This window comes from Phaethon aethereus (genome assembly GCF_964289735.1).
Source record: "Phaethon aethereus genome assembly, chromosome: Z".
Lineage (NCBI taxonomy): Eukaryota > Metazoa > Chordata > Aves > Phaethontiformes > Phaethontidae > Phaethon > Phaethon aethereus.
Window position 1 is genome coordinate 3752704 of NC_138577.1, and position 60948 is coordinate 3813651.

The 60948-nt window shown below is 46.7% G+C and overlaps 3 protein-coding genes across 4 annotated transcripts; 2 read left to right on the forward strand and 1 right to left on the reverse strand.

Annotated features, from left to right (window-relative positions):
- Window positions 1-11577: 11577 nt before the first annotated feature.
- LOC309415527 (endothelial lipase-like) lies at window positions 11578-19983 on the reverse strand (the record flags this gene model as incomplete). Its single annotated transcript, XM_082013068.1, is given in 11 exon segments — window positions 11578-11599; window positions 13216-13308; window positions 14230-14448; window positions 15016-15136; window positions 15628-15870; window positions 16318-16542; window positions 17703-17814; window positions 18498-18677; window positions 19553-19749; window positions 19874-19883; window positions 19885-19983. Coding segments are annotated over 11 exon segments (1521 nt in total).
- Window positions 19984-34307: 14324 nt separating this feature from the next.
- RPL17 (ribosomal protein L17) lies at window positions 34308-39726 on the forward strand. Of its 2 annotated transcripts, XM_082012916.1 has the most exons (5): window positions 34308-35934; window positions 37060-37194; window positions 37512-37610; window positions 38922-39113; window positions 39636-39726. In XM_082012916.1, exons 2-5 carry the CDS (start codon window positions 37093-37095, stop codon window positions 39681-39683), a joined length of 441 nt encoding a protein of 146 aa, XP_081869042.1. In that variant the 5' UTR covers window positions 34308-35934; window positions 37060-37092; the 3' UTR covers window positions 39684-39726. The 2 variants fall into 2 exon arrangements, with proteins under 2 accessions (XP_081869042.1, XP_081869041.1); XM_082012915.1 differs by lacking the exon at window positions 34308-35934 and having other exon boundaries at window positions 36622-37184.
- A 3099-nt stretch (window positions 39727-42825) lies between these two features.
- Window positions 42826-43752, forward strand: LOC309415444 (UPF0729 protein C18orf32-like; the record flags this gene model as incomplete). Its single annotated transcript, XM_082012973.1, has 2 exons — window positions 42826-43053; window positions 43678-43752. The coding sequence occupies 2 exons, from the start codon at window positions 42826-42828 to the stop codon at window positions 43750-43752; spliced, it is 303 nt and encodes a 100-aa protein (XP_081869099.1).
- Window positions 43753-60948: the final 17196 nt, after the last annotated feature.

A 60948-nucleotide genomic window follows, 5' to 3' on the forward strand; every position in this document is an offset into this window, starting at 1 on the left:
CTCGTTTCCCTATCTGTCAGGGAGGTCTAAGGGCAAAAAAGCAAGAATATGCGCTTCTTGAAGCAGTCGTCAGCTGTTTAGGGAGCTCCCTCAGGTCTTTACGCTCTGTCCCACACACAGAGCGCCCTGGCCGAGGGTAAGACCTCTTCGTGGTGGGAGGATGACAAGTACGTGGTAGGAGGTACTCCCCACCTTGTGAGGCCCTTAGAACTCAAAGAACCTTTCTAATAACCTGAACTTGCTGATTTTCACATCAAAGGCAGGGCTTACAGCAGTTTGAGATCTGCTCCAGTGTCCTCTCACTTTACTTGGGCCAGCTTTCCCAGGAGGTACAAGAAAGAGGCCAAGGAAGGGTTGACATAGAGTCCAGGCCCTGTGCAGCAAGTCAGCATCGGCTTGAGAAGAGACTTTATCTACAGATCTAGAAATCTGGGGCACTCCAAGACTGAAATTCCTGCATATGTAGAAACTCCTATGCCAAACCTGTGTTTCTTGTCTCCTGACAAGTGAAAACGTCAACCACAAAGTCCATAAAACACCAAGTTCTAGCAGGAGTGCTTGCAAACATGCTGGACAACCGGTCTGGGACCTCAGGCTTAGGTATGGTATGGTCTCCTCTGCCATAAGAAAGCTTTTTTGCAGGAAGTATTACAATCTTAGACTTGGTTTCTGAGGGTTTTGAAGAATAAGGGACACGATAACAGCAGATGATGAATACAAAGGGGAGGTCATCAAGGGACAAGCAGGGGGGCCACGTCCTCTGCATGGCTGGGTGCATCCTTTGAAGACAGCCCTTCAGAAGAGCCCACTCTGTTCCCCTGCTTCCTTTGGCACCTAAACACCTTAGAAGTACTCAGATGAGTTATTTTAGGATCCGGAACTGGACCATAAAGGCCAATATGGGTAAGACCAGATGTGTCGTCATGGGCAGAGAAAAGTGCTTTATCTGTGGTTTTACTGCACAAATTTTTCTTTCAGGCTCTTTTGTGTCTTTGTCCTCTCTGGACTTTCTGTGTGATCAGAAAGTGATTGAGCAGGAGAACAGATGAAATCCATTTTCCTAACTCTTCCTCACTTACTTTGCGATGCCAGCTATACTCAGAGGACGGTCCAGGAATGCCCATGGTCTGTAGAAAGTTACCCCGTTCCTAGTCACAGTCTGTCACCTCTTCGGCTTCGGCTTGCAATCTGACAGCAAATGGCCCCTCTGATTTGATGCCCCCCAGCCTGCACACCCCCCAACTGGAGGTGCTTGGTGAACACATCCCTCGGCTCTTACCCAAGCGGTCTGGTTATGGATGAGTGGACCAAGTCGGTTTTACTCCAGTAACTGGTGGCAGGTGGCCCTGCAGCTTTTACAGGATTAATAAGGGACCTCAATAGCAATGTTGTCTTTCTGGTGTGCTTCCTTGAGGGTGCAAATAACACGCTGGGGACCAGATTCTACCCAGAAGCTGGGAATTCAAAGCTACCACATGGTGACCCAACATCAGAGACTATTTATTCTGCATACTTCAATGAGGTAGGAGCTCTGACAACATTCTCCTACTGTTGAAAAAGGCTGTAGCTGCCAAAATAAGCGTGTCCTTTTTTCACCCTTGGTCAACGCTAGTCCTTGACATCACACATGGGGTTGAGAGGTCTTATTCTAACCTGTGCTTACACACAGCTGTGTACAGGATTGCCACATGGATAGCTGGGGTCACACTTGCACGTCGTAAGACGTCCCTTGGTAGCCTTCTTATGCTCTGCAACATTGCCCTGCGTTTGCTGTGGATCTGCAATATAATTGTCTTAAGCCATCAGACTTTCAGCTCAAAGAAGGAAACCACAAGCTCAAGATGGGGCCAGCATAAATGTTTGTCTTGAAATAGATTTCACCCTTGAAAATCACCTTCATCCAGGCTGGGTTGCTGGTAACCTCCTTTCCCACCTTCCAAGCCTCAACAGGCAGCTCATGTCCAGACCTGAAGGGGTTTCACCTGTAATTGCGGACAGTAGGGTGCAGCGAGAACAGCGAGTTACGGGCATGCTGCTGAGGGATTTCTGGGCTCAAGACCTGAATACCTGGATAGGCTTCAAGCATCCTGCAGGAACAGAGACCAGCAACCTCACGGTCTGGTTTTAGCAGTTTGCCAAGAGGTTTATAGCATATTTGGTATGTCTGGGCTAGTCTGTGACCTTAAGGTTGTCCTTAAGTACCAATGGTGATGACCAACCTTGGATCTACTTTGCTGTTCTGTGCTATAACCAGAGACCCTTTTTGTGGTCAGCCAGCCAGTCAAAATATTATAACTGTGATTGCTTCAGTGTCATCTCCAGAGACTTTGGATAGTCAATAGGAGTCCAGTAGCCAGGAGGGAGATGCTTGATGTGAATTTAGCAATAGGTCAGCTCTAACTGTAATGGGTACAGAGACCATCCGCAGTTTAACAAGCACTGGGAGTTGTTTGTCGGCTCCTGTGACCTTCCCGGGACCTTTCTGCCATGGAGTGGTGGATCCATTCAGCGCAAAATTCTAGTTAACAGCTCTTAAAACCTGCAACCCACTGGGCCCCAACGGCTCTGTGTTAAGGGTCTATTTTTTTTTTTCTCCCCAAAAGCAGGATGAAAAAGCTACATCAGTAGATGCCCAAGCCCAGTCTCAGTCCTTTGCTTTGTTTCTTGAGCCCCCCAGCCACATTAAAGCCATGGGGTGGGATGTTCGAGGTGGAGCAGTCTGGGTAAGTTGGCACCGACAGCCTCCTGGCTTGTTGGAGCAACAAAATGCTGTTGAAGCTGCGTGAAGAGGTAACTTGGTGGGATTAGAAAAACAGATTTTGCTTCTTTCTTACATGAAAAGCTTGTTTAATGGAAGTTAAAAGCTGATTCAGCAAAACTGGGAGAAAACAACACAGCAGGAAGGTAAAAAAAACCCAAAAAAACAGTTTGTTTGTCAGCCAGAGAGCAGAACAATGTGCATCTTTGTTCAAAGCACAGATTATGCAGGAATAAAATAATAAATAAAAGGCCTGCTGAATGGGGCTGACATAGTGTGCCTTCTGAAAGATACTGAATTAATAAGAGGAATAAATCATCCTTGGTTTACAAACAAACACTTGCTCGTGTGCCCACCTCCCAAGGTATAAATCAGCCCCTAACTGCCCCTGGGAGGGAGCAGCGGCTCAAACTCCCCAGCCAGGTCTGGAGCTGGTGTAAAGCAGATGCTGCAGGTGGCTTGACCCTGACTGAAAAATCAAATTGATTGAGCGAGCAGAGAGCAAATCTCTGCTGTTGGGCAACCACCACGGATCCTGAATCCTCCAAGGAGCCTGGCTGGGGGAGGACACCATCCTGCACCTTGAATTCCCACCCTGGCTGCAAATTTAGCTAAGGGCTGGGTACAATCACCAGCTGATGATAGCTTAGAAGCACGCGGGAGGAGAAGTCTCATCACTCGCGTCCTTCCCACGTTGCTGATACGACAGCAGAGCGCAGGAGCCAGCTCCGCAACCCCAGCTTGTCGTGGGACTTCCCAGGAAAGGTTGCTCTTGCTGTGAGCAGTAGCTGTTTCTTCCGGACGAGCCAGGATCCATAAAGATATGGAGGAGGGAGCCCTGTAAATGCCTTTGATGTTCAGAGTGTGCTGTTTGGGTCCTATAGCATCTTCCAGCGAGGGGGAGCTGCTACTTGGCAAGCAGGCTCGACCTTCAGTGGTCTTGACCGTGGCTGGGTGCACCATGCCTGCTGCTGTGGTCACAGCTCCTGGTAAGGTATTTCCACACCACCTGGAAGGTGTTTATTGTGTTGGCTTTACGTGGTGGCCGACACGAACGACAGCAGCATGACCCAGCTGAGAGGGATGGGGCCCAGCAATGCACGTGTGCCTTCCAGCTGGCTGCGGAAGGTTAGCAGAGAGGTTTGCCTTTATAAGATGCAGCTGAGGAGGGATGCCTAGTTGTGTTTCTCCTTGAGAAGTCCTAGGAGAGGATGCAGACTGAGAAGACTGAGCTCCAAGTGCCTCTGTACAAGCAGAGCTAAGGGCTGCGTCTCCTCCAGCCTCACCAACACCCAAAGGGTTACAGCAGGGCGCAGGTGGTGGCCTGGCCAGAGCAAGCTCTCCCCTGTCGCTGCTTCTGGACAAACCTTACAAAATCACTTCCCTGATCTCAGCCGCTTTGCTGCGTGGCTCTGGAGGTGCGGGGTCACGGGAAGCCATGTACACGCTGCCCGCTCGCTAAGGCAATGTCATTGCTCATCTCACCCCGGCTGTTACTGGGGCCATCAGCGGGGTTTCTGCTCCAAGGTGGGAGCAACTCATCCTCAGGTGCTTCAAAGCTTGCCCTGGATGCCCTTCCACACCTGGCCATTCCTCAGTTAAGGGGAAGGAGAGGACTCAAAGCCTTCCAAGAGTTACATCTGAGGGGCTGAGCACATGCAAAGAAGATGAGGAGGAGCTCAGGATGTCGGCTGAGCTTTAGAGTTAGCTGAAATGTAGGTTGACCTTGGGCAAGTTCTGTGCTGTGGGGTCGCTTCTCAGCAATGGTGGTGGGAAGAACCTCCTGGGTAATGACGTGTCGGTGGATGGGTTGGGAATGATGGGGTTGAGCCAGATGGACAGAGCATAACTTCATGGTGGAGAGGAGTTAAAAGCTAGTGAGGAATGGGAAACAGAGAAGCTGGAAGAAGACTGAGAAAGAGCTGGGCTTGAGTCCCGCAGTGGGATGAGGGGACAGAGGGGGAGCTGTCACCGGGGGTGACTGCAGCCATGGCACAGCCGGTGGAATTGCACCGGCAGCCACTGAGGTTTTTAATTCTCCAGGTAATATTTGGGTGCAGATATTGAACCTTTGGAGGACAAGCATGGGCTCACCGGTTTGCCAAATGTAGGCAGAGGTGGAAGGGACTGATTCTCCTCAAGCTTGGCAGAAAAAGCAATGAGGAACATTGATATGGATTGACTGGGGAGAGTGGGCAGGAGCCAAACCCAGGATGCAGCTGCAGAAACAGGAGTGCAGGTTGCCTCTCACAAGGTGAGAGGAACTGTGATTATGCAGAAGTAACTAAAAAAGTTGCTGCCTTTATGGTTTCTGGAAACTAATGATGAACAGCAGAGCTTGGCTTTGGTTCCAGTGGCCTGTACAGGATGTGATTTGAGTTAACACGGTCTTCAGCAAAATGGGTTTTTTAACATACAATTTTGGTATAAGTGGAAGAGTGGAAAATTTTTCTGGGTACTTTCTCCTGTTCCAGTTATTTCCAGTATTAATGATTATTATCTTAAGGAGATGGGTATTTAAATAGATACTATTTGATTTTGTCCTCGCCTCCCCTCACTACTGAATGACTTGTAATAGGACTAGAAAAAAAGGAAACACTGACGGTTTTGGGGTTTTTTTACTCTTTCTTTTTTTTTATTATTTTTTTCCTTGATCACTTGACAGTATTTCACTTATACAATCAGGTTCATTGCTTCTCCCACATAGTTGGCAGGTTTTCTCCACTTATTTCGCATGGTCTTCCAGTTGGGAAAGGGAAACAGCTTTAAAGAACACTGAAATCCTATTACAGAGCAGCAAAAGTTAATTGAGGACCTTTGGATCAAACTGAAAAACCAGAGCTTCTTTTGGCTCAGCTTTGTAAAGATGCACTAGGTATAAAGTTCATCGTGTCCTGTTAAGTAGCTGTTGGCCAGAATGCAGATCGGTCTAGATCAGGGCTTTGATGTTGTTACTGGAGCTGGCTTGGAGGCAGCGTGTGGCTTGGACTTCAGACAGGAATTTAGGCCAGTAACTGAGGATGATGGGAAGAAGAAACAGGAAAAAAGTGTATGAAGTTTAATTTTTTCTAAATTTATGCCTTCCGCAACCAGTTTTGCAAAGTGCAGAACGTGTTCCTCACCTAGGCATTTCAGCAACATGTCAGCTTCTGTCACCTTCCTGGACCAGCATCTCTCCGTGGGTTAAAACCCACCAAACTGCTGCTGAAGTCCAAGGAAAAACCCCCGCAGATTTCAAAGGGAACCCAGCTGGAAGACTTCTGCACGTGCTTCGCTGTGCTCAGTGTGTGTGTCCCACCGAGCGGTGCCCTGGCGGGTGAACCTGAACTTGCGTGAAAGCGGCTGGTCAGAGCTCTTACGAGGAGGATGCTGGAGCGACCGCCTTCTCGGCCAGGAGGAAGCTTTGCAGACACAAATTGCAGAAAAGCTAACGTGTCCCCGCTTTTGCAGCGTCGCTTACGGAAATCATTAAGGCAAATACGTACAACGTGTACATGTGCTGCTGCTTTCCTGAGAATAGATGTTCTACTATAACAGCCGTTAGGAGTGTCCTTCTGGCCCTTTCAATTTTTAGTTTCCTTCACCTTTTGCCGTATTATACAGGGATGGGGGTGTAGACCGTATAGGACCAGGCTGAACAAGTAGAAGAAAGCTTCAGTAAGCAAAAGAAGCTCTTCAACTCTTTTTCTGTGCATGAAAACTGATCGGAAGAGAAGACCATGCACCCTTCTGGTGTGCGTGCTGAGCAGTACCCAAGGTCAAGGCATCTGAGGTTTGTCTCTGTCCCTGGCTTGTGGAGCACTCCTAAGGCAAAGTTGTTAATCTTCTTGTGCCGTCGGCTGATTTTGTTGCGTTTGTGTTTTAGTTATTTGCGTGATAACGCATCGAGGATTGCAGCCTTGCCTGACCACGAAAAGGAGAATCGCGCTGCTCTCACTCCCAGCCTTCCTTGGTTTGTGCTCTGACATTATTCACAGGTTAGCGATGCCCATCACGTGGATTCGTCTTCCTCCACGCTGAAGTCAACACTAATAAACTCTTTGTATAGGAAGCAGCAAGTTTTCTGAAAAGCCGTAGTTGTCCGTAAGTCAGCCGGATCCATCGTTCTGAAGTTGAGAGAGACATTTCAAGCTTTATTATCCAGCTAATGTTTTGAGATCTGTCATTGGAAGTTCCTTCCATTGCAATGCACGAATAATATACAACCCAGCTTTTCCATGGGTGTTGCTTTAACGGGTTATTCAAAGAACAGATTTGGCTGTTTCACAGAGACCTGCAGAGCAAGGCTCTTCTTGTCATTAACGTCTGCAGATTTTATGGCATGGGAGTAAGACTGTTTCAGTCTCCAGCAAAGCTGAATGCGGCCTTTCTCTTCATAATTTAGTAGGATACATCTGTTTTCAGCCAAAAACAGGATATGAAAAGCCATATGGAAAGGAGGGGGGGGGGAAATCAACCAGATTTGCCTTAAGGTTTTGTCCAAGTCTTGTGTCATTTCTTACTTTGTCGGAGCTGGTTTGCCTGTTTGCAATCATTAGGACAGCTGGCTAGGAGAGGTGGGACAGCATGGCCTGGAAAGCCTTCCTTTTATTGGTCCCTTTTCCTCGTTTTTCAATCTAATTAGAAGTCACCTCAGAAGAAAAGGATTCTGAACGCTTGCACTTTGCGTCCTTTTTATACGGGTGGCCATAAACATCCTAAATCTTCGTGAAAGAGTTGCAAAACAACCTGGAACAGAAAGGACAGAGATAGGAAAACCCAATAATCGAGCAATAAAAAATGATCTGATTTTTGTTTTAAGCTTGGGTCAGCTCTGGGTCAAGCTGCTTTACTCATCCCTCTGGGCAGCGTGAGGTCTCCCAATGCTTTCGCAGGGATTTGCAAAAGTTGCCAGATCCTTTGTGTTTGCTGCCGGGCTGGATGGGATCGCCAGGAAGGCAATGAGCCGTATAATTTACGTTGGAATGTCAGCATCTGAACAGGCGTAAAATTACAACTCGTTATCGCGGGCCGAGGAGCAGGATCTTGGGTTTCTTGGGCAGTCGCGGTCATCTTCCGGTGGGGCTGCTTTTGGGGATCGCTGGGAAGCTTTACCTGGTGCGGCGGGGCTGCCTTGTTACTTCAGCCTGGGAAGCCAGCAACAAATGTGCTGTCCTTGGCTGGTCTTTCTCTTCCCCAACGCAGCTGTTGTGTTGAATTTATTCTGCCCGGATTTTCGTAGCTTGGGAAGCGCCTAGGTGAGACGGCGGCACCGCCGTCAGCCACCTCACAGCGCTGGCCGGAGGGGTGGCCTTACACCGGGAAATGGGGGAGAGGCAAACCCCAGGCAAGACTCTGTCTTCAACCTCCCTTCGAAGGCGGGGTGCTGGTGGAACAGGGCCCGACGGCGGCTGCTCGCGGGAGCTGGCGCTCGGGGTGCTGGAGCTGGGGTGGCCCCGGGCGGGGGGCGAGGAGGGGTCGGAAGGCGCCCCGCGCGCGGGGGGAGCTGCTCCTCCGGGGACGCAGCCGGACCTTGGGTGGGACCCGACTCGCGGGGCTGAAAGGAGCAGCTGTGAGAAAGCGATCCCCGATGAGCCTGGGGAGGAGGGGGGATGCCGGGCGGCTGAGAGCACAGGGGCCAGCCCCACGGCGGGTCAGCCCCACGGCGGGTCAGGCCCACGGCGGGTCAGCCCTGCCTGGTACAGATTTGGGGGGTGCCCACCGCGCCAATCCTAGGTTCGTTAGAGACCTCGGAAAAACGGCCCCTTCTCTTTCTTTTTTCACTCGTGGTGGTGCGTTAGGCTCGGGGCGCGTGCCGTGTGCCGGGAGGTGTGACGTCAGCCTCAACGCGTGGAGCCGCCGCAGCGACGCCTGCGGGAGCCCACGCTGGCTGTGTGAAGGGCCAGAGGCCTGGAGGGGATGTCCACGGGTGAGAAAGAGCTGCAGCCTGTTCCTCCTCTCTCATGAGCTTATATTCTTCACCCTTTCATTGCAGAGAGCAGCTGGATGCGACAGGGGCCAGCCCCTGCCTGTCCTCGCAGGAGAATCACCCTGCCCTCGCGCTGCGGCTGTACCCGAGGGGTAGCACGCCACAAAAACGAGCCCCAGCTGTCTGGGACAGCTTCTGGCACCAGCGTGTCCCCCTCTTTGCACAGGGTGGAAGGTAGCCCCCCAGGAACACATCGGGAAAAAAAAACCCCAGCTCTGGGGTGCGGAGTAGTCGGGGGCCCTACCAGCACCCAACAGCCTCCCCCCGGCTCTGCCAGCGCAAGGACGGTGGTTTTCCTTGCAGTCAGCTTTTCGGAAGAAAAGGTTAACTAAGTAATTTCATGTAAATCTTCTACGGCTCGGAGGCGTTTACTTGCTTTGCGAAGTCCTTCTGTTGCTGCTGGGTCTGTGCCGCCAATTTTTGTCGGGCGCAGGCAGAGCCCAAGGAGAGGTCTCCTTAAATTGGGTGGTGTGGCTGCTGGGAAAACTGGGTTAGTGATCACGGTTGGGTAAGTTTTCTTAAAAGGATTCACCGATGGGTTAGCTACTGGAGCCGGGCAAAGGTGAAGCATTTCAGGGGGAAAAGAAAAAAAGGACATTCAAGGAGGAAAAAAGCATTAATGCGGGAAATCAACAGAGAAGAGGGAGCATGTCCTAACTCGTCCTGGCTAGCCCGGCACAGTGCAACGGTCTTTCCAGAGTCCGCTGCGATAGCCATAGAGTGTAAGTAACACAAAATCTTGCTTTCCCCCAGCCAAAAGGAAACCAAGTGGGAAGGAAAGATTAATGTTTTCAGTGGTCTCTCCTGCTGAACACATCTTAGAGCCATTGTGGGGAGGGGGCAGGCAGAAAACCCCTTTACTGCTACCCAGACAGGGATTCTTATTTTATTTCGTAATATTCACTCTGCCAAAATAAAAAGATGATGATCCCTCGGGCACTGTTGAAATCGCGTTCTCGGTGCTAGGCTAAAGCTAGAATTAAAGCTGTAGTGTTGTACGATGGGCATCTCGGGAGCTACAACGCAGGAGTAGACATAGAGTGACTTCGCTCCATTCCTGAGGGCACTCGGTGGTGTGTGGGCGCAGAGAACAAGCCTACCTTGGCAACACACCCTGCAGAGGACTTGGGAGGAGGGTGCTGGATAAGGGCACCTACTTGCCAGCATCTACCTAGCTGCTGCTCTGCCTTCATGGCCTCTTTCTGCTGGTCTCAGTGACCTGCAGGACCACGACAAGATGGCCATAGGCTGTTGTTCTGGCAAGGCGTTTCAAAGCTTGTGGTAGATCAAGAACAAGACTTCAATGATTTTTACAAGGCCCTTTATTTTTTGTCTTAAGGCTTAGAAAAACTGTTACTCAAAACCAAAATGTTTATAACTTTACATATGTACAATATGAGAAATAAATTATGTTTTAAGTCATACAAAAACCACAATATACAAATAGGGCTTTGAAACCACGCTACGTATGGCACGGTGACAAGTCACAGATACTTACCAAAGGCTTCGGTTATTGCAGCCTTTGCATAAAACCATGGAAAAAGAAAAATCTCCAAATGTGCTTGCTTTGGTTGGATTGAAGCTCTACAAAAACTCAGAGAATTGCAGGCCACAGAAGGACTTCCTAAGTCTTCAGAACTCGGTGCACCATCTGGCAACACCATTTTTTGAAATTGCCTTTCTGCATGCCAAAAGTTGAAGAGTTGTTACACCAAGATTCCTTCCAAGAAAAAAAAAAAAATTAAAAAATCTAGTTCACCTCTGACAAGGTCCACTCTGCTGCAGCAAACAGGACAGCTGTACAGAGTCTGTCAAACTCAGAGGAAAGCCAAATTCACCTGGCACCAGGGAATCCAGCCGGGATGCTGTGGCAGTGAGGGTAGGATGTTGTCTGTATGGCTCAGTTAAATGCCTCGCACAAAAATAAGGTCTTAATTATGCACTGGTACTACAACAGCAACCGAGCAGAGGCGAAGGCATTCTCAGTAGTTAGAAGGACTGGTGCAAAGCTCTCCTGAAGCAGGACGGTTCCTTACCTTCCTCCTCCTCCCCTGCAGTCTGTAGAAGGGCAGCTGCCATTTGCCTCTTCCAAAGAGGTCAACACGTGGGACCGGGTGGTCTCGCCGGAGACACTGACTGGGGAGCAAGGAGCAGCTGCCAACACCATTGCCTGCCTTCTGCACCGGGTTCTGCCCTAGGAACGGGGAGGACGGGGTGCTACCTTCTTATAAGGTAATGTATAGAGATTTCAGCATCAGCCAGACATGGAACGGATTATTTTTAAGGCAAGCAAAGGACAACGTGAAGTTAAGTGGCATTGTGCTTATTCCCACCCCTCCCCTGAACAACCCCACACACTCGACCCATGCTGGTCTCATCTTCCCACAGCCCGTAGTGCTATTGGACCCGCAGTAACTCCTACATTAAGATGCTAATTTGTTCTTGGCGGCTCTGTCACCGACAGTCTGATGGGCAGTTAGCATGGTTATCTTCTCAACTCCACTGGCGGGCAGACCAGAAGATCATTGCTGAGGTCGAGGTCTGTGAAGATCTCGTCCGTAGTCCTGGTTAATGGGAGCAGGGCAGGAAATGCAGCGTGCAACAGGTCAAGGTAAGGTTAAATGCACAAACCAGGCTCCTTGGAGAAGGGAGAATGTAGTTTTAGTTATCCTAGGTCTAGGACCACAGTCCATCAATTGCTCCTCAGTTTCTTGCATCTGATCCAAGATGTTTTCTCCTGAAGAGCTAGTTGCTTTAAGTGCTACCAAGCCAGATTTTTGCCAGAGCATCTTGCCACCTGTGTGGTCTTCATGCATCTAGGTTGCTCAGTTGTGAGTCTTTAGAGAAGTCTTCAAAGCAAATTTGAGACAGATCTGGGAAAAGCAGAGAGGAAAAAGATATCTAGTTAAATATAAGAGGTAAGAGGAGTAATAAATAATTCTTAAGAAACTCTGGGACACTCAGAACAGGTTCAGGCAGTACAGGTCGGTGTTTTATTCTGTCAAAGCAGCACTTTGCCCAGTAGCTACTCCATGAGAGCCTGAAGCAGACATTATGCACCCAAGTAGACTGCAAACAGAAATTACAGGTCTTGACGCCAGACTCTGCCTGCTCAGATCCATTCAGGGTGGACAGATGTTTGCAGACTCAGTCTCCAGGTCGGGAACTCTAATCTTCCAGTGACTTGGCAGGAATGGAGAGCTGAACAGTGAGTAACTGCTTGTGATCTCTGGGAGGAAGGATCATTTCCTAGAAACCGTAGTGCTTTGGAGCTCAGATCTGCTCCTCTGCCTCGTGCAAAAGACGTACTCCACGAGGAAAGCAGGAAGGGCACATCTGCCAGCAATTCTTCTTTATGGCGGTGACTCATTAGCGTATCAAACCAGCTTTTTATTGTACCTGCAGGAATATTTACTTGATCTTTCAAGACTTGTGGCAGAGCAACAAGTTTTTGCATAGGGGTTTCATTCAGAGAATTGTTTGCTACCGTATGTAGCACAGCTTGCTGGTTTCTGCCAAACGTGGAGCGGTACCAGCTCACGTTTCTGAGCTCAGCTCTGCCGCTGTGCAAAGAATGACTTCCACAGGGCTTTGCTAGCCCTAACGAGCACTTTGTCTCCGGATCAGAAGCGACGAAGCTCTAAGTTTACAAATCGAAATTTAAGAGAGGCCAAAAGGCTGGGCTTCATCTGAAGGAGACTATCATTTAGTAAAATGAACAGGGATTCACTCAACACATGACTAGAGGCAGTCTGAAGCAATCAAGCTGCCACTGCTGGGACCAGACTTACTGGAAGTCATGCTCTGAGGACCGATTCCAGGTGTCTGGAAAGTCCCCCAGAAGTTAAGCAGGGCTGAGATGCTCTGGCATTGGCTGAGGTTGTGCCCTCCTGGACCAGCAGAGGTTAGCATAGCCGGAGGTGAAGCAGTGGGAGTCAGTACTGTAACACCATGGCAAGTCCTCAGCTGAGTCTTGCTCACGCAGTTGAGCTCAAACTTTAATCAAGAGATTCCTTGGCAGCTCAAGATCTTCTACCAGGCTGAAACGATCTTTGAGGCAAGCCCCTGCACTCCCAGCCTTGCTCTGTTTTACAAGGCAGTTAATAAATGCCTCTAAGTTCCTCTCCACTATGGCATGGATCTTGGGCATTGGTAGCACCTCATTTTTAGCATCTACCATGATAGCAAGCAGACAGGTTCTTTAGGCCCAAGGGTTGCGTTATACCAATTTGGCAGGAAGCATGTAAAGGTACAAGAAGACAAACCACCATCAGAAGTGAGGATAATGCCAGTTATCCTCACTTAGTGATAGTTAAGGCATACAAGAAAATTAAGTCTAATAGCTGGAAATCTTGGGCTAGAATTTAATAACTTATTTTTCAAAGAAAAAGAGGTTCCAGGATTCTAAACAAAACCAAAAAAATTGCTCCACTCATCCCAGCACAGCCACGTGCATCAGACAGGATTCCTCTTAGACCATTTTCCCTACCTTTTGTGCCATTCCTCTGTGCACTTCACAAACCAGAGCTCTTTACCAGGAGATATACTGGTTAGCTGGGAATCCTCCACACAGAAAGCAAACCTAGGAGGAGGAATCACAAGTCAAGAGAAGGCACCTGTTTTTTCAATGATAAACAAATAACACGTAATACGGATTGCAGCTAATTCTAGGACAGATCATCTGATTTGACAACCTTCCTGCAGAGCATCTTGATATACCGTTAGCCTGTTGAATGGCTGTTTTATTTCCTATTTAAATATTTTATTTGGGGATCTTTGCTTCTATTACCCCTGTGTTTCTTTGATTGTGGAAACTAGGATGCAGGATACCTTACAGATGATAGGTGACGCTTATTTAAAGCTCTGAGAAATGTGGGAAATTGTCAATATCAACTGCTGTTCTTTGACAGATCTGGGTTACCTTCACAACAACGTTAACACAAGATTTGGGAGTGCAGTGCTACACGCTTGTCAGCTTTACTTCTTGTTGGTTGCTCAAGTAGCTTTCCAGTTACAGAGGTCTCAGAAGGAGCAATATAGTGCTTAAGGAGGTGATGTCACCATGTTACTGGTTGCAGTTTTAGGTCTAGCTTGTTATGCCAAATTAGCACGTTACCCCTGTAAATAATAGCCGTGCCCATCTATGTTTCAGTATTTTTGATGCTGTCAGTACTTTAACCCTTTGGGTATGATCTAAACCATCTTGAAGTAGGCTAATATAGTCCCCGAGGGCAGGCAAGACAGTGTCAAGGTATCTAAATAACATCCCAGATTTAATCTGCGGTGACTAGTTTTGCTTAAAGCCTAGTTTGCAACCCCATGCTGGCAAGTAACCCACTCTCCTATACCACGAGGGAGCATTAAGGTGGTAACACTAAAAATGAAAGACAGTTCAAGATACCAACTAAGTTCAAAACCCCAACTTTTCTTGCTAGATTCTGAATATTTCTCCTTTTGATAGAAGTTTTGAGTCAGCTCCCATGCAGTCTAACACAACTATTACCTCTGTTGCGTCTCCCCAGATTTCACACGTATACGTCTGATATGCAGTTCCTGGGAAGAATTCACAGGCCGATACCAGTAGCTCTTCAGCTCTTTCCATAGATCGTACCATGACTGAGATGTTCCCTCCCAAGTGAGCTTGATTTTTAAAAGATCACCCATGTCCTCTTCAGTATAGACCAGGAAGGTGTTTGTAGCATTTAGGCCAATTTGATCAAGCCTGAAAGACAAGCAAAGGCTCCACATATCTTCCATACGGAAACATGCCAGATGCTCATTCATTCCATGCATGAAATTAAAGAGAGCCCTTTGCAGCTTATCAAGTGTTCCACATTCAACTGTCACTAGTTAATTACTGATTACACTAAAGAAAGTGAGCTTGGCTAGCTGGTTCAAAACAAGGCATCATGTATTTGGCTCAGCCATCCTTCCATAGCTTAAAGGTGAATTGCATGCCTTGTATTTCTTCTGGGAGAGGCTAAAGGAGGTCACCAATGCCTCCAGGGATATGGGTGCTTTCAGACTATATATAAATGATAGAGAGGAAAAGCAAAACAAAGTACTTCAACAGTGAGCCGTGAAGGCTCGTATGTAGAGGGCTGGGCACATCAAATTGCCTTCTCAGCAATAAATTATAATTAAGTTACTGTTTTTTTGAATGGTGATGAAGTGAGGCTGCTAGGCTCAGGTGCAATGCTAGTGTTACCAGAGGAAAAAGAATAATGTCACCTTGTCTAGTCTCAGTGGCCTTCTTACTTAGGTAAACACAGCAGGCCAGCTTACTTACATTTCTAAAGAGAGAGGTTCAGAGTCTCCATTGGTGCCATGAAGGGTGACGGAGAAAGTGGGATCAGCCTCTCCCAAGCTCTTGTAGCTGAAGACATGCATTTTCATCTGATAATGGTAGACTGGAGAGAAACAAGGAGAGCACAGATGGAACCAACTTTGTTGAGAGACAACACTGCTCAGCATTGCTCTTTGTGAAACAGTGTTGGCTGGCAACAGCTAGACCCCTTTTTTACTGAGACGTCCTTGATCACGTTTTCCTGCCCTTATACAAAGTTGACATTTACACAACAGCGGCAGGTCCGCTCTGGGGAGGGCTCCCCAAACCTTACACTGCTCTAAGGTTGGGTGGTCTTGCAAGTATGATCTGCTGTAGTCCTGCTCAAAAGGCAGAGTGTCCTTATGGCCAGAGCCCTGTTGATTTTATGTGGAGGAAGGAGCCCAGTAATGCCACAGGACAGCAATGCAGCCAGGTAAGAGCAAAAGACTAATGCCTGGTGCTGCGCTGCTTTGAGGTGATGTTACTCTTCCACCTCTACGTCTTTCCCAACATTGACTTTGGGAGTCTGCTCTTAGAGATGAGCATATGCTTTTTCTAAGAGGGAACATGTACCTTTGAATGGCATGTCAGCTCTTGTTTTTAAGTACATCTTGCTGTTTCTTTTGTTGCGTGTTTTCCTGGCATTGTAGCCAATGCCACTGCAGCGGTTCTTCCGGCAGCTCAGGCAGATGCCCTTCTTGAAGCGACTGGAATCGGTACATTGAAATGCGAAGCTTTGTTTATCTTGGTTCACGAGGGAGTCCACGAAGAGGTGCACGGACCGCTCGTGTTCACATTTAACAACTTCACCGATTGCTAGAGAAGCAGAGTTGCAAGGGATAAATTCTCTTTAAGCATTTCTCACTCCAGCAGCTGGTAAGACATAGTGAGCTTTGCCTTTTTGTAGCCTAATGAGGCTACAAAACTGTGGACAAACTTGAACATTTTTCAAACAGTAGAAATTCAAGAGGTTAGTGGAAGACACTTGAAGAGGACCGTTCACTCAGTCTCTACCATGATGAGAGCTTTAAAGAGGATTCTAGACCCAGCACAAGAAGATGATCAGGTGTTAGAGTGAGAACATGCTACTTCAGAATTAAAAGCAGGTCTAGTTTCTAGCAACTACCTCCAGTAGTACAGGTAGTTTAGAAGGAAAAAAAGTTTTCTCTGCTCTTGTAAATCAGATCATCCCCCAGCATCAACCCGAGTCTATTTGTGAGGAGTCTACACTGACCAGAGGCAAAATAAGTAACGAGAACTTACTCCCATAGGCAATTGCTCCCAAGACATCACTTAAACCACAGCCAGGCTGGAAGTCTCCCCCATTGGGGTAGATGTCAACATGGCCTACAGGCATCTGGATCCCAATGCTAACACCTAGTGTTTCCCTTGTGTAGGTGTGAAGGACATCCACAAAGTTAGCATCATCAGGGGAGAGGCGCTTGCTAGGGTCCACTCCTTCAAACATAGGGCCAGCCGGATCCAAGCCTGGTGTTAAGAGACAGTACGCAAGATGCCAGGTGAGGAATTGGGTTATTTCATAGAGAACATAGCCAGGAGCCTGCTGCTAGCAGCCCTCCCGACCGGGTGCTACACAGCCAGACCCTGCCTTGTTGTTGATACTGTCCCCCAAGATCTCTTCACCACGGGCTGAGGGAACAAATGAAGATGTCCCATACCACTTTTGGTGCAATACAACCCAGTAGTAGCACCACTCTGCTCTACAGCGATGGCTTCAGACTGCCTGTTGGGAGCAACAAGTCTTTGCTCAGTCACAGTGAGGAGATATTTTAAGAAGTAGCAGATGACCGAGCACCAGAAGAGGTCTAGCACCTCACAGAGACTGCCAGTAGCCAGAGCTGCCTTGGTGGCATTTAGTCTGTTTTCAGACTGGACATATGGAGGGGCTAATACAAGTTTAAGCACCAGCCAGGTAATCCCTGCATCTGAGATCCCATGCTGGGTTTGGGATGTTCTGTTACCCTCTGAGCCTCACTGCCGACCTGAAGCTGTGCTCCTGAGCCATTCCCCAACTTGACTGTTAGGTGATTTTTCTGCTTAACTAAATACAGATATTTATTGCTAGGCTCTGAGGAATTCTCACTGCCGGTGTCACATTTAAACTGTTAATGCAACCCCTTGTACCATGCCCTAAGTTCTCACATGTTGAAATCAGCTTTCCTCTGGAGTCAAGCACTCTCTTCAACATATGTTCAGAATGAGGGGTTGGGTGGTATGGTTTTTTTGACCAAGCATCCCATGGGACAAACCACACCCAATAGCTCTCACTTCCATTAGTTTATGAACTATAATTATAAAACCAGTATCACTCAGAGGCTTAGGATTTGGATGGTAAAAACTTGAGCTGGATTCGTTTTGAACCCACGTTTAACTTCAAATATACTCAAAATTAGGGTGTCCTCTGAAGGTTTTTCATTTAACCCCTCCCCCTATATTTGGGGTTCAAAATTAAGATACTTTCTCATGTGAAGGGACCCACGCTCACCACTGCTGCCACAGGTAGGAAACTTGTCCTTTCTGAATGAGCCAAAACCAAAACAATATCGCAGCAACACAGGAAACAAGCCTCTTCGGGGAAATTCACTGCCGCTAAAGAAAGGTAAGAGAGCACTTAAAAAGCCACTTGCCTGTAATTCTGCCTATTGTCCCATGGACGTGGTTACCAGCAAAGCCAGCAACGTGGGCGCCCAGGCTGTACCCGATCAGGTGGACATTCTCCAGCTGGAAGAGCGGGTTCTCCTGCAAGGAAAAAAAAATATGACAATTTGGCCCGGTGTCTTTCAGGGCACCTGGCACCGCTCCTATCTGCAGGACTCTAAAGTCCAATTCTAAGAAGAGATTAGAGGGAGGGGGCAGACAAGCATGCTTCTTTTTTTTATTTCATCCAGACAAGTTGAAGGGTTTGGAGGGCACTTGTGATTTTGTCCTCAACCGCTGTCCCCAGCTTTTAATCCCAATCATTATTTTCTTTGTTTAAGCAGCATCTGGAGCAGCCTTTCCCCAGGGAGCTGCCAGCAGACCTCAGTACTGGCCATGGGCTCAAGTGCCAAGTGTAGCACCGTGGGCCTTTTCCTTCTCCTTTTCCACCCTCTTGCCAAGCCAAAGCTGACTTTGAGTGCCCAGCCCCTGAGTTCACATTGCTCAGACAGGAGGAAGGACTCCTAAATTTGAACTCCGCTTCAACATCACTGATCCGAGCACGCTGCAAAGCGGCATCTCCCAGGAAAGCACCGCAGCACTTGCCCACACAAGGGCTGAGCGCAGCGCCTTAGCTATGAGCCATCGCCTCGCCAAGCCTTGGGGTTTGGATTACACCAGAGCCTTCCCCACTCGTGAGCGTTGGAGCTGGTGTATGCTCCGCGCCCTTGTGCAACAGTCCCTCATGGAGCATTACAACAGCCGCAGTTCCTAACTGGCGTTACCTGTAACCAGTCAAGAAGCCTCGCTATGCTCTTCCCAACAATCTGCGTGTTGTTCACGGCATCGGTATAGAGCTGGTGGGCAAGCGAAAGCCAATCCACCACCACCACGTTGGCATCCTTCTCCCTCTCCTGAAGAGCAGATACCAAGCTGCCCAGCCAGGTTTCGAACATGCCGCTCATCTAGAAGGAGATTCAGGTGTTAGTTTCCATCTCACAGGACCAAGATTACACATTCACAGTGAAGTTATTTGTATATCATTTACATATTCTGCTCCAGCTACATGCTGCTCCTCTGCAAGCCCCACTACTTCTCAGCACTGCACAAATAGTATAAGAAAAACAGGTTTTGGGACACTCTGGGTGTAATTAGCTACCTTGCCTTTTAAGGCAGGAGGGAGAGGCATTCATCACATGCCACCTTATCGCTCTTTTTCTCAAGAGTTTCAGAAATTCTGATGGATTGCAAAATTATTTTCCAGCCCTGGCACCACTGTTTGCATAAGCCCTGGTAGAGTTGACAAGTCCCCTAGTGCCACACACTCAGCCACAACAAAGGCAGAAGCAAGCTTAATAAAGCCTGCCTGGCCTCTCATTCTTTATCAAGGAGACCACGTAGCAGAAGTCAAGACTGCGGCCACACAGCTGCGATTACAGAAAGTCTGTGTGTGTGTCAAGATAAGTGCCACCTTCGCAGTGGTCAGTTAGTTGGATTTTAGGGAAAATCTCAAGGTCCCTTTACCACATTCACGTTATACAGACAAGAGAATCGTTTGCCTTGATCATCGAGTCCAACCAATGTGGACATGAAGTGGTTTTGGGCAGTTGCCAATGAGTTGGGTGATTTCATAGAGTTCTTAAGTATGAACCACATCACTTTGGCATCAGGGAGCTCAGGTGCAGCTACTAAGAGGCCAGAGTGCTCAAAACATGAGAAGTTGTCCCAAGTCCCACATATTCTGGAGACGCAGAGCATTTACAGGGCAGTTTGCTCTCTCTGAGCGGGCAGAGTGAACACCAAGCATCGCCGAGAGCCGTGCAAGATCCTCCACACTTACCGTCCAGCCGTGAATGATGAAGAAGGTCTTAGCTGTCACGTTGAACTTGCAGTCCTCCAGACACTTCTGGTGGCCGATGGCGAGCGTGCAACCGTTCTCTTCGGCGTCCGGCGTGGAGCGGAGGTTGAACTTCACCTGCGGCTTCGGTGCCGGCACACGCTCCTGCGGGTGCTCCAGCAGCTCGGCGATGGTGGCATCTGCAACCCAGCAGAGGAGGAAGGCTCAGCAAAGCGCCTCTGAACCCGCCGCTGGCCTTCAGCCTCACCTGCGAGAGCTGAACCTGCCCGCTGCGGTTCTCCCCGACCCCGTCCCGCGTGGGACCGCGCTCACCCACCTCCTCCCGGCAGCGCAGGCTCCGCGACCCGCGGAGCACCTCCCGCCGCGATGCAACAGGTCACGCCGGTGCACAGCAGGAGGACGAGCCTCCTCATCGCTCGGGCGTATGGATGGATGGATGGATGGACGGATGGACGGACGGACGGAAGGACGGGCGGGCGGCGGCGCGGCTCCGCGGGCGGCGGGGCCCTTTAAGGGGCCGCGCGGGGCGGTGCTCGTGGCCCGATGGGGCTGGCCCGCAGCGCCGCTCCCATTGGTCACGCCCTCTGTGACGTCGCCGAGAGCGTGAATGGAAGGGCCACGCGCCCGCAGGGGCGGGGCGCGGCGCTCACGCGTGGGGGCGGCCCGCGGGAGTGCTCCGCGTGGGGAACCCGCGGGGCGCTGCGGGGGGGCGGAGTGTGCTGGGCCACGCGGCGGTGCTTGGGTGCGTGAGTCCGCCGGGGTGGCCACGGGTGGGTCCCCGGGGGGCGGGAGGGGACGGACACGACCCGCGCAGGCATGTTTCTCGGGTGGGCAGAGGGCTGCGTGGGGCGGCCGCGCTCCTGTGCTTGTGCCCACCGACCCAGGTGTCAGCGTGGGTCTGCGGGTTTCTGCTCCACCCGCGGGAACCCCCCCCCCACTTTGCCACGCAGGATTCTCTGGACCTGGTGGGCACAAGATACTTCCCGAAGGGCATCATCCGACTCGCAGCCCACGGGCTTCTGTGGTCACGCCAGTAAATAGTTCAGAACCCTAGAACTAACCGTTTGGTCCTACTTTTTAATCGCCTTTTTTAACAGTCACGTGAAGATATTTCATGTTAATCTGCGGCTCCCGCCTGGCCGCGTGCGGCGTAAGGAGAGGTGACGCTCCGGGACACGCGGCGTTCCCCCTCTCTTTTTCCCCCTCTTCCTCGGCCCTGTGGCTCCTTCCCTTTCCCTCCAAACTCCAGCAGAAGGCGAGGAGGAGGCGTCAGGGCGTGCGCCGTATAAAAATGGCAGGGGAGAAGGTGGGAAAAGGTGCAGGCAAATGATGGGCAGAGGTGAGGAGGAAAAGATGGAGGCCTAAAACCCGTCAACAGCAAGGGAAACAATGGGAGGTCGGGTACGGGAGCTGCTTTAGCCCGCGCTAGCAGATGCTGACGGAGAGAATTAATCGGACTTTCCAGCAGCGCTTTCCCGGAGTGCCGTGTGTGTACCCCGCGCCCCTGCGAGCCTCCCCCAGCCCCGCCGCCTCCTGACGCCACGGCGGTTGGCAGTTGGACGAGATGATCGTTGTATGTCCCTTCCAACTGAAATTATTCCATCCCAAGCCACCCCATTCTAAAAGGTTTTTTCATAGCTCTCGTGCACGCAGCGGGTCGTGGCTGGGGACCGCCGCTCTTTTTGGGGATCATTCCCAGAACTTCTTCGTCTCCGACTCCGCAGGATGAGTGCGCATTCTGGGAGCTGTTCGAGCACCTCCTGTTTCGGGAGGCTGGAGATGACGCCAACTGCTGCTCCCCTGGGAGCGTGGGTTTGAGTGGAGCGTCCTGGGGACGCCGCCTCTCTCGCAGCTGTGTGGTCCCCCTCGAGGAGCAGCATCCCCACAGCAGTGGCCTAAAAAAGAAAGGACGGAGGTTTCTCAGCTTCTGGCCCACAAGCAGACTTACTCCTGCAGGGGCCAGAACTCATCACCATCACCAAACCCTTCATCATTTAAAAAAATTCCCGGTGCCAACAAAACCCTGCCAGACTGTGGACCGCTTCTCGTTCTTCCTCCCCTGCCTTCGCATTCAGCTGTTGCCTCTCGCCATTGTAAAGCTGCAGCAGCGTGTCCTCCTTTTGTCTGTGCAGTGCCAGGCTCCGGGGGGGTCCTGCTCTTCGCCTCTGGCTTCCAGGAATGACAGTAGCAGTAAGAACAGCTTAGCAACAGCAAGGAAGGAACGCGTCAAAATAACTCCTGGCTGCTTCGGCCAAAAGGTGACGATCATCCAGGGAGATGCTCAGGAACTGTCGTGATGGGCGTCGTATCAATGCAGAGAGTGCGGCTCTGCACTTGACCTCTCTGTAACCCTAATGGCCTGGGGGGGAAAGGCTCCCACCCAGAGCTGCTTGGGAAATAACAGTTCATTAAGCCCAAGAATTTTCAGGAGGAATTCCTAGTTCTGATTAGTTTTTCACTGGGAAAGATTTCATGGCTCCCAGATGGAATTTCTGGATATTGTCATAAGTAATTAATAAACTAGGGTAAAATGGATAATGATCTACCTTAAAATTGCTGAAAGCTCAATATTTACAGCCCTTGTAGGGATGTTGGAGGCTTCATCCCAGCAGCTGGTGTGAGCGGGGCAATGCCTGGGGAGACAGCGGCTGTCTTTCTGGTTCTTCTATTCTCTCCATCCCCACTGTGATTTCCTAAAGATCTCACTTCCGTCCAAAAGCAGAACAGGAACGTTTTTGAAATAATGAGTGTTTTTATAGGAAATGGAAAAACATCCCACTCAGCTGTAGTCACAAGCTCTTTGCAGGTGGGTGCTGGGTGGCTGAGGCCAAGGCTTGATTCTTCTTCAGCACCAAACGTGGCGAGTCAGAGCGGAGCCATGAGATGTGGAGGCAGAAAAGGATGTGAGGAGTTAAGCTTCTTCTTAGTAGCACTATCTAAAGTCAGTATGATATGTAAATTACTATGCCAAAATAAAGGTCTGGAGTCAGCCAGTGATCTCAGGAAAGGATCAGACAGGTTTTTCAGCAGCAGCATTTAATTTGAGACGTTTCTATGTCCATGCATCCAGCAATGAAACCCTTTCAATGCTGCTCCCATAAGTGCAGAACATAGAATCACAGAATCACAGACTGGTTCAGGTTGGAAGGGACCTTCCAAGGCCATCTAGTCCAACCCCCCTGCAGTGAGTAGGGACATCTGCAACCAGAGCAGGTTGCTCAGAGCCCCGTCCAGCCTGACCTGAGATGTTTCCAGGGATGGGGCATCTTCCACCTCTCTGGGCAACCTGGGACAGGGGTTCACCAGCCTCCTCATGAAAAATTTCTTCCTTCTATCTAGTCTCAATCTATCTGCCCTATTCTAGTTTAAAACCATCACCCCTTGTCCTATGGCAACAGGCCCTGCTAAAAAGTCTGTCCCCATTTTTCTCCTAAGCCCCTTTCAGCCCTGGCAGCTGCAGGAAGGTCTCCCCGGAGCCTTCTCTGCTCCAGGCTGAACCCCCTCAGCTCTCCCAGCCAGTCCTCCCAGCAGAGGGGTTCCAGCCCTCGGAGCGTTGTTGGGGCCTCCTCTGGCCCCGCTCCAACAGGTCCATGTCTCTCCCGTGCCGAGGGCTCCAGAGCTGGACGCAGCCCTGCAGGGGGGTCTCCCCAGAGCAGGGCAGAGGGGCAGAATCCCCCCCCGCTTCGCCCTGCTGGCCACGCAGCTTTGGGGGCAGCCCAGGACACGGTTGGCTTCTGGGCTGGGAGCGCACATTGCCGGCTCGTGTCCAGCTTTTCATCCCCCAGGATCCCCAAGTCCCTCTCAGCAGGGCTGCTCTCCACCCCTTCATCCCTCAGCCTGGGCTGATACCGGGGGTTGCCCCGACCCAGGGGCAGGACCCTGCACTTGGCCTTGTTGAACCTCATGAGGTTCACACGGGCCCATGCCTCGAGCTTGTCCAGGTCCCCCTGGATCTGGGGTTATGGTCAGTGTCTCCTGCAGGAGCTCAGCATCCGTGATGGAACAGGCTGTCACTGTCCTGCTCAAGGAGCCCAAAATCAGGAGCCTTTTGCAAAATAATTGTCTTTAATGCTTTTACCCCCTTTCCTTGCAGAAATCGCAGCAAGAAGTATGAATGAACCGCACCATCGAAGAGCTGAGCATTAAGGGAAAAGGGAAGATCCTTCAGCATCACACAACCTCTTTAAAGACCTGCAGAGGTAGAGTAATTCTGGTGTGGGTGTCTCTGGAGATCATGAGGAACATAGCCAGCAGCCTTGTGCATGAACAGTGCTGGCGAGATTGCATCCCTCGTTCTCCCAGGGATGACCTGCTGTGGAAAGAGTAGCTGAGAGAGTTTTTCTGCCCGGGACAGGGTACCACCACCTCGGTGAGTGGCTGCAGGAGGGATTTGCACGGTAGTCCTGTGGCTAAGATTGCATCCCGTCGCATTTACCTCGCTAGGAAGGCACAAGTGGAGCGCTTGGCCTGAGTGACCCCTCCTGATGGGGAAAAATTGGGGCTTTTGGGTTTGTGGGGTGCTTGTCACTGAAAGCAATGGCACAAGAAGAGTCAAAGATGCTCCTATTAAGGATTGCTCATTTGCAAAAGCCAAAGATTTATTTCATTGCTTTAGAACAGCTATTCAGTGTCAGGGAGTGATTACTGGTATTCTGTAAATTTTTAATTCCACATTTAGAAACTTGAGAGTGTTTTACACACCCTTCATTCTTCCTGCCTGTTTTTTCTCTATTTTCATTCCTTTTCTCCAGTGAAAGAGCGAGTAGGATTTGCAGGAGAAAAGGAGGAGGGGAGAGACAGGGATTGTTCTTTTTTTTTTTTAAGTTATAAAACAGTTTTTCTTTTCAATTATAAAACACAGCCCAGGCAGTAGAATTTAATGGGATAGGTATTAGTTTCCCTCTTGGCTCCTTCTGCCTAATTTGTTTCTGAGATGATGGGGGAGAACGGGTAGAGACAGGGCTGGAGAACAAACCGAGAGAGGGAAGGGCTGCTCGATGGCAGCAACCTCAGGGTGCATCAAGCTGGGGCAAGGGCCGTGGGAGGACCCCCCCATCGGGTGGGCATGCAAAGCTGACTGCACCCCGAAGGGTCTGCGGTCCTGGAGAGGCAGCTCTGCGGTGAAATAACGTCCCGGGTTAAGCCTTGCATCCCCCTGCGCCTGCTCAGCCCAGGACCTCTTGGTTTGTCATCATCCCAGCACGCCACCAATTATTTTATACTTAGAGAGGGGAGATATTACTTATGTGGCACAGCTTCTGCTCTGGATATTTTTGTTCTGCGAGCATCAAACTGAGGTGAAAACAGGCCGTCTTTGTTTCGCAGCCATTCCTTACCCCACAACATCTCTCCTCCCCTCCTCAGCCTTTCAAATACAGCCCCTCTATGAACGTGCTTTATAGGACCAATACTTGATACCCCTCGATAGGTTTGCTTGCTTACAGAAGAGCTAATCTCCATCAGGTTATGAAATCAGCTCACATGCTTCAGTAGCATTACCCACTATTGATATCCCCATTCGATCCCCGTTGAGCTCTCTTTGTTGGAGGTAACCCCCTCTCCTGCTTCTTCTAAGCTGATTTTTTAGGCCACATCATTCAAGTCCCACATCCCCATGGTATTTAGATGTAGTAAAAATGATGGGGGGGGGGGAATAAATGGCAGCCAGCGAGGCAACTAAACTGTCTGACTATTAATGGTCCTGTTAGTTGCAAATTTACTTTACCACAAAGCCCCCAGCATGTAATCCTTAGATGAATGCCTTTGATTGTGAGGGAATATTTACAGCTGACCCTGCCAGCAGTCTGCAAACCTGCAATGGGCCTCCTGTCCCACATTAAATCCGCTGGCATCTGTTCCTGGGTTCTTATCAAGCACATGCTCTGTTGGTGCAGTGTTTGGGCTGTAGTGCTCACAGATACGGTGGGCCTTGAAGAATAAATCCCCGCATTCCTGAGAAATGCTAATTCTTGTGAATGTTGTCACACAGGGAGGAACGTTACAGTTTGTACCTGCCTCCGGGCATCACCATCCTCGGGGAGGTTTCTAGAAGGCTTTCATCCCCGCCGGCCTCCCCCTCCCCACGGCAGGTCGCCAGTCCTGCTGCTGGACCACCCTTCACCAAGGACAAGCTTCTTCTTGCCGACTCTTTCTTGTGGCATTTTCCCAGACATGCCTGAGTGGCTTGAAGTGATTTTTATGCTGATTTTTATCTCTTTTCACGCCTGCCCATGCCTTGCGTTAGTCCCCAGGTTGCTCTGATTGAGCGTGGGGTTCTTGCAGAGACCCTCAGGTGATCTTACCCCATCTGAGCTGCAGCAGAGCTGTGCAGGAGCACAGGCTGGAAGCCAGCGAGAACTCAGTGTGTCCTGACACCTATTCCCTGTGTCCAAGAGGACAAGTGTAATTCAGTGGTTTCTCATTCCTAGCATGTCCCGTGGTACGTAAGACAGATCCAGACTGCTTGGCTGCTTTGTGTCAGACCGAAGACCCAGGAGTGGGTGGTGGACCTGCTCCATGCACTTTGCAGACAAGGGTATCTTTAGGTCTGTGCCGAGGAATGACGTATATTTTCTCTCTTCTTATACCTTTACCAAAAGCCCATGCTTTTCCATCCAAGCTGTATGAATGCTGAGCATGTTTGGGCTTGAACAGGACTTGGAGCCAAGCCCACTGGCAGTGCAGAGGTGTCGTGGGTGGCCAGGGGGATGTTTGCTTCTGCTCCTTTCTGAGGTCCTATTTTGGTGGGGGTTGGAGAAATGGCTCAGAAGTTCATCATCACTTGACCCTTCAGATGGTGCATGGTGAGCCCCCAGCGGCGCTTCTGCTTTAACTCTCCTGCATCCAGCAAAGGGCAAACGTTTAAAAAAAGGATAAATGATGAACACTGTTCCCCTGACTTTTTTTCTAAGTGGAGCCTGGAGCTGCTAGAGAGTCCAGAGAGGAGTATGGGGGATGGTTTAGGGATCGCTTTAGAGTGCATATCCTTATCCACATGCTTTTTCTTCAAATCTGCAGGAATATTTGGCCCAAGTCTGGAGTGGAGGTGGTAGCACCATCAGTGAGAGGTACTCAACACTCAGCTGGACTCCAGACAGGAGACTGTAAGAACTGGCAGAGCAGGCAGCGGCTCTCCTGCTTGCTTAGATGGGCTGGTCAGATGGGGGCACAGCTCTGTCTTTGGGCTCGTTTCTAGTAATTAGCAGCTAAAAGATCTTGCAAGTTGGTATTTTGGCAGAATAATTCATAAGCTGACATCTTCTCCTTCTCTGAAAACTTCCCAGACTAAACCCCAAACCAGCCATCTGGAGCTTGATTTTCAACACTCCGAAATCCACTTTAAATTTATCTCAGTGGCACTCAAGCTTTCAAAACTGATCCTGTAAATCTGGATGGACACCAAAATGAGGAAACTCCGAGCATGCCACTCAACTTCCCTGTGCCTACAGGGGAAAAAAAAAAGGAGTTATTTATTAAAACCAATTAATTTGTTACTTATTTTAGCAAAGCCTTATAAAAACATATAATGTTAGTTCTCTTCATTATTGCTAATTTGCACCCAAGCTTTATGATTGCAAATCTCAGCTAATTCTTTCTTCCTGGGTTGTGTTGGGTCAGACAGCTCATGCAAGTTCCTCCTCTCTTTGTGGTCCTGGTTGCTGATTTGTCTGGTGTTTAGGAGTTCCTTTGGCAGCATTTTACTGTGATTCACATTAAAGGGGAATGGTCTTTTGAACCACAAACATAGACTTTATGCAGCATCTTCTATTTTTCAGAAAAGGTGTGACAAACATTTCAGGGCACATAAATAAGCAGCATAAGATGGTGTATCATCAAGGTCGTTATCGTTTGTTCTCCAGCATCCACTTTTTATTTACCCTCTCCTTTGAACCTTCTGCCTTCCCAAATCTGAGCACGGCATAGCGCTGGGATCTGCCTGAGACAGGGGAAAGCCTCCAGCCATCCTTGGAGATGGAGTCTCCTGCTGTCCTCAACTGTTGGCTTTACTTATACCAACAATATTATTCACTTCATTTTTCACCAGCTTGCACGTTTTACTTTGAGAACTCCTCAGTTATCCCACCCCCGAATCCAGCCTCATTCCTTGGTGTCTCAATGAAAAGGGCATCTATCACATGGATTTGCAGCGTGTGCAATATGAAGATGGGAAAAAATTAGATGTCCCTGGGGATGCTGGTCCCCCACCAGCCTCTGCTTTACCCTCTGGCCATTTATTCCTAATTGCCTAACTTCTCCCATTTATTGTGTTTGTTGAGTATGTGGATCTCATTAGGAAGAGTCAGTGGCTCTGTAATTAATTAAGAAAAGCTTGGGGCATTTCTTAGTACTTTGTACTTATGTTCCTGCCTGTGATGTACAGATACTCAACCCAGGAACTCCCAGTCCAAGGACAGACAGGCAGACTAAGGTCAGGGCACAGGAAACACAAGAGGGCTTTTCTCTGCAGGTCAGTTATATCCAAAGCCGCGTGGCCAGCAGGTTGTGTGTGGGGGAGAGGGATTCTGCCCCTCTGCCCCGCTCTGGGGAGACCCCCCTGCAGGGCTGCGTCCAGCTCTGGAGCCCTCGGCACGGGAGAGACATGGACCTGCTGGAGCGGGGCCAGAGGAGGCCCCAACAACGCTCCGAGGGCTGGAACCCCTCTGCTGGGAGGACAGGCTGGGAGAGCTGGGGGGGTTCAGCCTGGAGCAGAGAAGGCTCCGGGGAGACCTTCCTGCAGCTGCCAGGGCTGAGAGGGGCTGAGGAGAAAAATGGGGACAGACTTTTTAGCAGGGCCTGTAGCGACAGGACAAGGGGTGATGGTTTTAAACTAAAAGAGGGCAGATTCAGACTAGATAGAAGGAAGAAATTTTTCACACTGATGGTGGTGAACCCCTGTCCCAGGTTGCCCAGAGAGGTGGTGGATGCCCCATCCCTGGAAACATCCCAGGTCAGGCTGGACGGGGCTCTGAGCAACCTGCTCTGGTTGCAGATGTCCCTGCTCACTGCAGGGGGGTTGGACTAGATGGCCTTGAAAGGTCCCTTCAACCCAAACCATCCTGTGATTCTATTCTATGATTCTAAGATACGCTTCACAGGTCAAAGTTGATGTTTTCTAGGCAGAGCATGATGTAGGAAGCGTGAGCAGAGACTGGGCAGGCAGGACAGGGGAGCAGTGGCAGTAGACCTGCCTGGTCTGGGATATGGGTGCAGGATCCCACTAACCACCTCTCTGTGCCTAACGCTCCTTCTGTGCATTTGCAGTGCAACTCCACGGCCTCTGCCTCCCGTTCTGTGCCCATGCAGTCGGCATCACGTCCCTGCATGCTGCAGGTCCAGCACCTGAGTCACAGGCTGGCTGATGGCCATAGGATGGGGTGGGAGCTGGAGGTGTGCTACCTAACAGGGCCCTGCATTCAGCAGATGTCTGCCACAGACTTGCCCTGTGGTGCCTACCCATCATATGACCTTCCCAAGCACCAGCATGTGACTGGGCCATGCACGCTGGAAAAGACCATAGGGAGCGGAAAGGTTGGAGAGGGGGAGGGCAGCACAGCTAGAGAGGATTAGCAAGTGTGGACAGATAGGGAAAGCTTTGGGAGAGGGAGCTTGTGTCAGAGTTGTTGCAATAGCAAAGGGGGAGGTAGCTGGATGATTGGAAGAAGAAGGGAAGGAGTGAGGCAGGAGGGAGAGATGACCTCAGAGATGACATTTGGGATCAAAGTGGGGAAGTCTGTGTCTTGTGGAGAGGAAGATGCTGCAATCATCAAAGCAGGAGAGAGCAGAACCTTGGGAAGATGTCTGACAATAAGAAGAGGAAGGGATGAACACAGCAAGCACACATTGGGATGATAAGTGAAGATACTGGAAGGGTTGCTACGGACAGTAAGTTTGGAAGAGAGTAGATGTTCAGGGCTGTAGCTTCTCGCAATGCCCTGTACAGAACCCTGCCTGCTGGCTGCAACTTTTGCACAGGTTGTGTTAACAGGCATCATCCAACCTCGTTTCCCAGGGTCTGAGCAGATCTCCGCCTTGTTTCAGAAGAGAGAGGGCTGCAGGGGTGACAAAGACAGGTCCTGCCTGCAAGGACTGTTCCTGCCCCGGGTCCCTCTGTGCTGTGTCTTCCAGCAGGGAGGTGGAGGTGCAGAAGCCCCTGGAAAAGAAGAACAGGTTTGACTGTGGTTTATCAGCTGATCCAGAGGAGCTCTTCACCAGGGCTGCTGCAAAAAGAACAGATAATAACAGAGGAGAAGAGGAGGCTTCTTTGATCCATTTTGGTTAGGACACGCAATGCAACGGATGGAGTTTGAGGCTGTGTTTCACAGTACAGGGCACATTCAGCTTTAGAAATGTTGACAGGATTCACAGATCAAGAACAGTTGAGGTTGGAAGGTGCCAGTGGAGATCGTCCAGAGCAACCCCCCTGCAGCGCAAAGCAGGGGCAGCCAGAAGGGTTGCTCAGGATATTGTCCAGTTGTTTTTTTAAAATACTTCCAAGGATGGAGACTCCACAACCTCTCTGGGCTACCTGTTCCAGGGCTCAACCATCCTCACAGTAAAAAAAAAAGTTTTCTCTTACATTTAAACAGAATTCCCTGCATTTCCATTTGTGCCTAAATTGTGGATGCAAACTGTGGGCAAAATCCCTGATTCCAGGCATCTTTTTGGTTTCATTAACCAAAAGCACATTTAAAGCAGTATTTCTCAGTTATGAGCTAGACAGGTTAGAGCAAACCTAAGCCCAGGACTCAATTTATCCCAAATAGTGTTTATGATCAGGCACTGACATGATGTCTTTATTTACTGCCTCACTCATCAAGCTGATTGGCTGGTCCATTTCTGGCAATTAAAACCATGAACGAGCAGTCACAGACCCGCACAACCTGCGTAAATGTTTTGCTGGCAAGAAATACATTGAATAAACACAAACTTCAGCTACAAGGTTATTTAATCACATAGGAAGTTTATTTTACCTGTGATTCTCTCCTAGCTGGGCGTGCAGGGGGTGGATGAGCCTGTAGCTCTAGGACAATATGCCAAAAAATGTTGAGTATTAAGACAATCTCAGCGATTGCTGTGGGTTTTTTTGTTTTGACCATGCTCCCGGCTGGATGCTCACCAGCAGGGTGAGGAAGGTGCTGTGCCTGCTGCGTCATGCTTCAGCAGTGGTGACGGTAAGGACAGACACCCAGCTCTCATGACACGGAGCTCCCTTGGCTGTTTCCTCAGCCCTGGACTGGGTACAGTATATACACGACAGAAATAAATAGACTGTGTAGCTAACCTCTTCTTGTAAAGAATTGCCTGTGTTTTAGGAGGACTCACAGGGAATCAAAAGCATTCCAGGTGTTCACGTTTTAGATGATACACTTATGATGATTTATATATAGATATATACAGATAAATATGTTTATGAATAACTTTATTATTTAAGTAAGGAACTTTTGGCTCCCTATGGAAGCATTTCTTCTTAAAAAATCACAGTGAGGAATATATAACATAACTGAACTCTTGAAGTGACCAAGACAGAGTTACTGATGCAGAGCAAAACTCCTGTAGTGCCTTGTCCTGCTGCTGGTGGTCAGTCCATCTTCTGGAAATGCATTTCCTCCTTTTCCAAGCCCAGAGATCTTGTTTCTTGCTTCTGGGACTCACTGCCTGGGTCAGTAGATTTTAGAACCTGGCTGTGGAAAGTGGCTCAGCTGGAGAACTCACCTACCACCTGTCCAAACACTGCTGTTTTGCTGACCGTAGGAGGAAAAGGCAAAGAACGGGAGCGAGCTGTGCCTCTGGAGGAGCCACGCATCTGGGAGGAGGAGTGCAGTAGTCCATAGGCTTGGTCAGGAGAGAGGAGTTCAGGGAAAGAAGGTGCAAGCAAGCTGTCTGAAGGCTGGAGAGCTTCAGTGTTTACAGCATTCAAGCTGGTTTCAATTTAAAATGTCTTTGTCTTCAAGATTCTCGGTTTAACCATTAGGACAAGCAACACGTTTGTATGTAATTTTGTGAATGACAGTTAATATCCCCACATAACCCTTGGACTCAAAAAACTGGGTCTGTAAGATAAATGCCAAGAAATCTGCAAAAAAGTTGGAGGAATTGGATTCCGTTCCTGTGCAAAGAACAGGTCAAAACCCTCCCCTGTAGCACGGCAGACACCTGGTGTGGTTTAGCGAGCCAGAGTGAAGTTTGGCCAATCAGCCCTAATGGATTTATCTGTCACGGACATTTTAGCACAGATCCTCCCGTTGCTCCACCTGCCCCTCTGTTAGAAATGACTGCCCTCAAGAAGGGCGGCAGAGGCAGCGCTGACAGGCAGGTGCTCGAGCTGTGGCAGGGTAGGGGCTAAAAGTAATGCCTTGGCCTCTGCACCGGCTGGTTGAGGACAGGCGGAGGTTTGCTTCTGTCACGTCTGCTGCGGCAGTGGTTGAACCCCAGCAGAGCTGCCGGAAGGTGAGCAGGGGGGTCCCACAGCTGGAAAGGAGTTCTGTTTTTGGCACTGAGCAGCCATGCCTTTGGTTCCAGTCCTGCTGTGAAACCATGGCCCTGGCCAGTCTTGGAGCTCACCTCTCCCTCTGGCCAGGAGGGATGGTGACTATCAAGGGCGTTGACTGATTGTCACTTAGGATGACATTTGGCTTGGCAATTCCACTAGGACTGATAAGGCTGCTTGTTTATTCACAGCTAAAGCCATGAAAGGACTTGGGTGATACAACATTCCTGTACCCGTACACTCCCCGCTGCCTGCTGGGCTCTTCCAGGTCAGGTTAACAGGTGCAGCCCCCTTCCGGCCCCAGGAGCAGGTCCAGAGAAGAGGTGTGAAGCCAATTCATTGAGGGCTGCTCAGCAGAAAACCGGCAGCAGGAAGGGTGGGAACATCTTTGCCACAGAATGGCCTTGTGGTTAGGCTGCAGTTTTGAAACCTCTCAAAGGAAGAAAGTGGGTCTCCCATGTCCTTGGAGCGTGCTGTGGCCACCATGCCACTGGGTTAAGATGGGCACTATCGCTTTCTGCAGGTTTCTGCCTCAGGAGATGGTAGAAACCTTTGCTGCCCTTGTGATGAACCCTTCGCAGGAGGATGCTACCAGCAGGAGCTTCCAGAGCACAAGGTAGAGGAACGGTTCAGGTCTGAACACAGTTGGATCTTTGCTTTCAATGCCTACTGAGAGTGAGGTCTTCCTGGGCATGCACAGCACAATCACCAGGACTGGGTGGTATGGACAGGGGAGCTAAGAGGGATGGCACCAGGGGAGTTTAAGGTAAAGTCCTATGGAGTTGAGATTCCCACAGGATTAGGAGGCAGTTGCCTCTTACACAGGAGTTTTCAGGAACATGATTGTGGACTTACGTGCCTAAATTTTCTGCTTAGGATCCAGCAGCTCTTTTTGAGTCAGCTCATGCAGGCTAAATATCCAAGGCAACTGGTGCACCAGGGGAATAATCAGGGTAAATCTTAACAAGGGCACATGCAAGCTGCCTCAGCCCTGATCTCAGCACCAGATACGTGCTAGGCTGCCTCTGAGAGCAGTGGTTAACCTCCCAACAAAGATAAAAACATGCATCACATTTCCTGACACCATCCACAGAAGCTCCTACCTCTACGCTTCCACCACTGCAAGCCCTCAGCAGCTGATCATAAACAGTTCCATGTGTGGGGAAACCAGAAAATGTAAGTAATAGAAAATGTGCCCTGTTCGTTTGAACTCAGTGACCATGTGATATTTCCCACCATGTGTCAACTACTTATATTTCACATCTCTCTCCCAGCTTTCTCTGAATGTCTTGTGGCTTCTGTGCTCTGCTGCTGCTAAGAAGCTGCGTGTAAAGGTGCTTCCCATGGAAAGGCTGGCTTCCTCCACTGGCAGCACACAGAGGAAGGTGCAGACGGGAGGGCAGAAATGACAAAGGAGGAGAGTTGCATTCATGTGTGCTGCAAGAGAAGATTCTCAAAGTATTGTGGGGAATGCTATGGAAGTGTTTGAGGACCTCAGCTTTTGCTAGTTTTGATTTATTGCATCTGGAAACTTAGCGCTCTTGGAAATATTGCAGTTCTTGTTCCATAGGAAGTAGAACTGAAACACCAATAAAGTGCTGGAAGTTACCGCTGAGATCTCTTTTTACATATTTACTGTTTCCTGAAAGTCACGAGACCCCAGAGGGTGCACTTTTTCATGTCTGTTTATTTTTCTCTAGTAATGCTTGACTTAGAAGGGCTGTCATGCGTGTATTTTGGCGGTGCTGATCCTTCTTCACATCACCACTGTTCTGAGAGGGTTGTGTATACTGAGGTGCTGAGCGGCTTCTAATCCCATGGACGATGACGGAAGCGCCAAGTGGTGAAAACTTAAAAAAATTTTAAGTACCTCAAAATAAGCATCTGCGACCAAAAGATAGTGAGTGTTCTTGTGAGTATGGGCTCCTAACTCATTTTTTCATGGGAATTTTATATATAAAAAGAAGAAGTAATATTTGCCCACATCCCAGCATGTTTCTCCACTTTGAGATGGGTGCTAGAAGTTACTTGGAGACTTTGCAGAAAAGTTCTCCTTGAAAGCAAAGTAAAAGGCACCTTTTAAGGCAGGTAAATGGAGAGCTGCAGTCAAAATTAAAGCTCTACAGTTTCCAGCCATGTAAATATTTGTGATAATTCAAATATTTTCCTCTTCCCATCTGGGTGAAATCCTAGCTTTGGCATTTTTTAGTGCTGAACAGGAGATCCAAAAGTAGCCTCATGGTCAGAGCATTTACGCGGGCAGTAAGTTCTTGCTCTGCTCTGCTTATTGCTAAAGGCAGAGTTGAACCCAGGCTCTCTCGTGCCAGGGAGGTGTCTGGACACCAGACTACTGGCTGCTCAGGAAGATGTTTCTCTTTTTTTCTCCACTCTGTCAGACTTTCCTCGACGAGCCTTTTGCTGGAGCTGGGTACCACTTTCAGGAAATGTTTCGGTTTTATTGAACCGCTGCATTGTCAAATTTCCCAAGCCGTTCTAGTTACAAACGCAGCCTAAAATGGAAAAAAAACCCAACCCAACCCTTTTAAGTAAGTTTTTAATTTTTTTTTTTTAATAATGGTGCAATAAATACCAGTTGCAATTTATAAATACGAATCTCTTTGGCCTCACCTTTTAAGTAAGTTTTTAATTTTTTTTTTTTTAATAATGGTGCAATAAATACCAGTTGCAATTTATAAATACGAATCTCTTTGGCCTCACCTCTCGGATACCTCTGCGCAGCGCAGTCTCCTCTCTATTCTCATCCTGAATCGCCATCTAGCTGCAGCCCTGGGGCTTGCTGCTTGGTCTAGTCTCAACTGATTTCTGCTCCGCAAACAACGCTGCCCTTGAGCCGAGGGTTAATCGAATTGCGTCTTTGCTCCACTGACGGGCTCTCCTGAATAAAAGAGGTCTCTTCCCCGGACAGCAAGGGATCCGACAGGGCTAACCCCTCAAGGCGGCGGGCCCGGCGCCATTTTGCGGGGGTAGGCCTCGGGCTGTGGGGAGCCCTGCACAGGTGAGTGTCTGCGCCCACGCGCCTGCACACTGACGCGAGGACGCTGGCTGCTGCACACGCACGTTTTATTGTCACATCTCGGGTTCACACGCGGGGGCCCGCCGCCCTGACCGGCCCCTCGCACCCACCCGCCGCCGCGCCTTTATCGACGGTCCCTCCAGCGCCCTTCGTCTCGCGCTGGGTGCAGCACCTCCGCGACGTCCCCTAGACCGAAATCCCGCCCGGGCTCTCGCGAGAGCAGTCTTCTCTTCCGGCTCCCGGCATGCCCTGCGCTTCCTCTTCCCTGCCGCCGCCCTGAGGTGAGGGAGCTATGGCGGTTGGGGAGCGGTGCCGATCCGGCCCCATCCTGTCCAGGGCGCCCCGGGGAGGTGATGAGGGGGTGAGGGCTTGGTCCGCCTCGCCGGACTACCTCGGTATTTGCGGGGTTGGCGCGGGGGAGGACGGGCAGGGGATGGAGATGGCGGAGTTCGGGAGCGGCTGGCTGGGTGTGAGGTGGAAGGAGGCCCTAGGGAGAGGCTGTGGCTGCGGTGATGACTTTCTTAGGACACCTTTGGATTTAATTGTGAAAAGAAAGCGTAATTTCTGAGCAGCTTCTTCAGTAAGGTGAACGATCCCAGGTTCTGCAGATCTGTGTTAGAAACTTAATATGTTTTGGGTTTTTTTAAATTGGTTTTTTGCAGTTGAGCTCCAAAGATGGTGCGCTACTCTCTGGATCCGGAGAACCCCACGAAATGTGAGTTGTTTTTTGTGAACGTTCGCGTGGGATTTCACCGAAGTCATTGAGGTTTTCATGCCAAATGTTGGTCTTTTTTTTCCACAGCATGCAAGTCACGGGGATCCAACCTGCGAGTGCATTTCAAGGTACGCAGTGTGTGTCCATAGTATGAAATGTAAATTCATTTAGGTTTGGGGGTTTTTTTCTTGTATGTTTTTTTGAAGGAATTGTCTTTTATTCTGCTGTATCGTTACACAGTTACTTAAGGGTCGTAGTGTAGGTTATGGCCTGTGTTTGCTTTAGCTGCTTGTAATGGTTTTCATTCACGGGATCAAAAATAAGATGGTGTGTCCTGAAACCCTTCTTGTCTAACACAGATAATAAAATACAGTAGGAAAACAGTTGCAGTGAATTTAGGAGGAGGAGTTGGACTGATGTTAGACGAGAGATACGTTTCATTTGTCTTACTTTGCCTTTTTGGTTGTTTGGGAAGAACATGGGGTTGATCTGCTCGTGCTGCTGGTCAAGTATGGTGGGGGAGGCCTGCAGTGTTTGGCATGAGGATGTAGGTTCCTCTGTAAAAAGTTTAGGTGCAGGAGTGAGTTCGGGACGTGTTCAAGTTAACCACAAAACCCCAAAGCTGAGTAGATGATTTTCTGCTAGATGAAGAGATTTCCCTTACTTTGGTTTGCTCTTGAATTGGGTAGCGTTACAGTTACTTTCTGGCTTTCACATTTAGTATGCTGTCTTAAGCACTGATCCTTTATTCTTAATTTTTCTTTCTGAGTCTTTTCCCTTTATAATTCCTTTACGGAGATGATTACCTTGTTTATATCATGTTTGTGTATCTTGTTTTCTCATGGATTCCTCTGAGGTGCTGTATGTGACATTTTAGTAAGAATTTCTATTTCAGGCACCTGCTTTTTTGGATTAGTGGCCAAAGAGGAGCTATGAAAAGTATAAATACACAATTTTTAATTTTGCTGGTTTGAAAGATCTAGCCATATGGTGAAAAACAATAAAGATGTGCCAGAGCTGCGAATTCAGTAAAGGAAGTCATACCCAGGGTTAGAAAAGTTGGTAGTCAATTAAAAAAAAGCATTGTTAATTATTCCTCATTCTTCAATTATTTTTTTTTTTTTGTGTGAGGGCTTCTTTTAAACTGAGCTTGTAGCAAAAAGAATCCAGGAAAGGGAGAGGAGTGCTTTTATTCCTGTTGCAACTTTGAAAGATGTGTTACGAGGAACTTTTATGTGCTCTTGTGTTGCTAGAACACTCGAGAGACGGCCCAGGCCATCAAGGGCATGCACATCCGCAAGGCCACCAAGTATCTGAAGGACGTCACCCTGAAGAAGCAGTGTGTTCCCTTCCGTCGCTACAATGGGGGAGTCGGGAGGTGCGCCCAGGTGAGGTCCGAGATGGAAACATGGGAAGGATGCTTTGGCTGTGGCTAGTTATGGGAGAGGAGGTGATGTTGAGGCAGCATGGAAAAGTCTGTTGTTGTGAATGATAATGTTGTATTAAAATGTAAGAGGGAGAAAAAAGTTAGGCTTAATTCCAGTACAATAAGCATTGCATCTAGTTGCAGTGTCAAGTAATTGATCAAATAGTGTTATTTTTGGTATGTGAGCCTCCTCAAAGGGGATGTAATGGCAAGTTAATGGTGTGTAAAGGGCAAGTTGGGTTGTACCAGGACAAATAGGGAACTTTCTTCTTCTTCCAGGCTAAGCAGTGGGGCTGGACACAGGGACGGTGGCCCAAGAAAAGCGCGGAGTTCTTGCTGCACATGCTCAAAAACGCAGAGAGCAATGCTGAGCTCAAGGTAGGCTGTGTAGACGTTCATAGAATCACAGGATGGTTTGGGTGGGAAGGGACCTTTTCAAGGCCATCTAGTCCAACCCCCCTGCAGTGAGCAGGGACATCTGCAACTAGAGCAGGGTGCTCAGACCCTGTCCAGCCTGACCTGTGATGTTTCCAGGGATGAGGCATCTACCACCTCTCTGAGCAATCTGGGCCAGTGGTTAACCAACCATCCTCATCGTAAATAATTTCTTCCTTCTATCTAGTCTGAATCTGCCCTCTTTTAGTTTAAAACCATCACCCCTTGTCCTGTTGCTACAGGCCCTGCTAAAACATCTGTCCCCATCTTTCTCCTCAGCCCCTTTCAGCCCTGGCAGCTGCAGGAAGGTCTCCCCGGAGCCTTCTCTGCTCCAGGCTGAACCCCCCCCCAGCTCTCCCAGCCTGTCCTCCCAGCAGAGGGGTTCCAGCCCTCGGAGCGTTGTTGGGGCCTCCTCTGGCCCCGCTCCAGCAGGTCCATGTCTCTCCCGTGCCGAGGGCTCCAGAGCTGGACGCAGCCCTGCAGGGAGGTCTCCCCAGAGCGGGGCAGAGGGGCAGAATCCCCCCCCCCTCGCCCTGCTGGCCACGCGGCTTTGGGGGCAGCCCAGGACACGGTTGGCCTTCTGGGCTGTGAGCGCACATTGCTGGCTCCTGTCCAGCTTTTCATCCCCCAGGACCCCCAAGTCCTTCTCGGCAGGGCTGCTCTCCATCACTTCATCCCCCAGCCTGCATTTGTGCTGAGTCAGGCCTGCTTTGTAGCTGAAACTGAATTGTATAGGGCTTTTGGTGTACTGCTCGTTGGAATCAGGCTATGTGCATTTTCCAAGTTAAAATGGGATTAATAATTTTTGACAGGTAGCTAGTTCATGCATGTTTAGTGACTTGTTTAGGGTCAGTGTGGTTTAGAACTCTTAAAATCTAGAAAACAAAGCAAAATGTGTGGACTGTTGGGGAATTTGTATTTTGGTCATATGCTTGGTGCTTAATTTGGTACCTCAGATGGCAGTGATGACTATCTTAGGACACCTTTGGAATAACCATGAAATAATAATACCTTCTTTCTGAGCCATCAGCATTTTAAATTTATTGTGAGATGTAGAAGGCTGGTCGGTGTTTTTCTGACTTCACCTGGCGCTTGCTTGGTCAATACTCTGTTCTGTGACACTGCCAGGTGAAGCTGGTTACGCTTGCCAGCAGTGGGGGGTGTGGGGCAGTTACTTGTGTTTTTGCTGTGGAGAGAATTGATTTGAAGAGGAAAAAAAAAACCAAGTCACAAGTTTTATCTTCCTGCTCCCAGGGTCTTGATGTAGATTCTCTGGTCATCGAGCACATCCAGGTTAACAAGGCTCCCAAAATGCGCCGGCGCACCTACAGAGCACACGGAAGGATCAACCCCTACATGAGCTCCCCGTGCCACATCGAGATGATCCTCACCGAGAAGGAGCAGATTGTTCCCAAGCCAGAGGAGGAAGTTGCTCAAAAGAAAAAGGTACGGAGTGTCGTTTGCTTTGTCCTCTTGAACGTCCGTGTCAGAGACCTGCCTGTTGGGGCTCTCCAGGCAGAGGGGTTGCTGTGATGACGTATCTTAGGACACCTTTGGAACACCCATGAAAAAAAAAATACAAGAAAGTTCTTTCTGAGCAACCTCAATATTTATTTGTGAACGCAGCATTGAGAACTCGGAGGAGTACTTCTCAGCAGTGCGTTCTTCCCTCCGCAGAGCAGTCAGGGCCTTCCCTGGCTGTGCCGGTAAAGCTGAGAGAAATTTCGTAATAAATTTGAAGTTGAGTTGACAGCCTGTAAGCAACATAGCGCTTGGTTATGTGCGAGTATGATTAGTGGAACATTTTGTCAAGGGAGAAGGAAATTCCTACCAGTTCTCAGGCCTCCTTTCATAGGATGGCTCAGTTTTTAGACATACTTGTATTAGATGTATATTTTAGATGTAGATATATATTTTGGGAAGGTGTGAACTCCCGTTGTTTTCTCACTTCTGCGTTTTGTTTTTCAGATATCCCAAAAGAAGCTGAAGAAGCAAAAGCTAATGGCTCGGGAGTAAACCTGACAGATGTACATAAATAAAATATAAAAGTTGAGGTTTATTTTTTGTGCTTTTCTGCTCTTCCGCGGCTCCTGCTGGCTGTCATGCCATGGGGTCTGCCAGGCTGCGCGTGGCTCTGGGCCCTGCAGGAGTCGTGGGCAGTAAGCGGTGAGGCCAAAAAGCGTGTTACATCAGCGGTGGGGAGATGCTGACGACTTAAGGGGAGTGGTGGTCTTATATAAAAGAAGATAATTGGAATCAAACTATTAAAAATAGTTTATTTCTCGGCGTGCAAGCCGGCAGCGCTGCTGGGACTCCCGGGCCCGCGGCAGTTGGGGGCGGGGCCTGGGTTACGTCACCCTCGCACCGCCTTCTCCCTTTGGTGGCGTGCCCGTGGTGTGCGTCAGCCGGAAGCGCGGCGGCCGCTTCCGGTGCGGCGGGGAAGGCTGCGGCAGCCGGTAACGGCGCTGGGTCGCTGCCGACTGAGGTGAGTGCGGGGCGGCCTCCGCCCCCTTCCCCGCGGGCCCTTTCCCGGTTTGCTAGTCCTCCTGCGCGGCCGGGGCCCGGACGTGGCTGCCCGGCCGATAGACGACCCTAGGGACCGGCCTCGCCTCGCCGCTTGCTCCTTTCTCCGCGGCCGGAGTGGCGGCTTTTAACCGGGAGCGAGCGCGGTGAATCCCGAAATGTAACGGCTCGGGCCGAGCGGCGAAGCTGTTTGGCTTCGACGCGTGTTTGTGTGGAATTTTACCGGTTCGAAAAGTCTTGGCGCTCCAGCCTTTACCTCAGTACCAACGGGAGGGGCGAGTGCTGCCGCTGCTCGTCGTTTACCGTAAACCGGGAAGGTTGGCTTGGCTTCTGGGGAATGGGCTAGCCTGAACGCCGTCCTATGCAGGAACAGAACTGGGATGTAGCGCCTAGATTGGCTCTTCTAGGCTAGGTCATCCTTTATGAGGGGAAAAAAAAAAAGCTCTTTTGTCTGTGTAGCTTTTTCCCGCCCCCCCCCCCCCCCCCATTATCGTTGACTAGCGACCGAGGTAAACACGGGAAACAAAGGCCAAACATGCTGAACTTTGCCATGTCATGCATGTTGTCTCTGCTGACCTCAACGTATGGTGGCTTACAGAGACAAACAAAAGCTTGTATCACAAAGAAAGAAGCTTGCTATTAAAATTGGACCATTTACCCTTTTACTCCTCGTTTATTTTTTCCCTAAAAGTCAGTTGCCTGCTAACCAGGCAGCAGAGCATCAAAAAATCACCAAAGAAACTCGTGAAGAGTCTTTCAGTGGTTGAAGGCTGGTGTCATACTTCCAAGGGGCTTTCTTTTGCATCTGGCAGAGGTAGGTCTTATTTTTGTTGGTCTGGAATCTTGACGTGAAGGCAGCTGCACAGACACTTGCATTTACCTCAGAAGAACAGCCTGGGATGTTCTCTCCAGGCACGATCTTTAACTAGTGGAGGAATCTGCAACATCTTGCTGAAAATGTAGTATCTTGGAAGATACTTCTTGGTGGAGAGAATACAGGAATTTCGCTCTCTACAATTACGTGAAAGGGGGCTGCAGTGAGGTGGGTGTTGGTCTCTTCTCCCAAGTAACTAGTGACAGAACGAGAGGAAATGGCCTCAAGTTGCACCAGGGGGGTTTAGATTAGATATTAGGAAAAATTTCTTAGTACTGAGAGAGTGGTCAAACGTTGGAACAGGCTGCCCAGGGAGGTGGTGGAGTCACCATCACTGTGAAACAAGGATCTGGAAGTGTTCAAAAAACGTGTAGACGTGGCATTTTGGGACATGGTTTAGTGGGCATGGTGGTGTTGATGGTTAAAGGTCTTTTCCAACCTTAATGATCCTGTGAATTGTCTTTTTGAACGGCTTTAATGGGTTACCTCCTTTGTGTTGTCTCAACTGAAGATTCCTCTCTGACTTCAGATCCTGTAAAACTACATTTGAAGTAGCCAAAGCTACACTTGGAAGCAGTCAGCTGGAAACTGGTATTGGGCTTGGGGCTAAGAATTTTTAGGATAGTTTAAAAAAAAAGAAAGTGAATCTCTGATCCCAGATGGAGTGTGCACATCTGCCTCTTCTTTCTCCATGGAGGGACCCTGGAAGGCTTTTGTTTTGCTGCTTCATGTGAGAATTCAGATGTCAGCAGCCCAGAAGGGAGGAGTGTGATGGGCGAAGCTGTGCTGGGCAGCAGAGTGGATCTAATATATTGCTCCTCAGCACTGAAAGGGCCAGCTCTAATCCTACTTAACTCTTTCCTCTCCCAGTTGTATTCTTCTGCCCTGGTGCTTTGGTTTTCTGCTGTTTTCATTGCTGCCGTTTTTGAATACTTCTTCCTCCTTTGGGGAGAGAGGGAAGGATTAATTTTCTAATAATTTGGCCAATTGTATGGGATTAGTGTGGGATCAAGTGATTCCTCCTGTTGTTGCCTATAAACCTAAGCTATATAACGCCGTGTCACACACCAATAAAGGCCATTTGCCATCCACCACATTGGTGTCAGCGAGCTGATGGCCCGAGCGGCCTGGGGTTGGTCGCCGTGCTGTTCCTGAACCAGGTCACCACGCCTGCGAAGGCAACACCTGTGCAGGAGAAAGGAAGTAATCCATATTCTCCTTTTCTCAAATTCTGACTAGGAATTTTCTTCCCGCCTCCAACCGACCTGCCCTTCAGTGGTAGCAAGCCTTTAGAAGGACTGGAGTCCTGCCATTTAATTTCACCTTAAATAAAAAGGGAATGAGAAAAACAAACCTTTTGGACCCTCTGTTGTAATACAGTAAGCACTGGGCTAAGATCTGCAGCTCCCTGCTTAAAATGTTTTTGTGTGGTTTCAGCAAAAACTATTATTTCCTCAATATGTTTTTCTAAGTTCCAGCTGTAGGAACGATGGATTAACAGCAAACTCTACTCCTTTTTTGTTAAAATGTCAAGAATGTTTCCCTTGTTGTCAAGGACTTTATAACATTGGAACACGCAGCATTTTTGAAACCTTAACAGTTAATCTATTATTAAAGAATCTTTTATGTTTGAATATCTACTACAATCCTTATTCATTATTTAAGACTGTTTTCTTAGCTCATGGCATAGAAACACTGTTATCCTAAGTTGTTTGGTTTTTTTTTCCCCTCACCAGCTTTGTCAGAGAACACGAGGAAGCCATGGTGTGCATTCCTTGTATTGTCATTCCGGTTCTCCTCTGGGTCTACAAGAAATTCCTTGAACCGTACATCTATCCTGTTATTGCACCTTTCATTAAGCGTGTATGGCCCAAGAAAGCTGTGCAAGAAACAACGGCCACAAAACAAGGTCGAGGAGGCAGCGCTGGAAATCCACAGGCACCTTCAGCCACGAAAAGAGATCAGGAGGATGAGTCTGGAATTTATAAAGTAAGATTAATGCATTTGCCTAACCAGGGAAACTCCAGATAAAGCACCCAGAAATAGTTCAGGGTGGTCACGATAAAAGAGTAAAGAATTGGGTGTTTTTACAGATGTTTTTGTGGCTATTTTCCTATGAAAGAGAGTTACTGGTACCAAGCCAGCTAGAAATAGTTGCTTCAAGACAGCTTTTGGTAGGTCTTGGAAGGATAGGAATTGTACCTGTTTTCTGAAACAGCTTAGTTAATTTATTTTTTTTTTTTTTAATGACTAGGTATTTTTTCAGAGAAGGAAAAAGTCAAATAATTGGTAGATCACACCAGATGCATGAAGCGGAATTAAAAAAAAACCACACTCTTCAGCCAGCTCTACCACTCATAACGGGAGACAATGTTATTCTTTATCTCGTCTAACAAAATGCAAAGATGTTGTCTCTGCTGTTATTTCCTCCTTGCCAAGCAATAATTATGTATAAATTGAAAGAGGCACCACCATTTGGGTTCTCGCTGCAGATTTCTTCATAGATGTTCACTGGCCTGGCTTCTAGAAGTCATTTTCATCACCAACTGTTACTGTTTTGGGTGTGGAGCTCTCTCTTGACATTCCATTAACGATGCTGTCTTTTATTTGCAGTTTGAAGGCAATGGGCTTGCAAATGGAATTGATGCAAAGAGATCCACAGAGGTTCCTGACAAGAAAACAGATTAAAGGAATTAATTCATAAGGATTTTGTTCCCTTGTGTCCAATACAAACTGGTGATATTTCTCTCACTTTGACACTTTTTTCTTTGCACATTTTAGCTGAGTAAAAACCCTTACCACTTACAGGAGAGGGTCTCTCTTGCCACTAAAATGGCAACTAGCACGTTTCTTAATTTAAAATGTTTGAAAACTGATGTTCTTTATTTTCCTCACTGGAACTACTTTTCATCCACAATCTATTTGGTGTGATTAGAGTTTAGGTTAAATAACTCATGAATAAATCTAGCTTTGGAAGGTAAATGTATCTTAGCATCTTAGTTTCACTAACTGCTAGTACAATACTTCAGGCTTTGACCTTAAACTATAGCTGTGCTTGATCTTGCTAAAGAACTATGAATTGCATTGGGGCAACGTAAGCATCATGGTTAAATTATGAAGAGTTTAGATTTTCATGTCAAACCGTGGATAAGCTAAAGGAGTAATGCTATATGCAAAATTTACTTAGCTTACTAAAAGCAGAAGGTCTTGATTTGATACTTCCAGTAATTATTTTCCTTGAAACATTGTGCCTTTAATTCCTGAAGAGGAGCAGCAGGGGCATGATGCAAGAGAATAGTTGCTTTATATTCTGTTGCAGTGCTTTACAATGGTGCAGTTCTGTCTTTTAAAAAAAAAAAAATCCAATTAAAATCTCTTTAACATGTTTGTGTAAATTGAATTATAATATACCAGGATTTTATTAAAAAATAAGTTGCCTCATACAGTTGTTCTTAGGCTTCTGAGCTATAAATATCTAAAGTGGTAACAGAATCTTTGAAAACCTGTAGATGGGCCCCAGGCTGAAGGAGGTCGTAAAACTACTGACTTCACGATAAGGAAGTAGGCTCAGCAAGTCCAGCTTTGCCTCCTCCTGGGAACATGCATTCTGGTACCAACTTGTACCCCAATGCTGTAGTGCAATTGTGAAGTGTTTTAGATGCCCCTGTGCTTAGTAAGGAATAGAAGTGGTAATTCCTGCTTTGTCCTCTCTGGCAAACCAGAGCACTCTTTAGAAGATTCAAAACAAAGGTTTATCATTTTTCCAAAAGTCCTATCTAAGGTATGCCTAAAAAGGCATATATTTTTACATATGCAGTCCTTGAACCATCACCAAGGTCCAGTCTTGTTCTTGCAACTGTGTTTTTCTCCTACCATTTTTCTCCTATTACCATTCCTACCTAATTAATAATAATTAATTATTCCAAAGACTTGCTTGATGCCTGCCAAATGCCTCTGGTGAGCTGTCTTGTTTCCTACAGCTACCCGGTTTTGTCAAGTCTTGTGTGAATTGATCTGCAGTGTTCACAGCTGGATATTGGGCCCTTGTTGCTACAACCATTACTTCTGTGATGAGTTGCATCACAGAAGACTCCTTGTAAGATGTGGCCTAATACTGTTTGCTCTCCCTTAATGAGCTAGGAAGTGAATTTGGTATTGCTGTTTAATCAGCTTTTCCATCATCCTTGGAACATAATCCCCCATCTGATCAGTGTATCACAGATACAGCTTTCTCCTAGACCGGTGAAGTACCAACCCTTTGCGATATTAAACCTGGTTTTATTATTCTTGAGCATGCATGTGTGGTATAATTCATACAATAAAAGATAACAATACTAACTCCAGATATTGTTGTGTGGCTCAAGTAATAAAAAAGACAGGGATTGGATCGTTGGAACCAAGGGAAAGAGGCCACACTAGTTTCCGATCATTTTTGTCCTCCATATCTTTGGATATTTTGCCAATATTGTTGCAACAAATCATACCCTATCCATCAAAAACTTCAGCTGGCAAAAGATGAATGTAATCTTTGCTGTGGTGGATTTGGTTTTCTAAACCACTCAATCCCCACCTCACCCCAAACAATAAATTCCTCTGCTACCACTACTGTCAAAGTTCATGCTTTACATCTGAAAGCTGGCAACTCTTAAGGGTTTGAAATCATCTTGCAATGAGAAAGGAGTAAACTGCCTGAGAAAGTCATGCCAAAACTGAGGTCATGCACAGTGTCTCTCAAATGGCAATAGAAATGAAGATTTGTTGCCGGTGTACAGCTGAACATACGTCATTACATTGTAAGCATTGCTGAAAAGATTGTCCCTTCTGCCGTGCTTCCTGTCCCCGGGCAGGTAACCTTAGCCACTGTTTTAAAATTATGGGTATCTGATAAACAGGCCAAATTTGGACTAATATATTTACCTCTAACAACTGTGAACATGACAAAAAGTAGAGGAAGAGCTGCACTGGGGGTTCTTTAATGTGCAAATGTATGCAGTTAATTTATAAAGTGCCCATAATTGATTATTTTGAGTTATTTAGGATATTACTATACAAGGAAGTGCATCAGACTAACACAGAGAATAAATTATACAGTAAATTAGACTGCAGGCTGAACTGGGATTCTAGCTGTGTGCTAGCACCGTATTTAAACACCAGGCCTACTGAAAAGACTGCAAAAAGCAAAATGGGCAGATAGTGCAAGGATCTGATCTTGGTTGTAAAAGTACCCGGTTTGTGCTTTCTGGAATGGCCTTTCAGTACTTTTATTAGCTGCAGTTAACACTAATATGACTGATCTCCATCACAAAACTTCCCTGAATGAAGCACTTCACTGGAACTCCTGGCAGATTTGTGTTGCAAAATTTTCCAAGAATATGTCAGTAATCCTATTGTGCTGTGAATAGTTAGAAAAAAATAAGGCAAAAAACAGGTGAAGGAAATGAACTGCCTGAGCCTGGGCAGGAGTGCAGGAGATCATCTGCTGGGATGCAGAGAAGTGCACAAAGGCTTGTTTAAGAAAAGTAAGTAGACAGAAATTAAGGAAATCCTCACATAAGAGAACAATATAGATGAAGTAAATTTAATTTAACTGAGAAAATTTCCATATCTTTACTCACTAAAAAAAAGATTTACAAAAGGGCTTAGGCACCTCACGATGGCAGGTGGACATCTTACCAGGATTTACTAGAGCAAAGTAGCAGCTTCATTTATACTGAAGACTTTTAGAAAATTGCGGAGTAGGCATCATTAGGGACCAAAGTATATCTACAGATCTAGTCCTGAGATCTTAAGCATTGAAGCTGTCTGGGTTTATTTAAATACTATTGAGGAAGAATCAAGAAATAGACCAATATTTGAAAAAAATACTCAACTAATTTAAAATATTTTTTTCTTTATGCGAAGGTCTAAATGTGACACGGTGCCTTTCATGTGTTGGTTTGCACAGGTAGCTGGGTGCCAAGGACTGAAAATAAATTTAATTGAAATACGCCTTTAAAATACTGCAAGCATGTGCAAGAAATTCTTAAATACGAGGTTTTATGTTGCCAGTTATTTTGATGGGCCTGATTCTGCAAACAAAGGAAATTCTGGCAGGTTAAGCTGAACATGATCAGCCTCTAAAGATGTCTAAACTAGCAATGAATGCTGTGCAAAATGATTTTTATTCAGATGTGTTTTAAGAACACAGTTAAATTCTATCCACTGATCTAATGACAGTAATACAATATGATGTTATTACCCAAATGTAGCAATCATGCTCCAGCCTTCTGGGAGCTGTTGGGCATGCTTCTAAGGTTCAATCCTTGGAGTCATTCCTTCTTGATTTCTGTGCAGTGCAGAACATTATTGCTGAAAGAACAGTCTTTTCGGTGGCTGCAGGTAAAGGAAATAAGAGAAGCTTAATTTACACTTAGATTAACGAAATCTGCCTTCAGTGAGAAGTAATTGTGTCATTAAACTGCCTAATACATGAAAGAAGGGATTATCTTCCTTGTGCAGTTTTCTGATTGTTAGAACATGCTCGATGAACCAAATCATATTTTGGATTTCGCAGCCTGTCATTATTTTTGCTCTTCAGTGAACCTGACTGCAGTAGTTAATTGAAATGGTCTAGAAGACTGTGTTTGCCACAGTGATTCTCTCGCTTGAGACAGGTTTTTAGATCATAGTTCTACATCCTTCCTTGTTGTATTTGAAATGTGAACAGATGTATTTATACACAGATGCATGTAGCAATACTTGTATTTTGCATGAGGAGTGTTTTTCAATTCCTTTTTCCTGCATACAGTCCTACCTCTTTTATAGCCACTCTAACTGTTGACCGGGCAGATTTTTATTGCTGAGCGGTCCGATCAAACACGGTATGAACATGAGGCCAAACCCTATGCTGAGATTTTTGCTTTTTTGTGGCAATGTATATGAAGCGGTTGGACCCCACCTTTGCACCTGTGCTGTTTGCATTATATGCTATTTGCTGTCACACCCTGTTTACAGGTACGTGTAAGACCTGGGCTGCATATTTAGTGTCACATTTACTGTCCTATTTAGCAATAACGGGATTATGCTCTGGATTCATTATATTGGGAAGGGTTTCCCTTTTGAAGGAACCGTCAGGTACTCGAACTAGTTACCAATGGCACAAAAAAACCCCTCAGAGATGGAGGTTACCAGAGGCACAAGCAACATTTAAAGCCGCGCAAGGGCAGGACCTTCGCTGGTGAATCCTCCCTCGCTCAGGCGCCTGCTCTTGGTACCGCTTTTTCGAGCTACCTCATGTCCCACTGACTGAAAGCTCGGGCCGCAGAGGAGAGGAGGCCGAGGCAGTCAGCCCGTGCCCCCGAACTCTCCGCGGGTTATCGAGAGAAGCCTCTTGCCGTGGAAGGACTCGCCCCCAGGGTGGTAGAAGCCTCTTGCACGCAGCGGCGCGGAACGGCAGCGGCTGGGCCTCTCCGCGCCGGACTACACTTCCCGGCGTGCCCCGCGGCGGCGGCGGCACCTTCTTCCCGCCGGCCTGTGCGCATGTGCCGCGGGGACGCCTGGGCGACGTGGAAGGATGGAGGCGGGCGGCAGCGGTGGGTGCGCGCCTGTGCCGGGTGGGGGCCCTTGGGCAGCGCCCCCGCGGCGCGCGGGTGGGCGCGGGCAGCCGGCGGAGGGGCGGCGGGCGGCGCTGAGGGGAGAGGGCCGCGCCGCTGACACAGCGTTGCGGTGCGAGCGGACGGGTGCCGCGGAGGGGGTAAGCGGGGCCTCGGCGGTACCCCTGGGCCCGCCCCGTCGCCGGGGGGGGCTGGCGGGGCGGCCGAGGGGCGCGGGCAGCGGCCGGTGACGGGTGGACCCCAGCGGTTCTGCCCCGTCCCCCTTCAGGGCAGGCTCCGGAAGGGGAGGGAGCGCCCCTAAAGGTCCCGGTTGTCCCCTTATCCCGATGTCCGCCGTGTTGCTCGGCCCCATATCGCGATAGAGGGGCTGCGCTTGTGTTGTAACTCTCAGCACCGTCGCCGCGGAGAGTTCCCGGGGCCGCCGCCTCAGCCGGTGTCCGCTCCCGGGGCACCGCTGTGTGTGTGTGGTGGGGGGTGGGGATGGGGGGGTGGTGTGTGTCCGCCCGCCTGCTCCCTCCCGGGCACGGTGCCCCTCCAGGTACCCCCTGTCAGGGTCTCCAGGGGTCCTTCAGGCACCGGGAGTTGTGCCGCTATAGGCGGTCACAGCAGAACGGGAGACGTGTACCTCGTGTTTTGTGCGCTCCGTGACGTTTCTTGGTAGCGAAAAGACTGTAAAATAGCGCATTTTCCATTCTGCCCTCGGGAGCCGGAGGGTTTCGATAGTGCCCGGTGGTAGCTCCTGCAGCCTGAGGGCTCTGCTCGGGCTCGCTCTGCCTCCCCATCACTGTTGCCAGTTTGTTTTCATACTTCTGAAGGATAATATTTAGCAAGAGTGGGAAATATTTTGGTTTAAAAGAGAATTTGTATCTTACCTTAATCGACATCAGGTTTTTGTCTTGTACGCTTTCATGCCAAGCACTGTTTATCTTTTTTTTTTTTTTTTTTATCTTTTGTGCTGAGTGTAGTGAGTTCATGAGGCCGTAATCTGATTTCTCTCATTGTTATCCCTCGGTACACGCATGCTGGACTGCAGTTATGATCATTTGAGGTATTTGTAAAAGTAAGTAGATTGTTAATATTCCCTGCATTGAGCATTTTTTGAGAGCAGGGATGTGAAAAGAAGCTCCTGGGTGGTTGGGTCCGGTTTCCTAACACAGGCAGCTGGGTTGTGTAATCCCCCATTTTGTCAATTCCCAAGTGAAAATCGTTGAAGTTGCTCCAGTTGGGGTGAATTAAAAGCCTTATTGCTCCTCGGATGGCCAGGAGCTCGAGCAGGCCTCATTCTGGTCTCTCCCTGGGCTGTTTTCTTTTTTGACGTTGCTGTTGCATCAGGAGAAGCCCACGGACGGCCCTGGGGATGTTGGACCCTGCTCATCACTCTCACCTGGCTGAAGCAACCATCAGTTCCTTCTCTTCCAGTCCTGTGCTGATGTTTTACTGGTGCAGCATCTACTGCTCAGTATTTTGTGGTAAATTCAGTAGAAAAGTATTTATAGCAAATTAATACTAAACTAGATGGCTCTAGTGCTTCCTGTGATTTTTATCTGGTGAATAGGAAGATCCCCAGGATGTTTTTGACATCCAGAAGATATTAAATGTAAGAAATTCCATTTGGTGGCTGATGAACTGTTATCAAAGTGGATGGTTAAAGATGATAATGGTATTTCTTCAAAGTGTGTTCTTTAGAGCTGAAAGTCTATTGCACCTTACAGTAATTGTGCACTTTGGCAAGTGCAATTTCATTTGCAGTAGACCCTGGAGACAGGTGATATAAATCATGATGTGTAGTATAATATAAAATTAGGTGTACATAGAAAACAGGTCTGGCCTTCTGTACAACATTTTTTTTTTTATGCTGTGGATAGATTTCTAGCTGTGGGAAACATTTAAAGCAAAGAGCTCTGTTCTAAAAATATGTATAATACCCAATTGTGGGAAGGGTACAGATGCCAAAATAATTGTATAAGCTTTGAAATATAGCAAAACATACCAATATTTTTTAAAATGCAGACCTTTTAACTAACATCTAATCGTCTTTCTGAAGCTTATAAGGTAGTTGAGTTTTTCTTTTTGAAATATCACTTTGGCCATTAGACAAGTTTTATTTATGTCTGAGAGTGAAATAGGGAGAAAATATTAAATATGTGTAACTAATCTTAACATCCCTTCCAGAAAGAGATGACTATACCAAGCTAGTAGCTACTTAGATTATTAAATTGTGCTAGTTTTAGCATGACTTATGTCATATCCAATCCAGCTGCCAATTTTATTTACGGTAGTAACTGAATGAATTACTATAAATTGATTTTTAGGTAGGTATAATTTGTGGTAATAAAAGTATCTTTTTGACCACTGGAAGAAGACACGTTCAAACCAGTAATACTGGTACTGATATGCAATATATTCTTAAGCTGTAAAGTCAGGTCTCAGTATGGGTTGTGCATATTCTTGAGTAGTCTTTTTTTTTAAGCTCCATATTCTGTTGATATTCTTGTTTAAAGTTCAATTTGTCCTTCTCATATTATAGTTCCCGAACAGCTGTCCTGCAAGCAACTGGAATTTCACTGGTGAGGGCAAACAAAACACTTAAAGAAATATCTGCCCACTGCAAAAAGCAGCATTTGAATTTTCACTTCTTGAAACTTTTGAAAAATGTTATATGCCTGGAGTCGTTATTTAACGGGTGGAGAAAAGTTGAGGCTTTTAGAAGAAGCATAAGGTATGCTCGACCTAGCCTTCCTCCCTTCTAATGGTGTTTTGCTAATTAGATTAAAGAAATTATTTCTGCACTTATTGCAGAAAACACTCGCTGTGCTTGAGTTCTGACTTTTACTTGGGATGTAGGAATGTAAGAGTAAGGATAGACGTAATGTATTTTTATTTTTTTTTAAATTGCCCCCATACCACCTCTCCTTTGCTCTGTGATCGGATGTATTTCTAAAATTGATGCTGTCATTCTATTCCCAGACTGGTAGGCTTGATGCAGCAATTATTTAATAAAATGTTATGACTGGAGTTACATAGGAGGTCAGAAAAATAATCTTTTTTTTTTTTTTTTTTTGGGTAACTTTAAATTTTGTTAATTCATGACAAGTTTTAGAGGCTTTTGAACCTTCAGGGAGACTTGACCACAAATATGTTTTAGTGTGAGAGTGTAACTTAGCAGCATTAAAAATGGACAGAATTAAGGAGTCCCTAACAGATCTTGTGGAATTTTATATTAATGAACTAGAGACCTGTTTTGTTGCATGTGTGTAAATTAGACAAAGAAGTACTTAAATGCCTTAAATGCTTATTTACCTATAGAAGTTACATGGAAGCTCTCTGAAGTGACATCAACTTCTTAACAGAAAGGTGTTAGTGGGAGTCATGTCCTGTCAGCAAAAGCTCCTTCAAGAGGCTGAATACATACCACTGTCTTGCCTCTGACAAAACATTGTGACCGAGGGGAGAGAGAGGGCAAATAAGCTTAAAATAAATTAGTCGTGTCGCTTAATGGGTGTCTTACCCCACTTAATGGGTATGTGCTAGTGTAAGGGCCAATACAAGGTGAATGGAAATATGGCAGTTCTGTGTTGTAGGTCTTCAAGACAAGATCATAAATCTGTGTTTATTGGTGTCCAGTGCCATAAGGTAACATTTTCATATTTTTGTTAGAGCATTGTGTATTGTATGTTTTTGTTCTGAGGCAAAAGGTTGGAACAGTACGAAGGAATGGCATTTTTATGTCAAGCTTTTTTGGATCCTGTATAACTTTAGAGAAAGGCAATTTGAGCAAGACTTTTTTTCCCCGTGTGAGTCAGTAGTTCCAGTTCAGGACAAGGCTGTGAAGGTGACTAGTGAAGGTGAGTAGTTGTTCATCTGAAATAAGCTGTTTTGAGATTAGTAAACAGTCATCACGTTAGTGATCAAAATTAGCAGATTTGATCACCACAACAGTAACCTGTTGGTTAGTGATTATATGTTATTATAAAGAATGAAAGAAAGTGTGTGTTAGGTTCCTGAGATGGCACTGAGCAGATACATAAGCCGATACATCTCAGTCTCGTTTATAGGATTTAGGTTTTCATTTTTCTCTCTCCTCCTTTTCAGAACAGTTTATTAAAAATCAGCAAACTGTGGGATTACTGTAGGGTGAACTGGGAAAGACAGAGGTGATTTATAGCATCTCTTCTTGAGCAGTTTGGTCAACAACCACAACGTCTGGGCTTGTTCACATCTGATTTCTTCTGCTTGAAATACGTTACCTAACCAAGAAGGTCTTGGAAAAATCCTTTCCTCAGTTGTGGGCGGAACAACTGTCCTGTAGGTGGGACGCGAATTAAGCAGATTGCGCTCTTCAGAAGTAGGCTTTTGTTGACGACTGACTTCCACATAAAATGCACATGGAAAGGATCTGGAACAGAAAACACAGTATAGTCACTATTTTTTTCAGCTGCTCTATGCCTTCCCTGCGAGGGGCCTTCTTTGCCTGCAGTAAAGCTATCAAGATTAATCACTTCTGCTACGTGCGAGACTCTTTAGGCTTCAGTGGCACCCATAAAGGACCACACTAATGTCACTGCAGTGCTACTTTGTTCAGGCTCTTGCTACAGAAGAGGGAGGCACTAGGACAGGTTACTGGCCAGGAGGACCAAAAAAGATGCTCTGTTTGTTCATCCAGCAGAGTAAACAGCGGACAAGTCGGTTGAAATTATCTTGAGAGCTACCTGAAGACTTCAAGATGTGGTTTTCTTTATTTTTCTTGTACTTAAGTGTTGTGTGGACCACTTCCTCATTGTGTTTTATTTCTCACTGCTGTCCAAAAGTACATCTGTCCTAAGGTACGAAGCTTTGAGGAAACGTACTTTGGTACTCGGTGAATGGTTAATGTGCTGTGCTGCTGCAAAAATCTATTAAAGGACTGTAGAAATAGCAGAGACGTTAATGACTCCAGACAGTAGCCTTCAAACTTGGTACAGTCTGAAAAATAGCAGGTAGAGGAGAAATAGAGAATTTGACCAATATCTAGAAAGCTGTAAAAGATGGTATTTGCCCCCAGGTTGCAAAGATAGACTCCTTTATGTTCAACCAGGTTCTCTAAAAGAGCTCATCTGTTGTACTTCCCACAAAAAGAGCTTGTTTGTCTCCTCCTACTTTGCACAAAACCATTTTTTTTATGGTGTGGGTTTTGGGTTGGGTGTTTTTTTGTACTTGTATGTGTCTGAACACTTTCAGTAGGTAAAGGGAACTGGAGAAAGGAGTGGTCACCAAATACGCAGTAGAAAAGGGGAGGAAAATTACAAATTGGTACAGTGAAAACTAAAATGAGTAGAAACAGTCTTTCCTGTGTAACTCATTAACTTAAAAACAGTAGGAAACATTTTTAATTTGTAGTCATGAAGAATGCTTTTATCCCATTCTGAAATCTCCCTTGCCGCTTGGTTATAAGTGCCTGGTGTATAAGAGGAGGCGAATTCTTAGTGGTGGTTTGATTGCATTTGAGGATTGCTAGGCATTAAGTTATAGCTGAAATATTTTGACTTGTTAATATGCTTTAAAAACAAAGATTATTTCAGTGCTTTTGTCTGGTTAAAAATGGCAAAAATTCCTAAATTCCAAGGATTGTAATGATTATCTTTTTCCTAAAGATCCCTTTTACAGGCACGAATACTTAGTGCTGTATATGTCTGCATCATTCGTTTCATTTAGCAAAACTTTACCAATTTAATTGGTAAAACCAAAATCCGTATGCTTTTGTACCTCATTTTGGAGTATGTGTGAAGTCTAAAGCTGCAAAGCCATCCTTATTAAGGGAGCTTTGCCACTTTGCTTTTCAGCTGTGTAAATGCATGCTTCGGAGAGCTAACGTAACTGTGACTTAAATTACAAGGTCTACTTACTATTTGTTGGCTTCTTTTCTGGAAGTGGGCAGAAGGCAACTGGAGGGTATGTAGATGAGAGCAGCTGTAGTTCAGCTGCTGAAATTAAAGCTTTTTGGGTTTTACAGCATCAGTGTTCATTTCTACAGTAAGATCTCTTAGTCCTTTTCTGGTACCTTTGGGTATGTGTGGTACCCAATTCACTTTCCGCTTGGAAAATGGTTTGGTATAGACACCATAGGTATTTATAGCAGCAATTAAAGTTAATCAATATGAAGATTCTGATTTTTAGATACACTGGGGAACCAGGTGACAGTGTTTCTTTAGGAGTATGATTTTATTTGGAACATTTCTTTCATGTCCCAAACTGCTACGTGGTTGTTTACTGATGGACAGAAATAACATCTCTTACGTCATGAAGATTTTGCAGTCTTTGGGATGTGATGAAACATGGTACAGGCTTAGCAAAGCTGAGGTGCAGAGGGATGAGGATTAAAGCAGTACATGCAAGCACTTGCTCGTATCAGCTGGGACCTATTTGATCTCCTGTCTTTGGTTTGACTACCTCCCTTTCAGTGGCATATTTTGAGATACCCCTTGAGAGATTTTGTGTGTTGCATGGAAAACAGGAACAATCTCTTATTTGGGAATAAGCTGGGACAGAGCATTGAGACTGTGACAGAAATAGGTTAGTGAGTTGCAAAAGCTGATTTGCTGAGAGCAGGAAGTTGAAGTTCTTAATAAAGATGGCAAAAGAAGCAGCGCTTTTGGTGTACCGCAGCTTTCCCTGCTCTAGTAAAGCAGGATGAAACACATTAAACAAGTATTTCCCATGAAAAAACTTAAGGGCTGTGCAACTGCTTTAAACCACTAACTGGCGTGCTTTAGACTACGAACTCTGATGTTAATATACATCTACAAGGTGTAACTTAGGGTTTTGTAGAATATTCTTTATCTGTGGATGCAGTATCTGTTTGAAAGTTGTGTAGGTCAGTGTTCTGTATGATTCTTAGTCCACAAAGCGTTTGATCCTTAGGTATAAATATTATTGTAATATGAGTGAGTAGACAGAACTCAAATATCGTGTGGATAGTAAAATTCAACTATTGGAGCTGAACAATACCTACAGTTAATATCATCTCTTGGACGGAGAATTTTATATATATTACAGTAGTCTCATAACTGTGTGGGAAGTTTTATGTTAGGATTTTGTGGGCTGTTTTAATGTCTCACAGGTAAAAGATGGTCTGAAACTCCGGTCCTTGGATGCAAATAGGAATCAGCCAAAAACCTCAGTCCAGCAGTTTTGCTAATACTTGAATAAGCAGCATTACATCTCATACGTTCTCATCTTTACAGTGATATTGGCTGCTTTGCTTGAAAGGAAAACAATGTCCATTTGTTTTAGTTCATAAAGCAGCAAACTATAAAGGTAACCAAAGTGCTGTTATATATGGAAATGAAGTTCTGTTAGGCTTTCAAATGTATAATGGCATCACTTAATTTATTTTCATATGGTTGTATTAAAGACCCAACCTCGAGACCAGATCTCAGATGGCATGGTAAAATTGTCTGCATGACCATCTCAAATTCTTACACCTTAAAGCACTTATTTAAAAAAAAGAAAAAGAGTATTATTCAGATTGTCTGCAGAGTCAGCCAGGCAATTGTGGCAAGGATAGTTTTGGAAGGGGGAGCTGGCTCTATTGGACAGATTAGCAAAATGTCAGCAGTGGCAATTAAGTTGTGAGACCAGCAGGAGGTTTAATATTTAATGGAACTATAATTACTTGTCTAGAATTCTTTAAATAGAAGGCTTAGAAAGCGTGACAAGTTTTTTCCAAGTTCTACAGTACACATACTGTACCTTGAGTTACACTTACGAGCTCAGATACATGTACTGCTGAATTGGTTTTAGCATGAAGAGGAGAAATTATATTATTGTAAACATTGTTAATAATTAATATTAAAATCTTTTAGAAGAGACAGTAAATCCGGGATTTATATCTACCTCTAGATAATTGAGATTGGAATGAAGAGTCGTGATGTGCAAAACAAACTCCCTTGTGTTTGCTCTGACGTGTCGGCTTCTGCATTGTGGAGCCAACTTCTGGGACTAAACAGATGTTGGGTTTAATAGAACATGGCACTTGTAGAGCAGGCTGTGATACTTTGGGGGTGTTTCCAGCTTATTTAGAAAGAAACGGTTATTGTTGATAGTGGTAATAATACTGTATTAAACTAAATGACTTGCTAATAAATTGTATCTGTATTTTTGGAGGAAATAATTAGATTAATTGCTTTTCAAGGGAAGACTAACTTTTTTTTAATGAACGATGCATTTATTTAGTGTACTCGGGGGAAAAAAAATTAGATTACACTGGTAATTTGCTGCTGGGCTGGGGCTGACTTTTCTGGACTGAAGGGGGATTTCCTATTACATGGTATTTCTTGTGGCTATCCCACTTCAGCATGTGAGCAAGGAGAATCTGTTTAACCTTGTGTTCAGAAGTGACTTTGAGATCTCCTGGAGCATCCTTTCTGTGCAGTGGGGGCTGTTATGAAAGCCAAGTTTAGGGAAAATCATAGGTGAGGATTTAAAATTTTAAAAAAACTGTGTTGTGTTCCAAATACTGACCAACCATTTGTCATCTGAAGATTTGAACCTGTGCTGCCTTAACTAGCATACGGTATTAGAGGCACAGCAGTAGTGCCTTTTAATCAAAAGCAATTTGCAAATTTTAGTGGCTACAAGTTTTATTTGAGTGATTTATTTGCTAAAGGCAGCTGTTTCTAAAAGAAAACATGTCTGCTATTTAATAGCATGTCTGAAAATGATTTAGGGTGGTGAATGGTGAAATAGGTCTTGGAAACGTGTTGGAGATCATGGATAGCATGTAACCATCTAAGTTAAAGCATTTGGGTTAATCTGTTATCATTGTTAAAATGCTGGGAAATGAAATCCTGCTTTTTTTTATTTTTAGTTATTTTTAGACATTCTTCCTGAAGGATATTCATGAACTCTGAAGGAAAGACTTGTTTTCTCTGTTACCTGATGGCTGGAGTTCCTCAGAAATGTCTTTCTTACGTATTTAAAGCTGGGCCTATGGCTGTATAGGTTGTAGGAGCTGCAGGTACTCAGGCTGCATCACAAAATCATCGCGGAGCACTTCAGCAAGTTTTGAGATAACATAAATTCCTGATGGAAGGAGTTAGCTTTGTTACACCCATGTTGTTTCTACATATGATCATCTACAGTAAGTATCAGCAGAACCTGCTGAGATTTTTACCTCAGAGGGGTATAGTGAATGTAATCTTCTTAGGAGAGGGGAAAAAACCTCCTGGAGAAAAATACGCACGTTTATTTGATTGCTTTAAGATTTGTTGACTCACAAATGAGTAGAAGGAAAAGCTCTTAAAGTCCACGTATCTACTACCAACTTCTACAAACATTTAGCTAGCATTTGAATTCTTTTGACAGACCTCAATGGCTTGATGTTTATTTCATTTAGCAGGAAAAAAGGAAGTCAGTTAGTGCCTTATTTTTTCGGTTACTCTGAGGAAAAAAATGCAACCTCTGCAGTTTGTAAGGAGCCATCCAGGCATTTGGGCACAGGGAGAGCTCACAAGGGATTCCAGCCAGCAAGTTGCCCTGTTGCTCAAGAGGGTATGGCTTTGGCCACAGAAATGGGCACGTTCTTGGGCAATGTGAATTTGACAGTGGCTCTGAAAATGGACAATAAATCACAGAATCATAGAATCATTAAGGTTGGGAAAGACCTTTTAAGATCATCAAGTCCAACCATCAACCCAACAGCACCATGCCCACTAAACCATGTCCCAAAGTGCCACGTCTACAGGTTTTTTGAATACTTTCAGTGATGGTGACTCCACCACCTCCCTGGGCAGCCTGTTCCAATGCTCGGGCACTCTTTCAGTAAAGAGATTTTTCCTAATATCCAATCTAAACTTCCGCTGGCAAAGCTTGAGGCCATTTCCTCTCGTCCTATACCTATATTCTTCTAAAACTTGTTTTTAAAGCACTGTTTATTTTGAGGGATTTATTTTAATTTATTTAATTTAATCTACTGGGATACTGCAGGAAATCTGGAAAGTATGCAGACTCTTTTCAAGAACTAGCTTGCAAGCTGTTCCCATTGCTCTCATATTTCTGGGGAAATGGCTTAAATGGGGGGCTTTGGGAGCTGCAGCATGATGTGAGAGTAGCTTGTACAGAACAAAGAGGAGTGACTTGCTGTAGTAGGATGGGCTGAGGATTTAAGGCATGGGCAGAGTGCTGGCACGAGGAACTCGAGTTAAGGTGCAGGAATTTGAAGGCAGGGCTCCAGCTACCTCTTGTTTATCTTCTCCCTTGGGTGTTCGTCTTGGAGCAAGTGAGCTGTTCCTTACGTGAGCTGGAAAGCACGAGCAGAGGATGGGAACTTGAGGCAGACACGGACTTGAACTGTCTGTACTCCAAGAAATAAAGGTTTAAATGTATGACTTTTAAGTCATTTAAAGGTGCAGGGAAGGGGCTTGAGCCAAAATATGGGTCCAGGGCCAAGAGCATTGTTGTTGGCTCCTGCAGTAGTTGGGCATGTGCAAGCCAGGGGCTGCTTGTCCATGTACAAGCTGAGCCTTGATTCTTCTACTTTGAAGTGATGATCCAGTAGTCTCATATATTATGCAAACTTGTTTCTCTCTTACTTTATTCTCTAGCTTTGGTATTTATTGGCTTTATTTCAAAGGTAGTGTACACCGAGTCTTGGGCATTTTTCTTCGTAGCAGCAAAATTTGTATTCAAGTAAGGTGCGTTCATTCTGTTCTGTCAGTAAACATTCATCAAAAGTTCTGGAAATCTTCTTAAGCTAATTACATTTTATAATCCTTTAATGCTTCTCCACAGAATTCCCAGGCACAAACTCCCATTTTCACTCCTAGGCCATTTCTGTATTTCTCTTCCTGCAGGTAGTCCCCATGACAAAAATAGTTTCTGCAAATGCTATAGACAGCGTCTTCAGACCTTTTTGCTAAATGAGACATATATGAGGTGATAAGGTTATTGTATCTCTCTCTCTCCTTTGGTTAGATATAAAGGGAGGTGGTAGAAACCAAACTGCCTCATAAAAATACAGCTCCTTGCGTGCATGATGGCAGAGTTACAGCAGTTGAGTTGTTGTGAGAGCAGATATACTGATTCAGGATAAAGTTTCATCTCGTCATATTCTGGCTTCTAGAGTAGCGAATAGTGATAGTGGAGGATGGAGTGCTAGAATGGAGGGAAGGAGTGTGAAGCTGTGTTTTCCTAGCCTATGGTGTCCCCTATAATCAGAATTTAGAAAATAATAAAAAGTTTCCTCATTTTTGTGGGATCTCACTTTTTAAAAACCTTTTTATTACTTAATAGTATCCTATATTCAACTCTCCATCTGTGCTGGCATTTTGTTGTTTCCGAAATATTTGGGTGCTGTGCATTTGCTCTAAATCATGAATACAAGTTCTTCACATAGCATCCATGATGGCTGCAAGCAGTGCAGCTTTTTGTTGCAGCTCTTCATTTCTCTTTTGTAAGTTTTCCTCATTTTTATACTGTTGTTTATTAAAATTAACTGCTACTAGAATGGTCTTTTCTGGAAGTAACTGCTTCTGCAATGATCATGAGCAAGAGAATTGTTTCTGGAGTGATTCTTGAAACAGATCCGATATCTTTGTTGAGACCAAGGGATGAGTTGCTGTTGGGTGGTAGCTTACATCTTCTAATATAGCTGTCCCTGTTATGTTTTATGCCAGCTCAGGAGTGTGTATTTAGGTTACACAGTAATACGTTGCACAGCACTTTTATTGTGATGGGGGTGCTTTTTTTTAAATACAAACTTTTACAGCTATTGGTCACAGTTATTCCTTCTCAAAAGATGGAAGATTATTGAGGCTGATGTCCTGGAAAGATGCAAGATGCTTAGGAGCATCCCTGGCACATAATTAATAGCATCATGGTGGGTTTTCCTTTTAATTAAATTGTTTATAAAGCAGAGAAGCGCTGATAAACAGCATGGAGAATTGAAATCTTCTCATTCTCCGCGCAGATCAAGTACAACAGACCTAGTAATGAAAAGGTTTTGGAGTGTGTCTTGACCAACCTCTGTGACATTGCTTCAAAAAGCAGATTATTTTGTAAAGATCAGGAGGTTCATGGATGGTTGGTAGTGCCTTCCCTCACTTGATGCAGGTTATCTGTGCAGCAGTGATAATGTGCTTACTCTGTCAAGGTAGGGGGACTTTCAAAGTGTGGATCGTTGATGGCACGCAGGAATTAGCTGCGTGATGGACTCCCTTTCTTGACAATAAGACTCACTGGCGTAGCTGTCTGGGCATATTCAATTGGAAGACCTATTTTTGAGTAGCTTGTCAACTCACCACCCCTGTTTAAATTG

What these genes read in the sequence shown, in the direction of transcription:
- RPL17 (XM_082012915.1), top strand. Translation starts at nt 37,020, where the DNA reads ATGTGTTACGAGGAACTTTTATGTGCTCTTGTGTTGCTAGAACACTCG. An exon ending in AGAGCAATGCTGAGCTCAAG is followed by an intron (nt 37,611 to 38,921) that starts GTAGGCTGTGTA and finishes TCCTGCTCCCAG; the next exon opens with GGTCTTGATGTAGATTCTCT. An exon ending in AAGTTGCTCAAAAGAAAAAG is followed by an intron (nt 39,114 to 39,635) that starts GTACGGAGTGTC and finishes TTTGTTTTTCAG; the next exon opens with ATATCCCAAAAGAAGCTGAA.